Genomic DNA, 72089 nt, shown 5'->3' with positions numbered 1-72089 from the left:
CACACCCCATAGACCCCTCGAGGACTGTCAGGTACAGAATTAACGGTCTTCCCTCCACAGGAGGCATCAGAATCGGAGGCTCCTGCAAATATTCTTTTATTCTTTCAAATGCCGCTTGGCAATCATCATTCCACCTGACCGTTTGATCTTTTCTCAACAATTTGAATATCGGTTCGCACGTGGCTGCTAGATGAGATATGAACCGTTAAATGTAGTTCAATCTACCTAAGAAACCACGAACCTCCTTCTCTGTTCTCGGTTCAGGCATCTCTTTTATCGCTTTTACTTTTGCAGGATCCACCTCGATTCCTTTCTCGCTCACAATAAACCCCAGCAATTTACCAGATCGCACTCCGAATGTGCACTTGTTCGGATTCAACCTCAGTCTGAATTGTCTCAGCCGGTCGAACAACTTGGCCAAATCTACCAAATGCCCCTCTTCTGTTTGGGACTTTGCTATCATGTCATCAACATAGCATTCAATTTCATGATGAATCATATCATGAAACAAAGTCACCATGGCCCTCTGATAAGTAGCACCGGCGTTCTTGAGACCAAATGGCATCACCTTGTAACAAAAAGTGCCCCACGGTGTAATGAACGTTGTTTTCTCCATATCATCTGGCGACATTTTAATTTGATTATAGCCAGAAAAGCCATCCATGAAGGAAAACACCGAGAATTGAGCTGTATTATCTACCAACACATCGATGTGAGGTAATGGAAAATCATCTTTCGGACTAGCTCTGTTCAGATCCCGGTAGTCCACACACATTCTCACTTTCCCATCCTTCTTCGGGACTGGCACTATGTTCGCAACCCATGGCGGATAATTAGTGACAGCAAGGAAACCAGCATCCCACTGCTTCTGCACTTCCTCCTTGATTTTCATCGCCATATCAGGTCGAGTTCTATGCAACTTCTGCTTCACTGGAGGACAATCTGTTCTCAACGGTAGCTTGTGCACAACAATATCGGTATCCAACCCTGGCATATCTTGATAAGACCAGGCAAAGATGTCGACATACTCTTTCAATAACACTACCAATCTACTCTTGACACTTTCCTCTAAAGCAGCCCCGATTTTCACTTCCTTCTTCATCTCGTCGGTACCCAGATTCACGACCTCAATCGGCTCTTCATGCGGCTGAATCACCTTCTCCTCTTGTTTCAATAACCTGGCTAATTCCCCTGGTAGTTCACAATCTTCTCCGTCTTCTTCTTCAGCAAGATAGATTGGATTGTCGAAGTCATACGAGGGTGTAACAGGATTGTTATCAATGAGATCCGGGGAGGAATCGCATCTGCATGAATGTTGATTCATGCATTGCTTAGAACCGGTGTGAGAAATTGAAAAAGAAAAATGAAAACATTGCCATTTTTATTTTGTTTTTATTTTTTTAAACTGCAAAAATAAATGAAAAACAGGGAACACCGCTTTTAATTGAAAAACATCCTTTTATTAATGATGCAAAATCTTGCAAATTTAAACATGAGGTGGCCCTTACAATGAACCATTACGTATCGGGCAACACGTATGGCTTTCATGCATATAAACTGAAAACAAGAAAAATATTACTCTTCCAGCAGAGTGACCCGGATGATCTTTTCGGCCTTCCAGTTCTGGATTCCCATCCCTGGTGCGCACGGCTTTATCCACCAGTCCATGTCGCAGTCACTATCAATATCCTCACCCATCATGCAGATGTGATCCGGATCCAGCATCCCGGCGCTTGTGAAGGTGACTGACGTACGACGTCCTCTGCCTTGTCCAGACGAGCCTCTGCCAGGCTGATACCCAACCCTAAATCTATCTTTCTTCTCGGGAATCTCCATCATTCTGCCCCAACCAGGAGCTTCTCCACTCTTGACCACCTCAGCAGCCTGCTTGTACGAAGCAATGGACGGTTTCTCTTCTTCTTGCTTAGCAAACAGAGCATTCTCCACCTTAACGGTTTCGAAAGCCTGACTGGGTGTCTCCCAGATCTCACCATCCATCTCAACATATTTAAACGAGGACAGGTGGCTGACAAAAATGTCCTCTTCTCCACAAACAGTGACAACTTGACCTTCCCAGATGTATTTCAGTTTCTGGTGCAAAGTCGAGGTAACTGCTCCCGCAGCATGAATCCATGGGCGACCCAACAGGCAACTGTATGCCGGCTGAATATCCATGACATAGAAAGTCGACTTGAACACCTCAGGTCCAATCTTCACCGGCAGCTCCACCTCCCCAAATACAGCCCGCTTTGACCCATCAAAAGCCCGTACAATCAAATCCGTCGGGGTCAAAATCAGCCCATCACAGTTCAGCTTTGCCAAGGCCTTCTTTGGCAACACATTTAAGGAGGAGCCGGTATCAACCAGCACATGCGAGAGCACGGCTCCTTTACATTCCATTGCTATGTGTAATGCCCTATTATGATTCCTTCCATCCACTGTTAGGTCCATGTCCGTAAAGCCCAGCCCATGACTGGCATGCACATTGGACACGACCGTCTCCAATTGATTGATAGTGATCTCTTGAGGAACATAAGCCTTCTTCAGAATTTTCAACAAAGCTTCCCTATGCCCCTCAGAGCTCAACAACAATGATAGAATTGAGATTTTGGAAGGAGTCTGCTGCAGATGATCCACCAATTTGTACTCTGACTTTTTGATGATTCTTAGGAATTCTTCAGCATCATCATCAAGTCTATCTTCCGACCCTGCAGGCGCCGGTGTCACCACAGGAGTACCATTATCAACCACAGCCTTTCCTTTCGCCCTGGCTAAAGCCTCGGCCTTTTCTTTTTTATCTTTTTCTCCTTCTCCTCCCCTCAGGGCATCTGGAGCAAATAATCTGCCGCTGCGAGTGAAACCGCTGGTACCGGCATTATCCACCTTTAGCACGGTGGTTTCACTTGCAGTCTGATCTTCCACTACCTTCTCACCGTTACAATAGACCTCCCCACCATAGTGCCATGGCACGACATCATCTTTGTCATACGGAATTGGTCCAGGTACCGTGATGGTAACGGGAGCCGCTTCAGCAAGATTAGACAAATCCACCGGATCAAAGTAAATTGTTATGGTGGAGACCTCCTCTTTCCCAGAATCCGGCTTCTCAATCATAATATCCCCATTGTCCATCAAACCCTGGACAGTCTTCCTCAGAAGTTCGCACCCATTAACAGCATTAGTGCACTCAGCACACTCATGGCCACAACCCGGATGAACCCCATTTCTCAACAACTGCCTCTTGACCTCGGCCAGAGGAGCCCTCAACTGATCAACAGACATCAGCCCAACTCGACTCTCCTCGGAGATAGCATTCACCCCCCTCTGACCATGCGCGGGCATGGGATTAGCATTGACGTTGGGAGATGGTGCGAAATTAATCGCCTTCGAATCCACCAGGTCCTGAACTGTGTGCTTAAAAGCTTTACAGTTCTCAATGTTATGTCCAGGAGCACCCGAATGGAATTCACATTTGGTATTTTCATCATAATTAGCTGGCCTCTGATCAGGTCTCAATGGTGCCAGAGTCCTGGTTTGCACAAGCCCCAAGTCCATCAGCTTTTTAAACAGAAAAGCGTAGGTCACCGGAGGTCTGTCAAATTGCCTATCCATACCTCTTCCCCTTACCTGATAACCAGCCCTCTGAGGCTTCTGCTGGAAGGGTTGCCTTTGCTGTTGAGATTGTTGCTGTTGCGGTTGCTGTTGTTGTTCAGCAGGAATGGTTACCGCAGCAGTGTGCTGAAAGTAACGATCCCTACTGGGTCCCCGTTGAGCATACACGGCGCTGGTATCACCCTCTTTTTTCCTCTGGCCACCATTACCGAATGGCTTCTTCGACCCAGACGACGAAGAAGAAGCAACTCCCTGAATTTTACCGAGCTTCAGCCAACTCTCTATTCTTTCACCGGCCACCACAATATCAGAAAAGTTAGTCACCGGACAACCAACCATTCTTTCAGCAAAGGCCCCCTGCAGGGTCCCCATAAAGAGATCTGACATCTCCCGATCAACCAGAGGAGGTTGCACTCTTACAGCCAATTCTCTCCACCGCTGAGCATACTCCTTGAATCCCTCATTATTTTTCTGAGACATACCCTGCAGCTGGGTACGACTCGGAGCCATGTCAGCATTGAACTGATATTGCTTGAAGAAAGCATCCCCAAGATCCTGCCAGTTTTTAATATCCGAGGACTTAAGCTTGGTGTACCATTCTAAGGAGCCCCCAGACAGGCTGTCCTGGAAAAAGTACATCCACAGTTTCTGATCCATTGTATATGCAGAGATCTTCCGGATGAATGCCTGCAAATGAGTCTCAGGGCAAGAACTTCCATTGTAACGATCAAAAGTGGGCGCTTTGAACTTCTGCGGGATCACAATCCCCTCAACAAGCCCCATATTAGACATATTCACCACCCCAGGAGTGGCATAACTCTCCAATACCTTGATCTTCTCAGCCAGCAGCTGAATCTCCTTGTTTTGAGGCTGAACATTGTACTGACTCAAAGGCTCGTTGTGCATCGAGAACTGATCAGCCTCTCTGTCTTCCTCCCTATCCTCATCGAAGCCATAGAATGGAGGCACAAAAGTATCCTTCAGATTCTGCCCCGGTTGGCCACCAGCACCAGTATTATTCACCACACCAATAGTTGTCCTCTTTCCGCCGTCACGAGACCCCAGCCCCTGGTTGGAGATTCCATCCAGGTTAACGCCGCTGTTTGCTGCTGAAGCCCGCTCGAGCTTCTCAACTTTATCTGCCAACGCCTTTTGACCAACTGCAAAGCCTTGCATGATGTTGATCAGCTCATTCATTTTGTCCTTCAATTCGAGAAGATCTGTATTGGGAAGCTCCATGAGTCTGGGAGTATTGCGCCTGGTATAATATCTGTGAGGGCGTGTTGAGTGCAAAGGTACAGTTCTGCGAGCACGAGCAATGATTCCTGAAATAATCAAGCATGTTAGCAACAGATACCTGCAAAATAAAACACAAGTTATTATGATCAATGCATGAATGCAGTGTCTATCCATATGAAGGACACTTTGTCTCTCGATCCTGGCATCATCGAGACAAATAATAATCCGGCATCAATATTCTGATATTCAACATTTGTTTTTATCGTGCGGATCGGAGATATGCGCTTTAGCATGATACCCCCAACCATGTGTGTGCTTGTGTGAGTGCATACGGTAAAGCAAATAAAGCTTGAAGATCAATCACTGAATGAAAAATACCATCACATAGCAAAGTGCACAAACAGTGCCATAGTCATACATCAAACCAGATACAAGTCTCCAAAATCAGAAAAGAAATACAAGCAAATGAATTCCGTCAACAAGCCTGACGGTAATCCAACACAAATGAAAGATCTAGCCTGATGAGGGTCCCACAGATGGCCCTATCTCATCTTCCATCTTCGCGAATTCTACGGCGAACCTGAGCTCAGTGTTCTCCTGCTGCAATCTCCCCACTTCCTTCTGATGAATCTTCATCTGCCTGAAGTAGTGATCTCTCTCTGCCATATAATGATCTCTCTCGGCGACGATCTTCATGTTCTCTGACTCCTTAACCTTCAGCTTTGCCTCCCACTCAGCAATGAGTACTCGGACTCGGTCATCCCTCTGATCTCTCACCAAGATTTGCCTTCTCTTCTCATCTTCAATGACCTTCGAAGCTCTAGCCAATCTCTCTTTGGTGATGTCGTGCTCCCTGTTGGACGATGCTAAGGCTTGACTAATCTTCCCATAATAGGCAGTATCCATCTCAAAGCGCTTTGCTTCCAGGGCATGCCGCTTGTCTTGATCTTCCATCTTCACTTTGATCTCTTGATTAGCTGTCTGAAACCGAGCAACACTCCTCTCCAATTCAGCTTTGTCTGCAAGTAACTGATCTCTGGCCCTCTTCATCTCGAGGAACTCTTCCATACTTACAGAAGAACTTGGACCCTCAATCATAGGACGCCCAAAATCACCTCCAGGAAATGGTAGAAGTGTAACCTCAATTCTCTTCCGCAACCAATCATCAAATAGAGGAAAATACCGACTGTTGACTTTACCATAAGGAACCTTGCCCTTCCTCTGAATATCACGCCACTCATCCAATACCTGCCTCAGCTTAGCCTGGTTACCCTCAATCGGGAAGTAAAAGGACTCCTGGATCTCTCGCCCGAGAGGAGGACCCTCTACAGCAAACCCCATCTGTCTCCTGAGAAGCACCGGGTTGTAATTAATGCAACCCTGAACTCCCACTAAAGGCACATTAGGTAAACTCCCACAACTATATATGAAATCCCGGCCAGCCAAACCATTATGAGTCCATGCAATATCATCAGCCCGCAAACCCATCAACCTGAAGGACCACTTGACAGAAGGATCAAGATGAGCAAAAGCACCTCTGGAAGGCAAATACCCCATAAACCACCTGAACAGCAACTGAGCACAGCACCTGACCAAACCCCCACGCCGCTTCTCATTCCTATTATGAACCGAGTAGTAAACATCCCCGATCAGAGTAGGAATAGGGTTCCTCTGTATGAACAATCTGATAGCATTATGGTCCACAAAGTTCTTTTGATTAGGAAACAGAACTATCCCATAAATGCTCACAACAATTAATGCGTAAACCGTCTTTCAGTTACCCATAGCAGCATGTTCCTTGGCATTAGCCTCCAAGAAACTCAAATGAAATCCAGGTAACTTCCCCTTTTCCTTCAAACCCTCCTTGATCATTTCCGGACTCAAATAAAGAGCACGAGAAATCCCAAGGACGTCTGGCTCTGCCCTAGTGACATGGAAAGGAATCTGATCACGGATCTGTATACCCAAGATGCTAGCATAATCCTCCATCAGAGGTCCCAACAAATAATCTGGAAACACGAAGCATCTCAGCCCCGGGTCATAGAACTGAAGAAGAGTATGAATGGCACTTCTGTCACTGTCAGTGAGTCTGAAAACTATCTTCAGGATACTACCGTATGACTCTCTGAACATCCCCACATGGTCGGGAGTAATCAATGCTACCATATCCTTCAACACACCAATCTCAGGGTCGAAGAAACTGTAGACCACATCATGCTTCAAACCGGTTCTCATGTCTGAGCAGAAAGTCTCTCAACCAGGATCTCGATCAGAAATGTCCCTGCATATGGATAAACATGTGTTAGATGCAATTAATGCAAGATGTAATGATGCTGATGAATGAATGCAATGCGTTGCCATCCCCCAAGCCATCTGATCCTCTGCACTGAAACCGGTCTCTGAACTGATCATAACCATCTGAGGAATATGCAACCACAAATCCAACCCACAGGCTCCGAAATAAATGGAAGACAGATACATCATCATCATCATCACCCAACAACCTCTGAACAGGTACCCACAACATCTGAATCGGCCCGGGGAATCCCGAAATAAACGGATCCCCACTGATAAACAACTCGGCCCGGGGAATCCTGAAATAAACGGATCCCCACTGATAAATCACGGACAGCACTCCGGCGTCTCAGAAATAAACGGCCATAAATCCGACTTATAAATATGACTCTGATCCACGGAACCAAAAGTCACCATCTGAGTCACCATCTGAACATGCATCTGAAAGAATCACCCTCCCCTCACAGGTAAACTCTAAACAGGTCATCCTAAGGCGGATAATAGTCTCGACAATCGGGCAGAGATACTCAATGGGTTTGCCCTTTCGGGTGTGCCATTGTAGCTCTCCTGAGATCGTCTAAACCAAAAATCCGGGAAATGATTGGTCACCAGAGTCAACAGCTCAGATGAAGTAGCTAAGCCAAAGTGGATACTCCACAAAGGAAAGCACTATCAAATGAACCTCGTCCGGCTTGTGGTACATCACGCCGCCAAGCACATGTTAACCTAACACGAAAGAGGCGACATGAGACCACACTAGTCCTAGGTGTATACTCGGGCCTGGGTTTTAGCCCCACTCAGAACACCCCCCCAACACAGAGGAACCACCTGCACAGAGGACGGCAACAACATGATAGTATGATGCATGCAGGTATTTATGCAAATATATACACTGGTTAGAATAATAAGTGCAATAAATAAAACAAAACAAGCAACCTAAACTATCCTAGAACGCTAGGAAGGACTCGCTTAGGGAAGATGGACCAGCACAGGTCTACATCCGCACAACTCCCCAGCAGAGTCGCCAGCTGTCGCATCCGCGAAAAACAACCGGCGGGACTCAAATAAAAACACAACACAGAGCCGCCACTGCGTGTTATTTATCCCAAGATAGGGAAAGGAAACGCTCAGAGAAACCTGGAAAGGAAATGGTCTCGCGACCAAAGAGAAAGGGTAAGGGAGTCGGTTACGCAAGGGAAAGGTATTAGCACCCCTCACGTCCGTCGTACTCGACGGGATCCACGTTCTAAGAAAAGAAAAGGTTGCTAAAACATCACACACACACTCAGGGAACGCAGGTGGGGTTAAGAGAAGGGAGCTCGATAGGACATCGCGTCCTATGCCTACATATCTCATCTGGACATGAGAATCAGAGCCACTGTAGTTCGGCTTACGCACGCCAAACAACATAAAACGCACAAACAGATGGCAAACATGGAGCCCGACAACCACTCGATGGAATTACGTCAGCATCCGAACCAAAACACACTCAAAAGGGCAAACGTGGAGCCCGACAGCCAATCACTGGGCTTACGTCAGCATCCGAACCAAACACGCAATCAGATAACAAGTAAACACACACAAAAAAGAAAAAGGTTGCCCGGAGTGGTCTCGCACGACCACCTGTCTACATACCTCGTCTGGAACAAGGATCAGGGCGATGTAGTTCCCCCTCAAGGGAAAGAAAATCTAGCCAGAAACCGAGGGAAGACACACTACCAGGGAGCTGGACTCGAGCCTAGTGATGTCATGCATCATTACCCTATGTTCAGGTTTCTACCTACTTGCACAACTGCAAGCTAATCCTATCCAGGAAAGAAGCAAGCATACAAGCATACAAACAGAACAACCCAAGCATTTCAAACAAATATTCACATAGCACACACTATAACCAGTCAAGTGAGGCTCAAACAATGGGTTTGACTGCCGAAGCAAGTCATCTGTACATGGGTATTATTCGCTCTTAACCTTGCCATTACGAGGCTAAGGTGAAGCAGATGAAAGGTGAAGTGAGGATGAGACCTCACAGCTCTTATCCCTGACCAGGGAGAGCTTCAGACAAAGGAGCGTGGGTCCAGAATGGAGGGACCCTTCTATGCTCAAAGACTCTGACTCGATTGTGCAACAGCACAAGATCTTGGGTTTGTGTCCCAATGCATCAACACACAGCCGTGTGAACAGAGGGACGACTCACAGAATAGTGGGGGATAGATTGCTTATCCCTTTGATCCACCAATTGCCTCATAGAGGTCTTTCACCTGCTTGGCACAAATGTAAACAACCACAAACATCGCCTCTTAAGGAGGACTTCAGACAGTTGCCCGGCCAAGTAACAGGCCGGGTCTTCCAGACTACATGAAGAATAGAAGTCCTACCTCAAGTGGTTTAAAAACCAAGCAGCAGCAAGCAAGTTCTTAAAGAACTGTAAGCAACTAAATGTACCTGAAAACAATCAAGTATCATCAGTACTCATACAGACAACAATAAACAGCAAATGTTAACCAGTCAGACTATACAAACAACACAAGCACATAAATGCAAGCTACAAGCTCAAGCTCAAGCTTCACATCCTACAAAACAAAGTCAAATTAGTTCTCAACATCAAACAAATTCAATTTTATTGGCTTGAATCATTCTCCTTAAGCTTTGTGCATTTCATCCTGAAAAGTCAAACCAAATGTGAGAAACTGGACCACTAGGCCAAGCCTAGGGTCCAAAAGGGAGAAAAAGATCTAAACAGCAAGGGACATTCAACCAAAATCAAGCTAAAGCAAATAGAAAGCCAATGCAATTGATCCCACACTCATATCATTCACCATATTCATTTCATGACCAAAACAAGTCAAACTAGGTCAAATGGAACATCCAATGTCCAAACAGAATAACTTCAATCAAAAGCATATCAAAACAATTCCAAAAATCCTCAAATAATTCACACCTAAACAGGACCTATTCAAGGTATAGAATGTCAATTTTCAGCTCAATTGGACAAAAGGAACTAGGGCAATGAAAATCAAGAAATACAGACACAATTATTCAAGCCAATTCATAGCATCAACACAAGCATTCACTTCAAAAATTCATAAGTCAATGAAAACAGTTAAGAAATGAATGGGACCAAAACAGGGATGTCCTACAATGTGTCTACAACCAGCATACCAAATTTCACACTCATCCAAAACCATATGAGAATTTCACACAAGATATACAAACATGTGTCATACAAGCTTGCACAATTAACCAACAGAGATGAAAAATATCAATTAAATTGAAAATGCCATATAAATATCCAGAAAAATTCACATAGCATCTCAACATATCCATAATCTTTCATGTAAAATTTCACTCCATTTCAACAAGCATAGGCTAGGCAAATAATTTCATGAAGTTGACCTAGCTAGGTGTGACACAAATTGTCACACCTAGATTCAAAAATTCATATCTCACTCCACAGTTATCCAAAATTCACAAACTTTATATGTAAATCACCATCAACATGTCCACAATATGCTCAAAAAATTTCAAGAATTTCTTTTAAGGCATGAGTATTTTACAATGGAAATGGCAAAATGCACACAAAAATGACCTAAGTCAAACATCCCTAGGCAAAGTCAACAATTCACCATGCACAACCTTGAAAATCATATCCATAAAATTCTAGAGGGAATTTGGAAACTATAGAAAAAATCCTCATATTTTTCTGATTTTCCATTATTTTTTTATGATTTTTTAAAGTTTGATTAATTATTGAATAATTATCTAAATGTGTTAATTAATTAAGATGAATTTGAATTACAGCAATGGCAGTATCGTTATTAACGTGTCCAATGTCCAACTCAGCGCCTCATTTATTTGCTGGCAGTACCTGATTCGCTCACGGAGGCGGGAACAGAAAATTTGAAAAGAACCAAGCCAGCACGGATCTGGCACGGCGTTTTTCCAGAAAGTGAAACTATTCATCCCGTGTTCATAGCTCCTTCAACGGCGGATGCGGTTACGATCAAATCTCCACCAAAATTCGCAAACGGCATATGGTTGGAAAGGTCTAAGTGTGTACATCACAAATACGTAAACGAAATCTCCTAATTCCAACTATGCTAGACGGATCGAACGGTTAAAGGAATGAACACAAAACTATAATTCGACGTATCTCCTTCAATACTTAATCATTTGGCAAACCACAAGTTTCACGCTAACCTATGATGAACGATCTACGCAATGCATATAACAATTTACAAAACCATGAGATTCGAATTCGCACCTTTGTTTGATGACAGCCGTGATTCGTGATGTTTTGATGCGCAATTCCTTGAAACAGGTGGAGCTTAATGATAGAGAAGGTGATTAGAACAATTGCTTCAGCTTTTGGATGCTTCAATTGAGAGAAACTTCAAATCACCATGGTTGAGCATAATTGGAACAGTCACGAATTGGTTGTTCTTTGATGATGAATTGCCAAAACAGTAGAGGAAGAAGATGAATGGAGCTTGAATCAAAAGGAAATTCGTGATTTAATGGAGAATTGGAAGAGTTTTGTGGAATTTTGTTCTTGTGTGTTCTTGACGATTTTGGAGAATTTGAAGGGAAAAGAGATTGAGATTTTGGGAAATGTGAATTCTGTTAGGAGTTTGTTAGGATTAAGATTATATATCTCCAATTAATCAAGCCTTAATCACCTTAATTAGCAAAATGAAATATGATTAGCAAAAGTGTCATTTTCAAAGTAAGGGCAAAAATGCCATTTCACCACAGGCCAATGACAGCTGTATTGACAGCTCACACACTCTCAAAATGACATGTGTGAGCTGTTGCAACTTGTCCCATCTTCATTGGTTGAATATTTTGCAATTTCACTATGTCATGGCACTTTTATGCATTTTCAAGTTCATTTCAAAAGTGAATCCTTCAACCATGAGGCCTTGACATGTTATGATGATCCAAACCATTTCCAAATAGCATTTGTGAGGTGTTGCAAAAATCCCCATTCAAAAATTCCCATTATTTCACAAGTTGGACCATTTTGCCCCTGGATCTTTAACTATACACTTGAAATTTGACTTTTTGCATTGACCATTTTTGATGAATTCCAATTATGCACCATGAAAGTACATGTCAAATGGAGTTTGTGCATAAAAAGATCATTCAATTTGGACACTCCATGTGGAAGTTATGCCCCTCTGATTATGGGTCATTTTTGAAATTGAATGGACCATAAATTGCCAACCATACATGGGATTTTCAAGTTCTTGGACTTTTTGGAAAGGTGAGACCAAGATCTACAACTTTCATGTTGAACAAATTTTCATTTGAAGCTTCCTTGGACATGTAAATTTGAGGTCAAAAACTTTCCATTTTTGGAAACTTCCATTACAAGTCACTTTCTATTTTTGGCAATTTCTTGTCTGACTTGATTTTCTTCATTCTTGAGCTTTGAAATGTCAAATAACACTTGTTCCAACATGAATGAAGTGTATCCAACTCATTTTCACCTCCAAATCCATAAAATCATGCACAGTTGACCACAATTGACTTTTTCAACTGATAGATGAATTTGGTAATGCATAGATCAATCTGAGCCCCAATCTCCTGATGAAATGACTCAAGGATGAAACCCTAGCCTCAATAAGCTCCATACAACCATGAGAGGATCCTCATATCCATCATAGACCCCATCTCCTGATCATGCCCTGATTGGCCCAATGCAACTGATTAGGGTTGACCAGTGGTCAAAACCCTAATCTCAAGCAATATACTCCAACACTTGATGAAACCAAACCATGAGGATGATGATGAATCATTGTAATCAAGATGAATACCAATCTCCTTCGAGAATCATGAAACCTTAATTTGGACCTCCACATCCTCAGATGATTAATGACCAGTCCAATGAAACCCTAGCTTGCACATGACCTCCTCATCTTCTGATCAAGACTTGTGAGGATGACTTTGCACAATGTAACCACATGATATGCAATATGCAATGACTAATGACCTAAAAATGATATGCAACATGATATGCTAGTCCCAAGAGAGGAGGGCAAATTTTGAGGTGTTACAATGACTCAAGTGGAGATGAACTGACTTTTGATGAACTTGCTGCTTCATATAAAGAGCTATGTGTCAAAAGGGCAGAAGTGTGTGTACAAGGAGAAAAGCAGAAGAAACTCATCAAGGAGCTGGAGGATGAGAAAAAGAAGCATCTGACAGTCATAGATGGTCTAAATGGTGAGATAACCTTGCTGACATCCAAGCTAGATCAAATGACAAAATCCATCAGAATGCTAAATAAAGGAACTGACGCGTTGGAAGAGATCCTAAAGGTGGGACAGAAGTCAGGAACCATGTCTGGTTTAGGCTTTGTGAAGAAATCCTCTGCTGAACTCAAACGCTCAAAGGTTGAAGTTCAGAAATTCAAGCAGAAGTCACAACCAATGTCTCAACATCAGGGAACCAGGATGAGTAACCATCAGAAGAAGAAATTTTAGAGATGGAGATGTCACTACTGTGGTAGATTTGGTCATATAAAAGCCTTCTGCTACAGGTTGCATGGTTATCCTAACCAAACCCCTCATGTCAGACCTAAGCATAAGGCATATAAGCATAATGCCCCCATCAAGAAACGACAATGGGTTGCTAGGTTAGCTCATACAGCTCTAAGGGCATCTACCAGAGAAGATTGGTACTTTGACAGTGGCTGCTCAAGACATATGACTGGTATGGAGAATTTATTGGTGGATATACAACCTCACACAACCAGTTATGTGACCTTTGGTGACGGTGCTAAAGGAAGAATCGAAGGTGTGGGTAAGCTGGACAGTTCTAGAGTTCCAGAACTGAATAATGTGCTGTTAGTAAAAGGACTAACTGCTAATCTAATCAGCATAAGCCAGTTGTGTGATCAAGGGTTCTATGTTCAGTTCACTAAGGAGCCATGTGTTGTGACAAATGGAGATAATCAGGAAGCTATGAGAGGATCCAGATCCAAAGATAGCTGCTATCTATGGGAACCTAAAGTCTCAAACTACTCCACAATTTGCTCCTCAGCCAAGGAAGAACATGAGGTGAAGCTGTGGCATAGACGTCTTGGTCATCTTCATTTAAGGGGTATGAAAAAGATCATACCCAAGGAAGCAGTTAGAGGAATCCCAAAGCTGCTTATTGATGAAGGAAGAGTCTGTGGAGAATGCCAGGTTGGCAAGCAAACCAAGATGTCACATCCTAAGCTGGGACATCCTACAACATCCAGAACTCTGGAATTCTTGCACATGGACTTAATGGGACCTATGCAGGTTGAAAGTCTGGGTGGAAAGAGATATGCCTATGTAGTTGTTGATGACCATTCCAGATACACTTGGATAAGCTTCATCAGAGAAAAATCAGATGCATTTGATGTCTTCAAAGATCTGTGCATCAGACTTCAAAGGGAAAAGGATAGTTGTGTTGTCCGAATTAGGAGTGACCATGGGACGGGGTTTAAAAACTCCAAGTTTGATGAGTTCTGTGCATCTGAAGGGATAAGTCATGAGTTTTCCTCTCCTATAACTCCTCAGCAAAATGGGATAGTTGAAAGGAAAAACAGAACTATTCAAGAATCTTCCAGGGCTATGATTCATGCAAAGAAACTTCCTATGCATTTTTGGGCCGAAGCTATGAATACAGCTTGCTATGTTCACAATAGAGTTACCTTGAGAAAAGGAACCTCTTCCACTCTGTATGAAATATGGAAAGACAGAAAACCTACTGTGAAGTACTTTCATATCTTTGGAAGCAAATGTTACATTCTTACAGATCGTGAACAGAGAAGGAAAATGGACCCCAAAAGTGATGAGGGTATATTCCTAGGATACTCAACTAACAGCAGAGCCTACAGAGTGTTCAACTCCAGGACCAATGTCCTGATGGAATCCATAAATGTTATTGTGGATGATAAAGAGGAAGGAGTCAATGTCATAGAGGATGTTGGAACATTCCTTGATACTTCAACAAACATACCAGTCAAGTCTGAAGAGGTACAGGAAACTTCTCCTGAATGTGAGGTAGATGCATCCAACAAAGTGCCTTCTATCAGAATTCAGAAAGACCACCCTAAGGATCTTATCATAGGGGATCCCAATAGTGGTGTGACTACCAGATAAAGGGAGAATAGCTCAAATTCCTGTTTTGTATCCAAGGTTGAACCAAAAAATGTGAAAGAAGCCCTGACTGATGAATATTGGATCAATGCCATGCAAGATGAACTGGAGCAGTTCAAAAGGAATGAAGTATGGGAGTTAGTTCCACGACCTGAAGGGACTAACATCATTGGTACCAAGTGTATTTACAAGAACAAGTCTGATGAGAAAGGAGTAATCACTAGGAATAAAGCAAGACTAGTGGCACAAGGGTATACTCAAGTTGAAGGGGTTGATTTTGATGAGACGTTTGCACCTGTTGCAAGACTTGAGTCAATAAGATTGCTGTTAGGTGTGGCCTGCATTCTGAAGTTCAAATTGTTCCAAATGAATGTGAAGAGTGCCTTTTCAAATGGCTACTTGAATGAAGAAGTCTATGTGGAACAACCTAAAGGGTTCTGTGATCCTAACCTGCCTAAACATGTGTACAAGTTGAGGAAAGCCTTGTATGGGTTGAAGCAAGCTCCTAGAGCTTGGTATGAAAGGTTGACTGAATTTCTGACCTCTCATGGGTACAGAAAAGGAGGGATAGATAAGACCTTGTTTGTAAAGGATGAAGATGGCAAAATCACGATTGCCCAAATTTATGTGGATGATATTGTCTTTGGTGGAATGTCAGAGCAAATGGTGAAACATTTTGTTCACCAGATGCAATCTGAGTTTGAAATGAGTCTGGTTGGGGAATTGACTTATTTTCTTGGAATGCAAGTTAACCAAATGGAGGATTCTATGTTTCTCTCCCAAAGCAAATATGCCAAAAACATAGTTAAGAAGTTTGGTATGGATAATGCTAGGCACAAAAGAACTCCTGCACCTACTCATTTAAAATTAACCAAAGATGAAGGAGGTTCCAGTGTTGATCAATGCTTGTATAGAAGCATGATAGGTAGTCTACTATATCTAACTACCAGTAGACCTGATATTTCCTATGCAGTTGGAGTGTGTGCTAGATACCAAGCATAACCCAAAGTGAGCCACTTAAATGAAGTCAAGAGGATTCTCAAGTATGTCAATGGGACTTGTGACTATGGTATGCTATACTCTCATGGCTCTGAGCCTGTCTTATCTGGGTATTGTGATGCTGATTGGGCTGGGAGTGCTGATGACAGAAAAAGCACATCAGGAGGATGTTTCTTCTTGGGAAACAATCTCATATCATGGTTCAGCAAGAAACAAAACTGTGTATCACTGTCCACTGCAAAGGCTGAGTACATAGCAGCTAGAAGAAGTTGTTCCCAACTGGCGTGGATGAAACAGATGCTGACTGAGTACAATGTCTCTCAGAATGTCATGACATTGTTCTGTGACAATCTCAGTGCCATCAATATTTCAAAGAATCCCATCCAACACAGCAGGACCAAACATATTGACATTAGACATCACTTCACCAGAGATCTGGTGGAAGACAAAGTGATTACCTTGGAACATGTAGCCACTGAACTACAACTTGCTGACATATTCACAAAGGCTTTGGATGCTACTCAGTTTGAAAATTTAAGGGGCAAATTGGGAATATGCCTTTATGAGGATTTATAGCAACCAATGATGTTTGAAATGTATTGTTTAATATTTCTAATTATTAAACAATTGAAAGTGTGCTCTGATTGGTCAACAAATCATAGCTATTTCACTTGCTGCAAGTGTGTTAACAAGATGTTAAGGGGATATCCTAACATGAGACAACCTATGTACCTGCTGAAGTTCATGCAGGAGTGGTTCAAGATGTCATACACAAAGTCATGGCATCTGATATACCTGCTGTGAAGACAGAGTGTGTCTCTACTTGATCAAAGCTGTGAAGCAAGATCAAGTGGATGTTGTCTTGATCAAGGCTGAGAAGCAAGATCAAGATTGGGTTTCTGACAAGTCTGTGTAATTCTGTTTTATGTTGGTCTGTAATTTAAAGTGTTGCTTTGGCAACATTTTTGACAAAAAGGGGGAGTAACACCTGTGGTGCCCCAGGACAACAGATTATTTGCTATGTGCTTAAACAGATATTGAAGATCCTCTAATCCAGAGGTTGTGCTGCAGCTTGATGATCAATGAGTGTGAGTGTGTTGATGTGTGCATTCTCTATGTGTGCTGCTGTTAGAAGTTTTTATTTAACTTCTATGTGTGTTGAGTGTGTTGCTGCTCTGAGTGTATTAGCTAGGTTAATTTCCCTGCTAGATGTGTGTTTTTCTGCTGCTGTGAACTCTGTTGTGATGCCAAGTTGTTTTAGCCAAAAATGCGCCAAAGGGGGAGTTTGTAGATGTTTGATTGGCTGCATTTTATGGTAAAACACTAACTGGACTATAATGTATTGACTGATGTCATGACATGCTTTGGAAATGTTTGATTCGCTGAATTTTGTGTTAAAACATCTAACTGTACTCTGATGTCTTGACTGATGTCATGACATACTTGAGTAGTATGCTGCAGGTTTAGCTAATACAGGATTTACTGAATGTCAAACTAAATGTTGTGACATTCATCCCTGTCAGCAGATACTGAGATATAGAATAGTTGGTTGTATGATATAACTCAGTATTTATTTCAGTCTATTTATCAAGGGAATAACAGACCTGGCATAAGGCCTACTGTCTAAATGTCAAACTGGAGTATGACATTCATCAGTGACAGCACATACTGAATAATAGGCAGGTTGGTTTTTCTGCTTCAGTTCAGTATCTATTCCAGTCTGTTCTTCAGGAGGATAACAAACCTGACATAAGGCCCATTGTGAAAATGTCAAACTGGATGTCTTGACATTTATTACTGTAAGTTGTTACTGAAGTATAAACTGGTTGGTCTTTTACAGTACAACATTTAGCACAGTCTGTTTTCAGGAAAATAACAGACTTAGCATATGGTATATGTTCTGGGCGTCAAACTGAATGTTGTGACATTCATTCCTGACAGCATATGCTAAAGTGTAGGATGGTTAGTTGTTCTGTTTCAGTATTTTTCTCAGGCTATTTTTCAGGAATCCAACAGCTGAGCTAAAATCCAGGAAACTAACAACTGAGCTACATTTAATGAACCTAACAAATAGCCTATTTGTTAGCACCCTAATATGTGGAAATTAGGTTAACTTGCTTAACCTTAATTTTAGGAAATACAAGTACAAGGCCCAAGTGCTGCAATATAAATGGATGGCAATCCTTCTTTCAGGACTCAGGGGTTTTAGGCGTGAAGATTTTATTGTTCCATCATACTTCACTAATGTATTTTTGTGTGTGTTTTGTATTAGGTGTAACTTGTGAGCCAAGCAATTATCACCTAGATGATTTCATTGGACTTGGGTGTTCATTGAGTTGTAAGTGTTGTGTCACTCTAAGCTTTTAAGCGTGAGTGCTGTGTATCTTGATTAAAGCTGTTAAGCACAATCAAGAGTTGTTTGAAGTATAACTTCACCATTAAATTTAATCTAATTAAAGGTTGTAATCACTGAGGTGATTGAGGGGGAGTGAGTAGGAACTCTGGTCTTAGTTTAAGATTGAAATTGCATTGGGTAGGTATTAAGTGATAAGATTAAACAGGTGGTTTAAGGCCTGAATTAATACTGCTAATAGTGGATTTCCTCCCTGGCTTGGTAGCCCCCAGACGTAGGTGTGTGTGACACCGAACTGGGTAAATAATTCCGTGTGTTATTTCATGCACTTACATTTACCTGCTGTTTACATTCCTGTTTGCACAGAATCGGATGTTATAACATCCTGTGTGACATCGATAGCCTGTTAACTAGAATTTCAATAATCCTAAAAGAAACACATGTGATAATACAAAACATTATAGGTCACTTTGGACCAAAGCCATTGAAATGTGAAAAGTCCAACTTCAAGTGCCCATAACTTTATCATCAAAAATCCAAATGATTCAAAATTGAAGTCCAAATTGATTTTCTTGAAAAGATCTACAACGTTTATGTTGAAAGGTTTGTCATTTGAGGCTTGCATCATTGTAACAGAAGGGCTTGAAGTTGGTCCATTTTGGCAAAATTCACATACACATGTTTTGCACCTTGGACTTCATGATCAGTTTTCAATAATTTCCCAACTCCAAATGGATTTTTGTTCAACATAACATTTGTTCCTCATGTCAAGACCTTTCCAACCATTACCCACATGACCATGTTTCTATTTGGCAAAGTGCATTTTCGAAGAGATGAAGATTTATATTCATTTATGCATAACATGTTGAAACTTCATGCACAAGCTTACACATTCAAATTTGCATGTCCAAATTCACTTGGCTAATGTTTAGCTTGCATTTGCAATTGCACTTGGGCCTCACATGCGCCTGTACAACCTCATGCATGGAGGCCCTCGTTCCACATGCACACGAATTTTCCATGGCTTGCATCATCATTTGCTATAAATACAGATGCTTGGCTTCATTCATTTCCAACCTTAAGGCGCTTAAATTGCTGCAGAACTGAATCCCCACCCTTCACTCAAAGGAATTTTTCTTTTGACTCTCAATTTTTTCAGTTCAATTTTCAATTTCCTTGGTTGATTATTGAGCTTTAATTCCTTAGCCTAGCTCCTTTGCCATCTCAAGAACACACTACATCAAAGAATTGGAAGAGATCTTGCCTTGTAAAGCTGCACTTCAAAGGTTGTTGTTCAAACTTTTTTGATTCGAGACTTCTTGGATCTTGCTCATTTCTGGTGTTTGTTGGTTCCTCTGAAGTCCTCATGTGAGAGGTAATTGATCTGTGTATTTAATTTCATGAATTGATCAAGTTCAGTTTGAACACCATGAATTTCTAGCTCAGATTTCACCTTCCATGAGAGTCTAGAGTAGAAACCAATGGCACAGGGGTGATGTACATCACCCCAGCTTTCCAATGATATGAGGGTCGTCCATTTTGGTCAAGTTTTCAAAACCTGCAAATTCCACCGGAACTGTGAAGCTCACAAGAGAAGACGGTGGTTTCCACCACCATCCCCACATGGCTGAGTTCCCAGCCCTTGGATGCTTTGACTCCGATCTGATCTGGACCATGCAATGTTATGACTTTTATTAATGCCCTGTGTTTCTCATTTGACTTTGGATCATCATACGCGCGCGCCTCACATCCCTCAGATTGGACACGTCAATTAATGAATGTGATCCAACGCGCCAGGATTTTTCTAATTTCTGATTTTCTATTCTATTTTCTTTTATTTCATTTTATTTCAAAAATTTATGACTCTTTCATTTTAAATCCAAAAAATATGGGACCAATTACATTATTTCCCTTTTTAATTCTACTTTCTGAAAATGATTTTTAATATTTTTTATGAGTTTATTTAGTATTTTTTGTGAATTTTCTCTTTTCTGGTTATTTTTAATTCATTTAAAATAGTTTCCAATATTCAAAAAATGCAAAAATATTTTCCTAACATCTTTGAATGATGATGGATCTATGAAAAATATTCTCATCAATTTCTTAATTGATTTGAGATTTATTTGAGATTTTAGTTCAATTATGTTATATTTTCTTCATTTTTGTTTAAAATTATTTTCTGATTTCTAAAAATGATGAAATTTTTTGTCAAACCTTGTTTGACCATGTTGAACTTAGGATGATCCAATTGGACTTTTCCAAGTTGATTTGAATTGGATTTGAAGTTTGACCTTTATTTGTTTATTTTAATTCAAGTATTATTTTAATTCTCAAAAATACCAAAAATATTTTATTTGTTTCTTGACTTCTAAGCTTCATCTTGCTTATGTTTACCATTGATTGAAGTTGATTCCATTTACGTTTGGTCAATGTATTTTGCTTATGTCATTTGACTTTCAATTATGTACATTTCCATTTCTTCTTCTTCTTCTTTTTTCTTTTTGATCAATGAGTTAATGATTGGCGGTTAGCCTTGTCATATGAGGGGCTTAACCTTCTTTGATTCAAATCTAATTCATCTTGATCAAAGATCAAGTGAAGGGCTTTGCATTAGAGATAGGTTGCTTCTTGGTCAAGCAAAAAACCTAAATCCATACAAGATCATTCTTCTTTTTCTTTTGGCATGGCAAGTTGTAGGAGCTTGGCTTGCTAGTCATGGTCTCTAACTTGTGTTTGTTGCCTATAGTTTTATTGACCGGCATCAGATAGGTGTGACTACTACATTACTCCACTTACGATTGCTTAACATAACGCTAAATTGCTTTATGGCACACTAACACTAACTGCTAATGACTAACTTTTAATTCAAGCATTTAATTCTTGCAATTTACTTTTATGCAATTTAATTTATTGCATATTAATTCATTTGCTTTTGCCTTTTGCTCACTTGAGCTCATGTTTATGTTAATGCAATTTGCCTTTTGCTCACTTGAGCACATTATTGTGTATATACTATTGTGCTTGTTTTGTTTTGTTTGTGTGAACCCAATGCAAATGGAGAAAGGACTTAGATTTTAGGACCTTACCTATGCTAATGGAGTTTGAAGAGCAACTAGGCCTCATGCCTTTAGAATGCTATAAATTGTCAAAGAGCAACTAGGCCTCATGCCTTTAGAATGCTTAATCTTGAAGATGAATCAAAAGGACCTAATTCTAAACTCCCACTTGTCCATTCTTTCTATTGCTTTGTGGAACTTTTTGATTTGTGTGTTCTTGTGTGCTAGGAATCCCAAACTTGAGCCAAGTAGAAGAACCATTGTCACGAGCATCCAAAGTGAGAGATACAAAAGCCAATTGGAAGATTCCTAGGAGCTTGATTGATATTTCCTTGATTGCTTGAGTTATTTGCTTATTGCTTTCTAATTCCAAAAGAAAGGGAACAACTTGGATCATCACTATGATCTCAAGAAGGGAACTCCAATGTGGTTTTATTTCTCTTCCTGCATCTTTGCATGTTTAGGACCTAGCCATTCTCTTATTCTCTCCACTCTAACCCAAGCCAAACTTTTGTGCAAACATTACATTGTTTTCAAAATTAGAAACCTAAGCACTATGCTTTTGATTTTCCAAATCATTTTCATAATACTTATTTTGAATTGAATCCTAAGTCAACTTTGACCTTACTTTGTGAATACTTTTCATTTGTAATACAACTCACTCAATTGTTTTTGTGGTTCCAATGACCACTTTTGCCAAAGCTTTTCATAAACATTAGCTATTAGGTTTGAGTTATCCTAGTGGTTGATATAATACTCACCTATATCCTTAGTGATGGACTATAAGTCTTCCATGCTTATTATAGGGTTAACCCCTCACTAGCATGTTGAAGCTCTTCTCACATGGTGGATTTGTGGTTTTAGGTTGAGTTTTCTCCCTTTGATAACAAAAGACCTTAAGGATTTTGACCAATCAATTCACCAACTTTTTTTTGAGATTTTTCCCCGAACTACGAGGTTTTGATCCTACCTTTTTAAGAAGGTACGTACGCAATGGGTTTATCCATTCAAACACAAAATTGTAAATAACTTGTATATTCTCTTCTCATCTCCCCAATCATGTTTGCACAAATACTTTTTTCACAAATACCAACCTACCATACAACACTTGTAAAAAGGGCTCCCTTAGAGTACTAAGGATGTTTTGGGTGCTTAAAACCTTCCCATTGCATAACCAACCCCCTTACCCAGATCTCTGACATTTTTATTAGTTTTTGATTTGATAAAACTTCTCGGTTTTTGTTCGCTTTCTAACCTTTCCTTTGGATAAATAGAAGTGCGGTGGCGACTCGAATTGTATGATTTACTTTTGATTTAGTCAATAAATCTAAAGGTAACGAATACCCCGCTACAGAAAAGTGGCGACTCTGCTGGGGAGGATTTGCCTAGTGGGTTTTGCCTACTTTTTACCTTTGTTGTATTGTGTGCTTATATTATTTGTGACATATTTTTTATGCAAATTTGGGATGACTGTATTGTTTGTAATGTATGAATTGCTTGATATATCAATTGTTTGTGTGCTTGGTGGTCTCTCGTGAGATGAGTTTTATACCCGAACTTGAGTGCACTTATGATAGGATAATGGCATAGTCTTGTTGACTTGTGTGGAGTTATTCCTTAGCAAGTTGACTTGCAAGCCCATTCACTTGGTGGAGGTTATGTTGGGATCAATAATGTCACACGAGTAATCGTGGTTAGGCATTACTCTTTCCAATATATGCCTTAGAAGCCAAGGACCTTAGATTACCTAGCCCATCTTGGCCTACCTTTAGGACGTAGTGCGAAGGTCGTTCAAATGTAAGATTTGATACGATTGTTACGCGATACTACACTCATAAGAGTCTCTCTTGAGAATATCTTTGGAATACGAGTAGTTGTTTATCCGATAATATCCGAAAGATGGGATGATGACTATGGGAACCTCTTGTAGAACATGATTGTCAAGTTTAACCATAGTACATTCCCTTTGGGGTGGTTCTTAACCGAGACTCCATGCTCGTGACTTGCAACAAACCCTTGATTCATGGTTGATCCGTTCTTGTATATCCTTAATATCAATGGAACTTGGGTGTTGATAAGGTGTAAACCATAATCCACCAAAATGGATGATTGATATTAAGGATGACTTGATCCATCCCATGACCTTTGTGTGGTGTGATTTGCTTGATCCTTGAGTGTGATTGTTGCATCCTTGCATTCATGCATTCATACACATCCATATCATCAACAATGAGAAAATTTTCAAGGAACTTAAGAGGTCTATTTGCAAATTTTCAGACATGGATAAGCAAAGAAGGAATACAAAGAAGTACAGTTTCAGACAACCCGACTTGAAAGAGTTAAGGAGTTTGACATCCTATGTATTAGATCCCTTGGAGTTCAAGGCTCGTCATGGGAAGCTTCTATCTATTCTTGCTACTCAGGTGGATGAAGGTCTGATGAGTGTGTTGGTGCAATTCTATGATCCCTTGTACCGTTGCTTCACATTTCCAGATTTCCAGCTTTTGCCTACGCTTGAGGAGTATGCCCATCTTGTGGGTATACCTATTCTAGATCAGTTGTCGTTCAGTGGCTTGGAGAGAGTTCCTATTTCTCAAGAGATTGCTGATTTGTTGCATATAGATGAATCTATTATTGCTGATCGTTAGCTTTCCCAAATTTGGGATGAGAGTTACTCTTTCATTTGATAAATCAATAGGAGATTGCATGTCTCCTTTACATGCTGCCCATTCTCTTTTTAGATCACCCCAATGTTTAGGTCCATCTGCACTTTCTTCATTGTAACTGTACTCTACAATGCACCAATATATGAAGGTTTTAATGCAAATATTGAACTAATGAAAATATTTATACAAAATTTGAAGAAAAAAACAATAAGAGAGATTATTTTATTATACCAAGTTCATCCAAAGCACTTGTTGATGTCGAATATAATAGAATGGTTATTGATATCAGTAGAATTGAAATCGGAAAATGGTTTTGGCTATGCATGTTACAGAATATTCAAAGATTAATAATTATGGTTCTATGTGTTATGAAACTTTTTTTTTTAGATATAAAGAGTAATAGGGGTATTCTAACCCTTCTTAGAAGAGAGAATCCCTGTTAAAATAAAATGAGGGAAGAGAGAATCAAAACCATATGATTCTGGAAATATTTGATACACACCTTGCTTTTTATAAATTGTAACTTCCAAACATAGGAGACTATATATCATAATGTTGGTGCATAATGCTGGCGGATTTGGTCAAGAAGAATTAATTAGTTATTTGAATTTCTCTTTCTAAGAGTAGACATAACCACATTTTTTATACATGACCAATATTTTTAGTTGATACGAAAATAACCATAATTTCAAAATATTTATCAATATAATTATTTTAAAAAAAAATAACCAATGTGTCATTTGCTATGTCGCATCTATTGTTTAAGTTGTACTCAAGCGGCATTAGGAGTGGCGTATGTAACACCCCGATAAAAATAAGATAATTATTTAATTTAAGTTAATATTATATTTATTAATTTAATTAAGTAATTAGAATTATTGGATTATTATTATTATTATTATTGGAATAATAATTATTGGAAAGTATATAAGTGGGAAATAAGAAAAGAGTTTCATTTTTGGTAAAGAGGGTTTTTACGTGAAAAGCAGAGAAGCGGCTGAAAAGGGAGAAAGGGCAAAGAGGAAGAGCAAGAGAGCAAGGGTTGAAGAACGGAAAAGATTGGAGCTTAAGGATTGCCGGATTAACTCAGGTAAGGGGGGTTCATCATCGTTTAATGGGTATTATGGGATAACATGTAATGGGTAGTGATAAATCATTGATTTGACTCTAATTGGAATGATGCATGATGAAATTGTGAACTTTTGGATGAACGAAATTTGGATTATAATTGAAGGAAATTCGTAGGAATTAGATGTAATAATGTTAGAATTTGTGAAATTGAATAGGGTATGAGTTGTGTTAGATGATATGAACGAATGTTGTGTAAGAATTGGACTGTGGAAGGTTGGATCTGAGGAATCTCGTAGCAGAGAAAACCCATAGCAGATCTGGAAAATTGGTTTCTGGTCATACGCGTATGGCACTAGGCAATACGTGTATGAAATGGTCTGGTACGCGTATGGCACTAGGCAATACGCGTATGGATGAGGAAGATGATGATTTTAACGTAGTTTTGTCTCTGTTGGTACGCGTATGAGGATGTGGTACGCGTAGCATACGCGTATGAGGCAGACAATACGCGTATGGGATTGGCTGAGAAATGGGCCATACGCGTATGGGACTAGGCAATACGCGTATGGGCAGAATTGGGATTTTTCTGTGCTGTTGTTGTGCAGTTTTGGTTGTTCAAGTTGAGTAATGTAATTTAGCTGATGTATGATATAGTAGGGATCGTTTCCCGCTGTTTTGAGCAGTATAGGTATTAGTAGAGTGTGCTAATACTGTGATTAATTATTTGACATGATATGATGTTTTGATACATGTGTTGATGATGTATGATGGTATGCATAATGCTGTGAATGTATATGTTATGTATGCAATTGTGAATGGACTGTTTATGGCTTAGAGTGTGAGCATATGTCCATTGTGGATTATTGTTGATGATTTTGCATTGCTAGGTGATTTAGCATGCATATTATGGCCTTTATGGTGGTAGCTAATTCCCATGGTGAGGAATTAGTGAGTTAGTCATTATGGACTGTTGTTGATGTTTGCATGCTAGGTGAATTAGCGTGCATAGCATGGCCCTTGGGGTGGTAGCTAATTCCCATGGTGAGGAATTAGTGAGTGAGTCACTAGGTCTCAAATGAGTGGGACTAGTGGGCTTGGTAGCCGTATCTGGATTTGATCGGTGAGGTTGAACTATATGTTCACGAATAGTCGGTACCGCATGCATGGAGTCTCATTGCATAATGTATGTATTGTGTATAATATGAATGGATGTGTTCCAATATTATACGTGTGTTTTGATGTTTGTGTTGAGTATGATTATGAGTATGAGTTGATGTGGCCGTTACTGAATGTGTGATATGATTAGGGTGAATGAACGTGTTAAATTACTAGCATTACATGATATTTTATAATGCTTATTACATCGATTGAGGAACTCACCCTTACAACTATTTTTCAGGTAACGAACAGTGATTGAGTAGAAGCTAGTGCTTGGAGTCTAGTGTAGTCTCCTTAGTGGGTCATGCTCTGATAGATGTAACATCGGGACGGGATGTTTTACCTTGTTGAATAATTTTACATGTATTGTGTTACATGTTTTGCATGATTGAGTTGTTCTCTATCCGCTGCGTATTGTGCAATGCTTTATGTTTTGATATAATAAAAGAGCATGACAGTTAATTTTGGTGAATGGTGTGAAGAGATTGTGTGACACCCTTAATTGCATATTTACTCTGATTTACATTGTTGTTTTAATTAAATATTTGGGGTATTTTAGAAGGGTGTTACAGCGTATGCATGCATTGATCAAATTGTACTCTTTTATTTTTTACATGCATGCGTCAATTGCAGTGACGTATGTTCCTACATTTTACATGCATGCTTCAATTATAATGATGTATACTCCTACATTTTACATACTTAGGTTTGATATCTCTTTCATAGAGTAACATGTTGTTAGAGTTTATCTGTTTATAACGATTTTATGATTAATGTTTAGTTATGTGATAGATCTAGTCATTTGAAAATTCTCTCTCACTATTATTGTTGTATGAACTCTTATTGTTAGATTGATTATTCAATTCATCAAATTCAATTTGTGTTATATTTAAAAATTGAATTATGATAATTATTGAATTTCTTGTTTAAAAACCTTCATCTTTCTCGGATGTTATGATTACTGATAATATGAGTTAATTGTGATATCAATTTAATCGTATGTGTTATAAAATCTCCGCTATATTTCACTTCCATTTGTAATCTATTTCCATGATATCAACAACTGGCCTAAGAGTGTGTAATGTAACACCCTAATTTCCCGACTCAACATTTAGTAAAATAATTCAATTTTAACTCAACACTTAGAGTGTCACGCATGTTTCACCAAACATAAAAACCAAAAAATATAATCATATGAATTAAGTAGTGAAAACAATAAAATTTGACATATAACATCTCAACAACAAATGAATAACAAAGTGGTTCAACAACTCCAATATGAATAAGACATGTAACAGCAAAATATAGAATATCACTTTCCAGTGATACATATATAGCGACTCCAGTAAAGACCCAAATGATAAATAACTAAATAGGACTCAATACCATCCTCTAGCTTAAGTATCTACTTCTCTACGTGATTGTTTGTACTCCAAAGGAGCACATACACCACAAATAAAAAAACAAGAGTGATAATGCACTCAAATATATTAATGGTGCGAAATATAGCAAGGGTAACATATTCATCACAATCATCAATCACACGCTTACTCATAACAATAAACAATCATAGTTATTAGTCGATCACACATGCGTGTATGTAAATGTACCCACTACTCAACTCTATGTTACTGATTTTCATCCATACTCGCTTCGGTCCCCTTTCTGAACCATTGGTAACCATAATCATCATTGATTCCCACTATTGAATCAACAATGCTTCACTGATCCTATTACTAAAAATCAGTTACTCGTTTCCAGTCTCCACTTCTGAAGCAGAGCTCACCACTGAACCGAAGTCCGTACACCATGATGCGTGAGCTCAATAACAACATGCAAATATGTTCATTCACAACCGGCCCCACATCTGACCATGTACAACACCAATAAGTTCATCACCTCAACACAACAAATATGATATGTAAATATATTCAACAATACATAATCATACAATTATATCAATATTCCAAATGTTATTCAATTCATCATAACATTTTTATCATAATAACTAAACTCGTCAAACACATCAAAACAACAACAAAACATCAGCCTCACACGAAAGCAACATAAAAAACTGACATGACCGCTCAGAACCGGCCACTGATGCTCGTGGCGGGCTGCCTGTCACTAGGATAAAGATCGTCACTCAACCTGTCATCTCTCTCCTCATAAATCCATCATCAAAGTGGCAACCGACAAGATTAATTATAGGTGCTTATGTATCTAGCAAGATTGATTTGCGATCGGGTAATCATCAGATTCACATGAAACCAGAAGATATTTCAAAGACTACATTCAAAATGAGGTATGGTCCTTATGAGTATTCAAATGATGCCGTTTGGAGTGTCTAATGCACATGGAGTATTCATGAAGTACATGAATATAACATTCCATCCATTTTTATATCAGTTTGTGGTTGTGTTCATCAATGACATTTTGATATATTCTAGTCAGGTGAAGAACATATAGAGCATATGAGATTTGTGTTGCAGACCTTGAAAGAGAAGAAGATGTATGCAAACTTATCCAAATGCGAGTTCTGGTTGCGAGAAGTGATTTCCTTGGTCGCGTGACTTCTAGTGATGGTATTGTTGTTGAGCCATCGAAGATAGATGCGATGTTGCAGTGGGAGACTCTAAAGTCGGTTACGGAGATTAGAAGCTTTCTTGGTTCGGTTGGTTACTGCATGAATTTTATTGAAGGTTTTTCGAAGTTAGCATTGCTTTTGACTCAATGGATCCGAAAGGGTCAAGCATACGTTTGGGATGTGCATTAGGAAGAGAGTTTTCAAGAACTCAAGATGAAGTTGGCGTCTGCTCCAGTTTTGATCTTGTCCAATCCAAGTGAGTCTTTTGTTGTGTATTGTGATGCTTCTAAGATGGACCTTGGTGGTGTGTTAATGCAGAATGGTCAGGTTGTGGAGTATGCTTCTAGACAGTTGAGGGTTCATGAAAGAAATTATCCTACGCATGATCTAGAGTTGGCAGTCGTAGTGTTTGTGTTGAAGATTTGGAGACATTATTTGTTTGGCTCTAGATATGAGATGTTTAGTGATCACAAGAGTTTGAAGTACTTGTTCGATCAGAAGGAGTTGAATATGATGCAGAGGAGATAACTCGAGTTTCTGAAGGATTGTGATTTTGGCTTGAGTTACCATCCTGGTAAAACCAATGTCATAGCTGGTGCATTGAGTGGGAAGACGTTACATATGTCGATGTTTATGGTTCGAAAGTTAGAATTGATCGAGTAATTCATAAATATGAGTTTGGTGTGCGAAGAAACTTCTAACAATGTGAAGTTGGGAATGTTGAATATGACCAGTGGTATCCTTAAAAAGATCGGAGAATGTTAGAAGGTCGATTTGGGATTGATTAACCGGCTAGTGCTAATCAACTAGAGTAAAGGAGACGATTTCAAAATTGACGACAATGGTGTGATTCAACCCATCCACCAAAAATCCCACAAAAGGATACATATCACATAAAAGTCCCACCATTTTACCCTTAATTATGTTTTTACCCTCAAAACTCTATTCTCTCTTATTTCTTTTATTCTTTTATTTTAATTTAGTTTCTCCTCATTTAAATTAAATAAAAATATTACTAAAGTGCTAATTCAACCCATCCATAAAAAATCTCACAAAAACATAGATATCACATGATTACTCACATAATCACATATTGACTCGAATAATTAAAATAAATTAATTTAAATGAACCGGGGTATTAGATGTAATTTGCGCATCTATGGGTAAAACACTAATTTTATAAAAGGAAATATTTTTGAAAATGATTATAAGAAAATCGTCTTTTCAACCCCTCCCTTCAAGACCATTCGATCTCCATATCCTCCACGGAAAAATATTGTCTTTTTTTACTGAGGTGATACGTGAAAAATACATTAATTATTGTATATGTGAAGTACTTCTTAGACATACAAAAAATCATGAATACAATTGGGAGTTTCCACCAACGAAAACATATCATTAATACAATTAATAAATTCAAAATATATGAATACTCAAATTAATTATAAAAAATAAAAGAATAAATACAATATGAATGAATACATCAATAGTAGTGAGGTACATTTTGTGCCATTATTGAATCATAAAGTCCAATCTCTCGCTGATTCAGAATCTGCACTGGCCTTGCATTCTTTTTTGCATACTGTGGCAATTAAATCGAACACAATAATGATTAATTGAAGTTTAACATTTTATAAAATTATTAATCATACTTAAATATATAATTAAAACTAATAAATATCATTATTAGTTCATTACTTACATATTTAAGTACGGAATTCTTGAGTAACATGACTTGTCCTTTTGAAACAGTTCTTATCTAATGAAAAAAAACATATTCAAATTAAAAATAATCATATGATATGATTAATAATTTAATGATCAATAAGAATGAAATATTTATGAAAAGAAAAAAATAGCGTTACTATACCTTGGTATTAATGGTCCAAATGATACCTTCAGTGCATGGAGGTGTAGTGAGTGATCCCATGTATCTGTAATACATATTTGAATCCTTGAATATTTTTGATGGATCAATAACACCTATGCTTGTTTCTTCATCTTCATCAGGAACTTCAACTATATATTTTTCTAGCTGAAATATATTTAAAAATATAATATTATACATATAAAATGATAGAAGACAAACAGATAATAAACTAAACTGCGATATATTTTACCTTAGACAAAAATGGATCAGGTAAACCATATTTATATAAAATACCAACAACAGCTGTCTTGTTCGTTCCATCTTGTTGAGGGCTAACGTGAACCATATGTAACTCTAATTCATACCTAAAAATCAATTAAGACCAAAGATAGGGTTTGTCATGAAATAATGCATAAAAGGACGAAAAAAGGATTTAGAGGAAGGAAAATCAACCTCCTGCCATTAATGGTATGTTCAGATGGCCAGTGCCAATGGCTTTGTTGAAGAAAATATTCATTTCCATTGATGTTTATCGAGCCGGCATCTCCTTTCCAAGTGACCTGTAACCATTGCATAATCAAATATAAATTATTTTTACAATTACATTCAAGTTATTTTTACGATCGTAAAATCAATAATACACTTACCACAACATCGTGACCCCGGTTCAATACAGTAGCATTTTGAGGTTTGTAGAAACTCGTTAGCTTTCCCAAATTTGGGATGAGAGTTACTCTTTCATTTGATAAATCAATAGGAGATTGCATGTCTCCTTTACATGCTGCCCATTCTCTTTTTAGATCACCCCAATGTTTAGGTCCATCTGCACTTTCTTCATTGTAACTGTACTCTACAATGCACAAATATATGAAGGTTTTAATGCAAATATTGAACTAATGAAAATATTTATACAAAATTTGAAGAAAAAAACAATAAGAGAGATTATTTTATTATACCAAGTTCATCCAAAGCACTTGTTGATGTCGAATATAATAGAATGGTTATTGATATCAGTAGAATTGAAATAGGAAAATGGTTTTGGCTATGCATGTTACAGAATATTCAAAGATTAATAATTATGGTTCTATGTGTTATGAAACTTTTTTTTAGATATAAAGAGTAATAGGGGTATTCTAACCCTTCTTAGAAGAGAGAATCCCTGTTAAAATAAAATGAGGGAAGAGAGAATCAAAACCATATGATTCTGGAAATATTTGATACACACCTTGCTTTTTATAAATTGTAACTTCCAAACATAGAATTAATTAGTTATTTGATATTCTATTTCTAAGAGTATACATAACCACATTTTTTATACATGACCAATATTTTTAGTTAATTCTAAAATAACCATAATTTCAAAATAGTTATCAATATAATTTTTTTTTTTATTTTAAAATAACCAATGTGTCATTTGCTATGTCGCATCTATTGTTCAAGTTGTATTCAAGCGTCATTAGGAGCGGCGTATGCATGCATTGATAAAATTGTACTCTTTTATTTTTTACATGCATGCGTCAATTGCAGTGACGTATGTTCCTACATTTTACATGCATGCTTCAATTATAATGACGTATACTCCTACATTTTACATGCATGCGTCAATTATAATGACGTATACTCCTACATTTTACATGCATGCGCCAATTGTATTGACGCATGTTCTTACATTTTATATGCGTGCATCAATTACATTCACACATGCTTTTACATCTTACATTTGGGGCCTGTGCTGCAGCACATGTTGCACATGCACGGGGTCGGCCCTGCATCTTACATGAAACATGTTAGTTTGATAAATAAATCAAAAACATGATTACTTTAATATATAATTTGAAAAAGTTGGTTATTCCAAAAAAAAATCTTAATGGAATGATTTTATTTGGGTTAGTAGATAATTATGTCAATAGAATTTTTATTTTCAATAAAAATATATTAATCATCAAAGATATATACAAAAATAAGAAAGAAAGGAGAAAACATTTCAAATCAAAGATTAAAAGTAAAAAATCCATATATATTTTATTGTTTTTTTATAAAAATTAAAATAATGTAAAAATTATAATATAAATATCCAAAACATTAAAACTTTCTATCCATTAATATGAGAGCATAATTAGGGATGTTATGATTTTTCTATAATGATTCAAAAGTATTTTGAATTTATTAATATTGTACTGTAAGCAATTATATCTTTTTATATGTTCTAAATTAAGTCAATATTTCGAAATAGAGAAACCATTTGTACGAAAGGAAAGTATATGTATTTTGATTCTTATCAATCTTAGTTAGGGAGAAATGAGATTACATGCATTGCCTTGTTTTGATAACGTATCATGAAAACACCTATACAAAAACAATTCTCTTATAAACATTGTATTGGACATTTGTTGTGTTTTTTAATAGAAGGGTAATGGATTTTGCATGAACGGCTGATCCTGTACGGTAGAAAAATATTTAATTATTTGTTATTATTATTTAAACAAATTTTATAGGCATATTATGATGAAGGAAAAATAAATGTATAGTATAAAATACTTGACTACTAAGTCTCGCCTAAGAGACTCGAAGATTAAGTCTCGTCGGAGGGACTCGTCCCAAGTTATGCTCGAGGGGCTCGCTGTAGAACCCCATCAAGAAAATCCCACCTAGGATAAAGCCTTATAATGGGAGTCTTAGAAGATGTGAGCACTACTATTAATCACTATGTCCTTTACCAAGTCCTCGTGCTTTAAAGACTATGTAGTTTTTATTTTTTGAGACCCTAATAAGGAGTACCAAAAAAGGCCTAGCGCCCAAAAGAAGGCTAGAACCCAAAGAAGGACGTGAGCCCCATTTTGTCGCCCATAGGCTAGCATCTGGTGTACCACGGGCTATCACTGGTTACCCACACGCTAGCATATGCTAGCCTTAAAGTGGTCGCCCACTAGCTAGAATCTAGTCTAATAGGCTAACACTTGGTCGCCCACTAGGCAGAAGGCCCCATATTGTACTTAGGTTAAGATACCTAGTCAAAAGAGCAAGTCAAAGGAGGACCACTACCTCCATGATTATAGGAAGAACACGTCTTCCCTTGACCATGTTCCTATTCATGGAACTAGGACATAAATTCCTACTAAGTTTATAACCCTAAGCCTAAGAGAGCCTAATATTTCTCCCCCAAAAAGAGGAGGTGATAGAACTTAAGTTATACAAACTCATTCTTTACACTCCAAAAGAGTATAACGCTTACTAAAGTCACAACACCACGACTAACCATAACCATATGCTTTCTCTCAAGCCTCACCACTCACTTGTAAAGCCTTTCACCTCAAGTGAGCAGGACAATTATACTACCTCAAAACATAATTGTACAAGGCTTCTCTCCATCGTGGGAAAGTCCTAACCACCATATCGTGTTATAAATCTACTAAGGTCTCTGAGTCTCTCTACCATTACATGGACAACACACACACTTGTACTTTTTTACAAGTACATGTATGAAAGTTCACAATGTTGGTGAATCTACTAGAAGCAATCTCTCAAATGTGGATCTATGCGCTTGCAGGTATAAACCTGGAAATCCTGCATATCCATCAAAAGCAATTGGATATTCACTTTTTTATTAAAAGACGCCAATTATATTTATATATTTATATATATATATATATATATATATATATATTATATATATATATATATATATATATATATATATATATATATATATATATATATATATATCATACTTTATTAATATACACAGTTTCTTATTTTATATTGTTGAAAAAAGTATTAGAAACATGTATTGTTAATATATGAAATAAACATATATTTTATATTTTATTAATATACAAAATTACTTATTTTTTTATTTCATTTCAACCTACAAGTACAAATGTTTGACAAATTCTGAATTCGAATTATCTTCATCATTGTTCGAATCATCTTCATCACTATATCTCTGGGGTGGCAAATACTAGTATCCCGCTCCATTTGAACCTTGTGGAAGAATAAATATTGGGTATTGTATACATTTTTTCCTGATATAAATAAAAGGATTAGATAAATAAAATAAATTTGCAGTTACATGATCAGAGATTATGTTAGAAAACCAACCTTGAATCAAATTTTTTTCCTACTCTTACAACCCATCACAAAAATCTTGGGCAAAGTAAATACGCTCTTACCAACCACATATTAAATAAGCCTATTTTTTCCTACTATTGCAATCTATCACAGTGATACTTTTACATATGTACAATCTCATTATGCTCTGATTGGATGTAGAGGGTTTCACAATAATGTTTGAGTTAACAATGTTTGAGTTTCACAACATAGTGCCCTAAATATAAATGAGTGGTGTTCGTGTTCCGATTGGATGTAGATGGTTTCTTGTGGATTGATGTGTTGACAATATCTTGAGCAATGCTACTTTATAAATGGACGAAAACGATATCACTATAATAAATAACGCTTTTCATGATGAAACTTTCACCTCGAACAATAGAAAACCGAGGTATAAAGACAAGGCGCACTATTTTTTATTATTTAAAAAAAACCTAAAAAACCATACATCCCCTCTATTTTTCACAACATGGAGGTGAAAAAACAACTCAGTACAAGTTTAGATTCTCAGCTATCGCAGTTTATAATTTTATTTGTTTATAAGTGTAAACAAAATATTCTAACCCTTCGGTTTTCTATTTAACCGAGACATAAAATAATAATATTTTACTATAAAAACACTCGTTAAATAGATTTTACCCTAATCCTTATTAATATGAAGCTGCACTAAACTCGTAAGCCTCATTTTTTGGGTTGGATTGCTAGACAGAAAAAATCTTCATTGTTCTTCTATCTTGAACAAAATATTTTTTCTGCCCTTACAATTTATCTCACATAATGATGTTGATGTTGTCGTTGGTGTATTTTTTTTAATAATCCTCAGTTAAAGAAGGGAGTTCAACATTTGAAGAGCACTTGGTTGATAGATTGCAAGTCTAGAAAATAATTCTTGCTTCAAGTTACCCAAAGAAAGGAGCTTAACTAACAAAGGATGGACTTATCCAACAAGAAAAAGAGTTTAACCATTGAATAATGAAAGGAATGCAACTAAATATGGATATCAATGGAAATATTCAGTAATAAGAACAAAGATTTCCTGTAAACAATTTATTTTAATATTCTGTGTAAATAATATAATTTCAAAAAAGAAAAAGAAAAGAATTATATACCTCGATTTTCGTCATCACTGAGGTGATAGTTAAAAGGAGAAGATAAAAAACCTCGATTTTATAGTAAAACTGAAGTGTTTAATAATCATATTTTACTATAAAAACACCCGTTAAACAGATTTTACCCTAAGACTAACTTATATGTAGCATCCCCAAAGAGAGAAAATATTCACCACCGTCCATTTGATTATGAGTTGCTACTATAGATCTATGGGATGGATTACAAGTGCAAAAAAAAAATTCTCATTAAGAAACAGATCTCTAGCATCTTGCATGGGATCTGGACGTGGAAAATAAAAAAATTCATTGGAAAACAGATTTTACAATGTATTTTTAATATTCTATGTAAACAACGTAATTTAAAAGAACAGCTTATTCACCTCGGTTTTCTTCGTGACCGAGGGGATAGTTAAGCATTTTTTTTACTATATTCAATGCTCTTAAAAAATATTTTTCATCCATTTAATATTTATCAACACTTAAGAATATGTCATTAGTGATCTGCGTGAAACCTAAGGGACATCCATTATAAAAGTACGTTGAATATTGAAAATCTAACCTATATGGAACATGACGCACTTTAAACATAAAGACATTTGGAAAAGTTCTCTAAGATGATTTGCAAGAGCAGAAAATTCCTTGGGTTTAAGGTTTGTTTTCTTAAATATTTATTTAAGCATAAAATCATATATATGAATATTGATTTTATTTATTTAACCCTTATTTTGTTTTGCTTCAGAATCAAATGCATGCAAAACCTTGGAGATTATATTTGCACCAACGTTTGATCTTCACCCACCTAGGAAATTTGAATTTTATCTATATCTATAGGGAATTTGATTTTTATTTTAATATTTTGTGTAAACAATGTAATATTTTGGGTAAACAATGCAATATTATGAGTAAACAATGTAATATTCTGGGTAAACCATATAATGATTTTTCTTAAATGATCTTACCCCTCGATTTTATTTATAAACCGAAAGGTGGGGTAAGTTAATTTTGAAAATAATAAAAATGAAGTTGTTAGGGCTTGAACCCATGTCCATATAACTTTACCTCTCGATTTTATTTCCACTAAGGTGATAAGTGGCGAGCTTTCATGTCGTCCTTCGTTACCTCTCTTCTTTAGGCGAAATATTGGACCCATTTGTTTTGGCTTTTTTAAATGATTTTTATAGTGTTAAATATTTTAGTGTAAAAAAAATTTACAAAGAAACTTTTCATAAAAACTTTAAATGAAAATTTGGTTTGAATAGTTATTCTTAAAATATTATTTGAAGTATTTAATCATTTTATCGAAACTTTTTTTGGATATCAAATTTTCAAAAAATCACTTAATTTTGAAGTTATTTCAAATAGCTTTTCATAAAAATCATTTTTAAGATACAACTTTTTGAAAAAATTATGACTTTAATTATGTTTTGATCTTCAATAATGTATATTTATGTTATAGCATGAATAATTCAATCTTTTAATTTATAAAAAATAAATTTAAAAAAGCTTGTAATATTTTAAAAAACATTTTTGTAGAATCTATTTTCAAAAATACAAAGAAAAAATCTATTTTTTTAAAGCTAAAACAAACTGGCCCATTATGCATTTCGCGTCCGAGGTAAAAAACGGTTTTTGTAGTATTGTGTATTGAGACAAAACTGGATTTTTTTTCCTCGGTTTTGTAATAAAAGGTCTAATATTATTTATTTTTAAATAAAAATAATCTAAAGTAGAGACATATCCCCTCGGTTACTAAATAAACTGAGGCAACATAAGTAACTTTGTATATTAATAAAACATGAAATATACCCACAATATAGTAATGTTTCCTTTTACAAATTAAACATTGACAAGAGGTAGAACAACCACAAAATAACAATCAAAACGACAATAACAATAACAACAACAACAAAAACAACAACTTAGGTGAGATGGATAGCAAGAGTAGAAAAATGATTTATTAAAGGTGAGTGTTAGAAGAACATCAACATATAAACATGGAATTTTTCTATCTTGATGTCCATCCCAAAGAATGATATTTACAAGTATGGAGCAATTGTATATATGAGTTAGGTTTAGGGAAAAACTTAGTGAACGAATCCTTTTATAGTTAAATCTGGGTAGCATACCCCTAAGTTATTAAGGAAATCGTTGGAATATATTATTTAATAATTAAATAAAAACTAAAATAAAAAGAAAAGCGCCATTTTAAAAGAAATAAAAACAAAACCTGTTGTTGCTGGGATTCAAAACATGTACCCTGAACTAGTTTACCCTTTGGTTTATTATATAGACCATGTATAATTGTTAATGTTTGATGGAAGATGACATTCAGAGACATCATCTTTTCATCATCCATTTGGTGTCTCACCCTAGACAATGTATCTTGTCTTCTCCATCAGTATATCAAAGTTGGCTATTATAACACTTCACAGTTCATAAATTTGAAGCTTTAGACTTGGTGATTCAACACTTAAAAGCCAATCTTGATTAGACTCAACTTGAGATAAATCATATGTGAAGATGTTATGCTCGATTTAGGTGATTGGAGAAGCTATACATAAGCGATTTGACTGGAGCTATTACTCATTAAGATGATGATGCATTCAGAAAGTATTATAGACTATGTGCCATCAAGATATTGTAATTGATCTGCCCTCTAGAACTTTGGTCTTATTGTTTGTCTCATTTATTATCATTTATCATTTATCATTTTCTTAATTGAGTCTCCTCTAAGTTAGATCTTTGCAAATAATCTTATATATGAGTGCAATGATTTTTAAATAGTATTTTTCTTTAAATCATGTTTTTGCATGCATAAATTGAAATGTTTGCTTTTTAGTATAAGAAATATGCTTTAAGTTAATTAGTCGAGCTTTCGAATCAAGAACCATATTAGAGATTCGTTTAAGTCATGTCATTAATAGAATCTCAAAACATATTTAAAATTGCACAAAAAATTGAGATTTTAGGTGTGTGATTTGAATCATACATCCTATGACTCGAATCAAATGAAAAATAGGCTTTCATGAAATTTTGGATGTTGTCATAATTTGACTCGCACTGTTGATGACTCGAATCATAAAACTTTGTTACTCGAATCACACTGTTCATGACTCGAATCATGAAGTGATGAAAACTCCAGGATTTTCCTCTGACTTGCTTGGTTCAAATCATGTTGTTCATAACTTGAATCATGACTTCAGTCTTGAATCAAATCACATTGTTCATGAGTCAAATCCCAGAAATGGGTTTCTCATATGTTTTAGATCTTGATCCAAATTACTTTTCCATTTGACTCAAAGCATAAATGTGCTTATGGCTCGAATCAAACATCATTTTCACTCATTTTTATGAATAATCTCAAGCACATATATAAATCACTTTCCTCTATCCCTCGTCATAATAATAAAGAATGATTATTCGGATGATAATCATAACTGTAAAACCTTTTCTAAAAAACTTGAAAATCCACTTTCAAAAAACATCTTTTCCCATCTATCTTTTGCATCTGAACCATCGTCAAACTCTAGCAATATTAACATCAATTGCTTCCCAATTCTTAGAGAATGTGAGATCTATTGTATAAAAGGTTTATTATTTATTAATGTTTATGAAGTTTTAGAGTTGCAGGTCAAAATTCATATTGTGTGGTGGTGTTGTAGTTAGGCAATCCAACAAGAAAAATAAGTAATTTCTCCAAGTTACTTCGGTAGAGCTGTGTGGAAGCCTACAGATGACATCATAGTTTTTGCGTTCTTTAGACAAATCAATTTTCAAGGGACCGGTATGACAGGGTAAAGGTTGCTGCAAAATAGAGGCTTGACAGAATTATTGATTCTGGAAGAGTTAAGTCGAGATCTGGTAGATCTTGCAAGATCGGCGAAGTAGACACCAAATGCAATAAGAGAGGATCAAGATAATAAGACTAGTTATTTTCAAAATTATCTTATATCAAATGGTTGTGTAATTTATGTAAACAATTTTCATATTATTTTTATTAGAAGATAACAAATTTTTATGGGAAACCATTTAAGAGTGAATTAAGCTCCTACAAGGACGATATAGCTGAACCACTATAAATTCGGTGTACTCTTCTACTTCTTTCTCTCTCTCTCTCTCTCTCTCTCTCTCTCTAGTTTTCTGTATGGTTTGCATACTTAGGTTTGATATCTCTTTCATAGAGTAACATGTTGTTAGAGTTTATCTGTTTATAACGATTTTGTGATTAATTTTTAGTTATGTGATAGATCTAGTCATTTGAAAATTCTCTCTCACTATTATTGATGTATGAACTCTTGTTGTTAGATTGATTATTCAATTAATCAAATTCAATTTGCGTTATATTTAAAATTGAATTATGATAATTATTGAATTTCTTGTTTAAACAACTTCATCTTTCTCGGATGTTATGATTACTGATAATATGAGTTAATTGTAATATCCATTTAATCGTATGTGTTATAAAATCTCCGCTATATTTCACATCCATTTGTAATCTATTTCCATGATATCAACAACTGGCCTCAGAGCGTGTAATGTAACACCCTAATTTCCCGACTCAACATTTAGTAAAATAATTCAATTTTAACTCAACACTTAGAGTGTCACGCATGTTTCACCAAACATAAAAACCAAAAAATATAATCATATGAATTAAGTAGTGAAAACAATAAAATTTGACATATAACATCTCAACAACAAATGAATAACAAAGTGGATCAACAACTCCAATATGAATAAAACATGTAACAACAAAATATAGAATAGCACTTCCCAGTGATACATATCAGAGTGACTCCACTAAAGACCCAAATGATAAATAATTAAATAGGACTAAATATCGTCCTCTATCTTAAGTATCTACTTCTCTACGTGATTGTTTGTACTCCAAAGGAGCACATACACCCCAAATAAAAAACAAGAGTGAGAATGCGCTCAAATATATTAGTAGTGCAAAACATAGCAAGGGTAACATATTCATCACAATCATCAATCACACGCTTATTCACAATAATAAACAATCATAGTGATTAGTCGATCACACATGCATGTATGTAAATGTACCCACTACTCAACTCTATGTTACTGATTTTCATCCATACTCGCTATCGGTCCCCTTTTCTGAACCATTGGCAACCATAATCATCATTGATTCCCACTATTGAATCAACAATGCTTCACTGATCCTATTACTAAAAATCAGTTACTCGTTTCTAGTCTCCACTTCAAAAGCAGAGCTCACCACTGAACCGAAGTCCATACACCATGATGCATGAACTCAACAACAACATGCAAATATGTTCATTCACAACCGGCCCCACTTCTGACCATGTACATCGCCAATAAGTTCACCACCTCAACACAACAAGTATGATATGCAAATATATTCAACAATACATAATCATACAATTATATCTATATTCCAAATGTTATTCAATTCATCATAACATTTTTATCATAATAACTAAACTCGTCAAACACATCAAAACAACAACAAAACATCAACCTCACACGAAAACAACATAAAAACTAACATGACCGCTTAGAACCGGACACTGATGCTCGTGGCGGGCAGTCTGTCACTAGGATAAAGATCGTCACCCAACCCGTCATCTCTCTCCTTATAAATCCATCATCAAAGTGGCAACCGACAAGATTAATTGTAGGTGCTTATGTGTTTAGCAAGATTGATTTGTGATCGGGTAATCATCAGATTCACATGAAACCAAAAGATATTTCGAAGACTACATTTAGAATGAGGTTTGGTCCTTATGAGTATTCAAATGATGTCGTTTGGAGTGTCTAATGCAACTAGAGTATTCATGTAGTACATGAATATAACATTCCATCCATTTTTATATCAGTTTGTGGTTGTGTTCATCAATGACATCTTAATATATTCTAGTCAGGTGAAGAACATATAGAGCATATGAGATTTGTGTTGCAGACCTTGAAAGAGAATAAGATGTATGCAAACTTATCCAAGTGCGAGTTCTGGTTGCGAGAAGTGATTTCCTTGGTCATGTGACTTCTAGTGATGGTATTGTTGTTGAGCCATCCAAGATAGATGTGATGTTGCAATGGGAGACTCTGAAGTCTGTTACGGAGATTAGAAGCTTTCTTGGTTCGGTTGGTTACTACATGAATTTTATTGAAGGTTTTTCTAAGTTAGCATTGCTTTTGACTCAATTGATTCGAAAGGGTCAAGCATACGTTTGGGATGTGCATTGGGAAGAGAGTTTTCAAAAACTCAAGATGAAGTTGGCGTCTGCTCCAATTTTGATCTTGTTGAATCCAAGTGAGTCTTTTGTTGTGTATTATGATGCTTCTAAGATGGACCTTGGTGGTATGTTAATGCAGAATGGTCAGGTTGTGCAGTACGCTTCTAGACAGTTGAGGGTTCATGAAATAAATTATCCTACGCATGATCTAAAGTTGGCAGTCATAGTGTTTATGTTGAAGATTTGGAGACATTATTTGTTTGGCTCCATATATGAGGTGTTTAGTGATCATAAGAGTTTGAAGTACTTGTTCGATCAGAAGGAGTTGAATATGATGTGTAGATGTTTTTGATTGGCTGCATTTTGTGTTAAAACACTAACTGTACTCTGATGTCTTGACTGATGTCATGACATGCTTGATTAGTATGCTGCAGGATTAGCTAATACAGGATTTACTGAATGTCAAACTGGATGTTATGACATTCATCCCTGACAGCAGATACTGAACTATAGAATAGTTGGTTTTTCTGTTATAGCTCAGTATTTAGTTCAGTCTGTTTTTCAGAAGAGTAACAGACCTGGCACATAGCCTATTGTCTGAATGTCAAACTGAATGTTATGACATTCATCCTTGACAGCGGATACTGAATTATAGGCAGGTTGGTTTTTCTGCTACAATTCAATATTTAGTTCAGTCTGTTTTTCAGGAGAATAACAGACCTGGCACATAGCCTATTGTCTGAATGTCAAACTGAATGTTATGACATTCATCCTTGACAGCAGATACTGAATTATAGGCAGGTTGGTTTTTCTGCTACAGTTCAGTATTTATTTCAGTCTGTTTTTCAGGAGAATAACAGACCTAACATATGGCCTATGTTCTGGACGTCAAACTGAATGTTATGACATTCATTCCTGACACTATATGCTAAAGTGTAGGCTAGTTAGTTTTTCTATTTCAGTATTTTTCTCAAGCTATTTTTTAGGAATCTAACAGCTGAGCTAAAATCCAGGAAACTAACAACTGAGCTACAATTAAGAGGCCTAACATATAGCCTATTTGGTAGCACCCTAATATGTGGAAATTAGGTTAACTTGCTTAACCTTAATTTTAGGAAATACAAGTACAAGGCCCAAGTGCTGCATTATAAAAGGATGGCAATCCTACTTTCAGCAACTCAAGGGGTTTGAAGCGTGAAACATTTATTATATCATCATATTTCACGGCTGTTTTTAATTGTGTCTTGTATTAGGTTTGACTTGTGTGCCAAGCAATTATCACCTAGATGATTGCATTGGACTAGGGTGTTCATTGAGTTGTAAGTGTTGTGTCACTCTAAACCTTTAAGTGTGAGTGTTGTGTTTCTTGATTAAAGTTGTGAAGCACTATCAAGAGTTGTTTGAAGTATAACTTCGCAATTAACTTTAAACTAATTAAAGGTTGTAAGCACTGTGGTGATTGAGGGGGAGTGAGTAGGAACTTTGATCTTAGTTTTAGATTGAAATTGCATTTGGTAGGTATTAAGTGATAGGATTAAACAGTTGGTTTAAGGCCTGAATTAATACTGCTAATAGTGGATTTCCTCCCTGGCTTGGTAGCCCCCATACGTAGGTGTGTTTGTCACCGAACTGGGTAAACAATTCTTTGTGTTATTTACCGCACTTTACATTTACGTTCTGCATCATTCTTGTCTGCGCAGAATTGGATGTCATAATATCCAGTGTGACATCGAAAGCCTGTTAACTAGAATTTCAATTGGCATCAGAGTTGGCACCCTGCCTGTTAAATTCTGGGTGAAATCTAGGGACGTTACTTTATAGTACCATGGACAAGGATGTAGGATTCTCAAATAGACCACCCATGCTGGATGGTTCTAACTATGATGACTGGAAACCTCGTATGATAGCCTTCTTGAGGTCTCTGGATAGCAAGGTCTGGAGAGCTGTCAACAAAGGATGGGAACATCCAACGAAGACAGGTGAAGATGGAATCATTATGCAAATTCTTGAAGAAGAGTGGGACAAGGAGCAAGAGGCATTAGCCCTTGGAAACTCTAAGGCCTTGAATGCACTGTTCAATGGGATAAATAAGAACATCTTCAGACTGGTGCATCACTGTGAGCTGGCTAAAGAAGTTTGGGATACTCTCAAAACAACTCATGAAGGTACCTCCAAGGTGAGGATGTCTAAACTTTAGATGCTGACCACCAAGTTTGAAAATCTGAGGATGAAAGAGGATGAGACTATTCATGACTTCCACATGAATATTCTTGAAATTGCCAACACTTCTGGTGGCTTAGGAGAGAAAATGTTTGAAGAAAAACTTGTAAGAAAGATTCTCAGATCATTGCCAAAGAGATTTGCCATGAAGGTCACTGCTATAGAAGAGGCTCAAGATATCTGCAATATGAAGGTTGATGAGCTTATTGGTTCTCTCCAAACCTTTGAAATGGGCTTGTGTGAGGATGTTGAAAAGAAAAACAAAAGCATAGCTTTTGTCTTAAATACTGAAGAGGATTCAGAAGAAGGAAATATTGGAGGTGATGAAAGAATTTCAGAAGCTATAGCCATGCTTGGAAGACAGTTCAACAAGTTCATAAAGAAGGTTGAGCAAAAGGGCAGACCTAATGTCAAGAACTCTTCATCTGACATCAGTAGAAGATTAAAATCTGAAGAAAATGTAAACCAAAGCAAGGGAATCCAGTGCCATGGATGTGAAGGTTTTGGTCACATTAGAGCTGAATGCCCTACCTTCCTCAAGATTCAAAAGAAGGGGTTATTTGTCACCTGGTCTGAAGGAGACTCTGAGAGTGAATCTGAAGGAGAATCTGCTAAACATGTCACTGCACTAACTAGTGTCTGTGCCTCTGATGATGACTCAAGTGGAGATGAACTTACCTTTGATGAACTTGCTGCTTCATATAAAGAGCTATGTGTTAAAAGTGCAGAAGTGTGTATACAAGGAGAAAAGCAGAAGAAACTCATCAAGGAGCTGGAAGTTGAGAAAAAGAAGCATCTGATAGTCATAGATGGTCTAAATGGTGAGATAACCTTGCTGACCTCTAAGCTAGAACAAATGAAAAAACCTATCAGAATGCTTAATAAAGGAACTGACACCTTGGAAGAGATTCTAAAGGTGGGACAGAAGTTAGGAACCATGTCTGGTTTAGGCTTTGTTAAGAAATCCTCAACTGAACTCAAAAGCTCAAAGGCTGAAGTTCAGAAACTCAAGCAGAAGTCACAACCAATGTCATAACATCAGGGAACCAGGAGGAGTAACCATCAGAAGAAGAAATTTCAGAGAAGAAGAAATCCTCTAACTGTTTTTGATTGGCTGCATTTTGTGTTAAAACACTAACTGTACTTTGATGTCTTGACTGATGTCATGACATGCTTGAGTAGAATGCTGCAGGATTAACTAATACAGGATTTACTGAATGTCAAACTGGATGTTATGACATTCATCCCTGACGGCAGATACTGAACTATAGAATAGTTGGTTTTTCTGTTATAGCTCAGTATTTAGTTCAGTCTGTTTTTCAGGAGAGTAACAGACCTGGCACATAGCCTATTGTCTGAATGTCAAACTGAATGTTATGACATTCATCCTTGACAGCAGATACTGAATTATAGGCAGGTTGGTTTTTCTGCTACAATTCAATATTTAGTTCAGTCTGTTTTTCAGGAGAATAACAGACCTGGCACATAGCCTATTGTCTGAATGTCAAACTGAATGTTATGACATTCATCCTTGACAGCAGATACTGAATTATAGGTAGGTTGGTTTTTCTGCTACAGTTCAATATTTATTTCAGTCTGTTTTTCAGGAGAATAACAGACCTAACATATGGCCTATGTTCTCGACGTCAAACTGAATGTTATGACATTCATTCCTGACAGTATATGCTAAAGTGTAGGCTAGTTAGTTTTTCTGTTTCAGTATTTTTCTCAGGCTATTTTTGAGGAATCTAACAGCTGAGCTAAAATCCAGGAAACTAACAACTGAGCTACAATTAAGAGGCCTAACATATAGCCTATTTGGTAGCACCCTAATATGTGGAAATTAGGTTAACTTGCTTAACCTTAATTTTAGGAAATACAAGTACAAGGCCCAAGTGCTGCATTATAAAAGGATGGCAATCCTACTTTCAGCAACTCAAGGGGTTTGAAGCGTGAAACATTTATTATATCATCATATTTCACGGCTGTTTTTAATTGTGTCTTGTATTAGGTTTGACTTGTGTGCCAAGCAATTATCACGTAGATGATTGTATTGGACTAGGGTGTTCATTGAGTTGTAAGTGTTGTGTCACTCTAAACTTTTAAGTGTGAGTGTTGTGTGTCTTGATTAAAGCTATGAAGCACTATCAAGAGTTGTTTGAAGTATAACTTCGCAATTAACTTTAAACTAATTAAAGGTTGTAAGCACTGTGGTGATTGAGGGGGAGTGAGTAGGAACTCTGGTCTTAGTTTTAGATTGAAATTGCATTGGGTAGGTATTAAGTGATAGGATTAAACAGTTGGTTTAAGGCCTAAATTAATACTGCTAATAGTGGATTTCCTCTATGGCTTGGTAGCCCCCAGACGTAGGTGTGTTTGTCACCCAACTGGGTAAACAATTCTTTGTGTTATTTACTGCACTTTACATTTACGTTCTGCATCATTCTTGTCTGTGCAGAATTGGATGTCATAACATCCAGTGTGACATCGAAAGTCTGTTAACTAGAATTTCATGATGCAGAGGAGATAACTCGAGTTTCTAAAGGATTGTGATTTTGGCTTGAGTTACCATCCTGGTAAAACCAATGTCATAGCCGATGCATTGAGTGGGAAGACGTTACATATGTCGATGTTTATGGTTCGAAAGTTAGAATTGATCGAGTAATTCATAAATATGAGTTTAGTGTGCGAAGAAACTTCTAACAATGTGAAGTTGGGTATGTTGAATATGACCAGTGGTATCCTTAAAAAGATCGTAGAATGTTAGAAGGTCGAGTTGGGATTGATTAACCGGCTAGTGCTAATTGTCGCAACGCGAAAAACAACCGGCAGAAAAAATACAGAGCCGCCACCGACGCTATTCATCCTATGACGAAAAGGGAGCGCAGGACTAACCTAAGAAAGGGAAAGGAATGGTCTTACGACTAGAGATTACAAGGTACGAGAGTCGGTTATGCAAGGGGAAGGTATTAGCACCCCTCACGTCCGCCGTACTCGACGGGATCCACGCTTAAAAGATAGCTCAAAGGAAAGGAAAAGGGTTGCTGCTAATAAACTGCTCAAAGAAACTACACAAACTGGAATGATAAACAGGTGAGGGAGAGAAAGAAAACGGAGGAAGAGGACTCGGCAGGATGTTGCATCCTGGGCCTACGTAGTTTGTCAGAAACAAACATCAGAGTCGACGTAGTTCGGGAAAAGGGAGACATGCTCGCTAAGACATCGCGTCCTATTCCTACGTATCTTCTCTATCCAGAGGAGAATCAGAGCACTCGTAGCTCGGCTAACACACGCCGAAACAAGACACCAAAAAGAGACGCTGAGACGTCAAAAGAAACACTCAAAAGGAAACAGAATGCCAATACATGGACTTACGCCTGACTCCCAACAATCAACAAACAAAAGGAAACAGAATGCCAATACATGGACTTATATCCGACTCCTAACAACAACAAACAAAAGGAAACAGAATGCCAATACATGGACTTACACCCAACTCCTGATAATAACCCACAAAAGGAAACAGAATGCCAATACATGGACTTATATCCGACTCCTAACAATAACAAACGCTAACCAGCGAATACCAAAGAAAAGGTTATCAGAACAAACCCCAACAAAGCAACTAACTATCCAGCCAGTCACCATAAATAAACCCCAAAGATGAACCCCAATATGAATAACCATCGTCATAAATGAACCCCGAATGATACAGGTAAACCCCAATATGAACCCCAAGTGATACAAGTAAACCCCAATATGAACCCCAAGTAATAACATAAGAAATCCCCCAAGGTATAAACATACCACACATGTCCACGCTGAACAAACAAATACTCACACCAAAACAAAGAAGAGGGTGAACACACACAAAACAACACAGCAAAAAAGAAAAAGGGTGCCCGGAGAGATTGCTCGCAACCTCCTGCCTACGTATCTCATCTGGTATGAGAATCAGGGCGACATAGTTCCCCTTAACAGGGGTAAAACAATCTCCTAACCAGAGACCAGGGAGACAACAAACTAATAGGGAGACTAAGACTCGAGCCTAATAGTTGTCATGCAATCAATATCCCTAAGTTGAGGTCTCTAACATGCATTCAACTTCCTCAAAAATCAATCATACAACTCCTACAGAAATGGAGATGAGAAGAGGAAAGCAGATAAACACACCAGCACAAGTGAACAAGCATCACACACTATATCCATACAAGAGTCCCAAACAATGGGTGGGCTATAGTCAAGAGGGGTCATATCAACCTCGACAAACAAGCCAAACTGTAAGGGTAATCAACTGGGCTCTTAACCACTGACATTGAACGTCAGGGTGAGCAGATCAAAATGGTAATGAGGATGAGACCTCATAGCTCTTAACCCTGGCCAGGGTGAGCTCATGACAAAGAAAGCGTGGGGATCCAGAAAGTGGGATCCTATTCCACTTGGCAGACTCTAGACAAAAGATCTGGGGCACATGTTCAGAAGCATCAGCACGTAGTGCGAGCATAAAGAACGACACACTGAATAACGGGGGATTGGCTACTAATCCCTTTTATCCGTCAATTGCCTCATCTCTTGGAGGTCTTATCAAATATCCATGCCTCTCCTTGGAGGTCTTTGGCACAATTGTAAACAAACACAAACAGAGCCTCTGAAGGAGGACTTGCCAGCAAAATGCCTGCCAAAAAGGTGACAGGACTTCCAGACTACATGAAGTAAGAAGCTAACTACCTGAGTGGTGTGTCAACCACAATCCAATGCTAAAGCAAGAGCAAAAGCAAGCAAGCAACTAAGGTACCTGTACAAAGACTAAACAGTCAGTACTTCAGTCATAAAACCAGAAAACAAACAGTGAAACTCTCCAACAGTTACACAATTCAAAACATAATGCCCAAGCACTCAAATAAGCTCATGAGCTCATCACATCAACCCAAACCCTACAAAACAAACATAGGTTAGCACTCAATTCATTTTGTATCTCACAATCATCAATGATGAGTATCCAAACCTGAAACACAAAACAAAGTTAGTTTATGTACAAAACCCTAGTGCAAAGACAAGATTCAAAACCTAACCAAATAACAAAACCAGAACCCAATCTTCTACACATTACACCTTCAAACACTCCATTAAATGTCCTCAAAAGGACCATCATCAAATCAATAATCAAATGCCTCAAAAGGCCTATGCCATGTCATGACCAAAAGTATGCACAAAATGAACTTCCAACTTAGAAAATTCATATCAAATCAGAAATGCATGCAATGACTTTGATATTTTTTGTACAAGTTCCTCCTATCATGAATGTTCAACATGCAAAATATTAAGTCCAAAATAATTCAAATGATATGTGAATAAAAATGCACCAATTCAATGTCAAAAATATGACACAAATTGTCACATTATTCTCTATGTGTCAAAAACAATGATAACATGTTAGAAAAATTTCAAACCAGTGACCAATAATTCATATCATGTGTGAATATCACTTATGCAAAAAATTGGATCAAATGGCTCAAAAATGAGAATTTCACAATGCATTGAATGCAATAGGTCAATTTAACACAACATTAATTCAAAAATTCACAAATAAAAATCCAGCCAGCAAAAATTCATGAAATTAACATAATAAAAAATTAGACATCTATAAAAATCTATGAAAAAAATTGGGACTCATTTGGACCATTTTTGGATTTTTTATGGATTTTACAAAATGACTAAAATAATTGAATTAACAAACAAAATGGAGGGAAACAATTAATTTGAATTAAATCCAGAAAATACATCAGGCGGTGGATATGGCGCGCTTGTGATCAATGGCTCTCATTCAAATAAGTGAAACGCAGCGCTTCATTTAATGCGTCAGCATGCCCAATCATCAGTCAAAGCGTGTGTGGCTATGGTCAAAGGAAGCTTATCCAATCAAACATCCACGCAAGAGCACACATGGAACACACGTCACCAAAACCCTAACAACTTACAGACGCCGGAGCTACAGCTCCGGTCGTCTTCTCCGACGAGACGCACGGTGGCGCCGCCGTGAGATTTTCCAGAACTTCACCAAACTGGTACCGTTCGAACCGTATCTCCACGAGGATTCCAAATATCACCTTGGATCATCCTAATTCTCACTAGGTTTTACAAATCGAAGCGAAGAAGATCTGAGATCCAAACTTAGATTCACCATATCATCCTCAATTCTCACTCATTTTCAATTCTACTTATATATTCGTGATCTACACATCCAGCTCTACAATTCTATATCATGAAAATAGCAAAAGATCAAAATGAAATTCGACCTACCTGAAATTGAAGCTTCTTGAAATCGCGTACTTACATGCTATGAAGCTCCAGATCCACTCCTATGATCTTCCTATGAAGCTTTAAGCAAAAAGAATTGGATGAAACTCCTTGAATCTACTTCAATTTCCAAATTCCATCAACATGACATTGCTCTTGCACTGCTCGATTTCTGACTGAATTGCACCAAATGAATGATGATTCTTGATCAGTGAAGCATGAGGATCAAGAATATGTGATAATCTTTGAGAGTTATGTGGAGAAAAATGCAAATCGAAGAGAGAGAAAGTTTGGAGAGTTTCTTGAATTTTGATCTCAAAAGTTAGTTATGGCAGTTATGGCTAGGGTTTTGGTATTTATACTTCATGCTAATCACACTGAAAACCAATTTAGCCATTCACTAAACATGATTAGTGGGTTGTGAAGCCATTTGCAAAAAATGAAAATTGACACTTCATGGCCATAATACACGTGAGACATCCCATGCTAAGGCTTCAATCCACTCATGAACAACCAAGGGCTAGGATTGAAATGTTATTTGGCTTGTATCTTAAGCCAAAAATGAATGATGGAGATTGGCTTCAAAATGAACATGTGTGAAAAAATGAGTATACATGCCTCCCTCATGCATGGCAATGGCTTATTTCCACTCAAATATGGTCCATGAAGCATGCTGAATTGAAGCCTTGCCTTGGTTCTTTGTGAATATTGACTTGTAGCATGATACCATCCTTTGAACAAATGTGAAATAATGAATATTTTGACCATGATTCCTTTGCACAAGTGAGTCAAACGATGTCATTTTGAGATGCCTTGAACATGAGAAGCATTTTGCAAAAAGAATGAACCAAATTGGAGCATTGTATCAAAAGTTATGCCATTTTGAATTTCCATGCACACCTTGTGATCAAATGACCATAACTCCTCAACCACTCATAATATGGACATTAATTAGGACTTTTTGGAAAGGGGAGACAAAGATATACACCTTTAATGTTCACCAAAAATCCATTTGAAACATCTTTGATATTTAAAAGTCAAGTTGAAAGTGGACCAAAAACTTGCCAAATTTGGAAACTTTGAATTATAGGTCATTTCCATTTTTAGTAACTTTTGCCATGACCTTTGAATCTTCAAGATGAATGTTTAAAATGATGAATGGACCCCATTTGAACATGATTGAGGTGTCTCAATTCATTTCCCCACCTCATAGCCCTCAGTTGACTGCACAGTTGACTTTTTGGTCCTCAGACGACCTTGAAATGCCTTGATCCACTTGAGCCTCTACCACTTGGGGAAATTGCTCAAAAATGAAACCCTAGCTCATGTAAGCCCCTTATGATAATCATGTGATCTTCATCCCAAGAAAATACCCCATCTCTTTGAGAAACCCTAGTTGGAAGAATAGCATTGATTAAGGTTGACCAGAGGTCACAACCCTAATCCAAATGAACTTGAGAATGAACTATGAAACCCTTGATGATGATAGAACCATGATGCGGGTAATATATCCTTGCAAACAAGATGATGCTCAAGACCTTTGAAGAATCAAGAAACCCTAATTGAAGCCCATACCCTCAGATGGTTGATGATCAATTCATAGAGACCCCCAGGCTTGAATCTCCTAACTTCTCCATCTTTTGAAAAGACCTTTGAGGACGACCTTCTCATTTTCATATGATATGAAAAATGCAATGCCTAATGCTCTAAAATATGAAATGCAATGTGTCAAACTAGTCTCAAGAAGAGGAGGGCAAATTTTGAGGTGTTACACTAATCAACTAGAGTAAAGGAGACGATTTCAAAATTGACGACAATGGTGTGATTCAACCCATCCACCAAAAATCCCACAAAAGGATACATATCACATAAAAGTCCCACCATTTTACCCTTAATTATGTTTTTACCCTCAAAACTCTATTCTCTCTTATTTCTTTTATTCTTTTATTTTAATTTAGTTTCTCCTCATTTAAATTAAATAAAAATATTACTAAAGTGCTAATTCAACCCATCCATCAAAAATCTCACAAAAACATAGATATCACATGATTACTCACATAATCACATATTGAATCGAATAATTAAAATAAATTAATTTAAATGAACCGGGGTGTTAGATGTAATTTGCGCATCTATTGGTAAAACACTAATTTTATAAAAGGAAATATTTTTGAAAATGATTTTAAGAAAATCGTCTTTTCAACCCCTCCCTTAAAGACCATCCCTTCAAGACCATTCGATCTCCATATCCTCCACGGAAAAATATTGTCTTTTTTTACTGAGGTGATACGTGAAAAATACATTAATTATTGTATATGTGAAGTACTTCTTAGACATACAAAAAATCATGAATACAATTGGGAGTTTCCACCAACGAAAACATATCATTGATACAATTAATAAATTCAAAATATATGAATAATCAAATTAATTATAAAAAATAAAAGAATAAATACAATATGAATGAATACATCAATAGTAGTGAGGTACATTTTGTGCCATTATTGAATCATAAAATCCAATCTCTCGCTGATTCAGAATCTGCACTGGCCTTGCATTCTTTTTTGCATACTGTGGCAATTAAATCGAACACAATAATGATTAATTGAAGTTTAACATTTTATAAAATTATTAATCATACTTAAATATATAATTAAGACTAATAAATATCATTATTAGTTCATTACTTACATATTTAAGTACGGAATTCTTGAGTAACATGACTTGTCCTTTTGAAACAGTTCTTATCTAATGAAAAAAAACATATTCAAATTAAAAATAATCATATGATATGATTAATAATGTAATGATCAATAATAATGAAATATTTATGAAAAGAAAAAAATAGCGTTACTATACCTTGGTATTAATGGTCCAAATGATACCTTCAGTGCATGGAGGTGTAGTGAGTGATCCCATGTATCTGTAATACATATTTGAATCCTTGAATATTTTTGATGGATCAATAACACCTATGCTTGTTTCTTCATCTTCATCAGGAACTTCAACTATATATTTTTCTAGCTGAAATATATTTAAATATATAATATTATACATATAAAATGATAGAAGACAAACAGATAATAAACTAAACTGCGATATATTTTACCTCAGACAAAAATGGATCAGGTAAACCATATTTATATAAAATACCAACAACAGCTGTCTTGTTCGTTCCATCTTTTTGAGGGCTAACGTGAACCATATGTAACTCTAATTCATACCTAAAAATCAATTAAGACCAAAGATAGGGTTTGTCATGAAATAATGCATAAAAGGACGAAAAAAGGATTTAGAGGAAGGAAAATCAACCTCTTGCCATTAATGGTATGTTCAGATGGCCAGTGCCAATGACTTTGTTGAAGAAAATATTCATTTCCATTGATGTTTATCGAGCCGGCATCTCCTTTCCAAGTGACCTGTAACCATTGCATAATCAAATATAAATTATTTTTACAATTACATTCAAGTTATTTTTACGATTGTAAAATCAATAATACACTTACCACAACATCGTGACCCCGGTTCAATACAGTAGCATTTTGAGGTTTGTAGAAACTCGTTAGCTTTCCCAAATTTGGGATGAGAGTTACTCTTTCATTTGATAAATCAATAGGAGATTGCATGTCTCCTTTACATGCTGCCCATTCTCTTTTTAGATCACCCCAATGTTTAGGTCCATCTGCACTTTCTTCATTGTAACTGTACTCTACAGTGCACCAATATATGAAGGTTTTAATGCAAATATTGAACTAATGAAAATATTTATACAAAATTTGAAGGAAAAAACAATAAGAGAGATTATTTTATTATACCAAGTTCATCCAGAGCACTTGTTGATGTCGAATATAATAGAATGGTTATTGATATCAGTAGAATTGAAATCGGAAAATGGTTTTGGCCATGCATGTTACAGAATATTCAAAGATTAATAATTACGGTTCTATGTGTTATGAAACTTTTTTTTAGATATAAAGAGTAATAGGGGTATTCTAACCCTTCTTAGAAGAGAGAATCCCTGTTAAAATAAAATGAGGGAAGAGAGAATCAAAACCATATGATTCTGGAAATATTTAATACACACCTTGCTTTTTATAAATTGTAACTTCCAAACATAGAATTAATTAGTTATTTGAAATTCTATTTCTAAGAGTATACATAACCACATTTTTTATACATGACCAATATTTTTAGTTAATTCTAAAATAACCATAATTTCAAAATAGTTATCAATATAATTTTTTTTTTCAAATAACCAATGTGTCATTTGCTATGTCGCATCTATTGTTCAAGTTGTATTCAAGCGTCATTAGGAGTGGCGTATGCATGCATTGATAAAATTGTAATCTTTTATTTTTTACATGCATGCGTCAATTGCAGTGACGTATGTTCCTACATTTTACATGCATGCTTCAATTATAATGACGTATACTCCTACATTTTACATGCATGCGTCAATTATAATGACGTATACTCCTACATTTTACATGCATGCGCCAATTGTATTGACGCATGTTCTTACATTTTATATGCGTGCATCAATTGCATTCACACATGCTTTTACATCTTACATTTGGGGCCTGTGCTGCAGCACATGTTGCACATGCACGGGGCCGGCCCTGCATCTTACATGAAACATGTTAGTTTGATAAATAAATCAAAAACATGATTACTTTAATATATAATTTGAAAAAGTTGGTTATTTCAAAAAAAAATCTTAATGGAATGATTTTATTTGGGTTAGTAGATAATTATGTCAATAGAATTTTTATTTTCAATAAAAATATATTAATCATCAAAGATATATACAAAAATAAGAAAGAAAGGAGAAAACATTTCAAATCAAAGATTAAAAATAAAAAATCCATATATATTTTATTGTTTTTTTTATAAAAATTAAAATAATGTAAAAATTATAATATAAATATCCAAAACATTAAAATTTTCTATCCATTAATATGAGAGCATAGTTAGGGATGTTATGATTTTTCTATAATGATTCAAAAGTATTTTGAATTAATTAATATTGTACTGTAAGCAATTATATCTTTTTATATGTTCTAAATTAAGTCAATATTTCGAAATAGAGAAACCATTTGTACGAAAGGAAAGTATATGTATTTTGATTCTTATCAATCTTAGTTAGGGAGAAGTGAGATTACATGCATTGCCTTGTTTTGATAACGTATCATGAAAACACCTATACAAAAACAATTCTCTTATAAACATTGTATTGGACATTTGTTGTGTTTTTTAATAGAAGGGTAATGGATTTTGCATGAACGGCTGATCCTGTACGGTAGAAAAATATTTAATTATTTGTTATTATTATTTAAACAAATTTTATAGGCATATTATGATGAAGGAAAAATAAATGTATAGTATAAAAGACTTGACTACTAAGTCTCGCCTAAGAGACTCGAAGATTAAGTCTCGTCGGAGGGACTCGTCCCAAGTTATGCTCGAGGGGCTCACTGTAGAACCCCATCAAGAAAATTCCACCTAGGATAAAGCCTTATAATGGGAGTCTTAGAAGATGTGAGCACTACTATTAACCACTATGCCCTTTACCAAGTCCTCGTGCTTTAAAGACTATGTAGTTTTTATTTTTTGAGACCCTAATAAGGAGTACCAAAAAAGGCCTAGCGCCCAAAAGAAGGCTAGAACCCAAAGAAGGACGTGAGCCCCATTTTGTCGCCCATAGGCTAGCATCTGGTGTACCACGGGCTATCATTGGTTACACATACGCTAGCATATGCTAGCCTTAAAGTGGTCGCCCACTGGCTAGAATCTAGTCTCATAGGCTAACACTTGGTCGCCCACTAGGCAGAAGGCCCCATATTGTACTTAGGTTAAGATACCTAGTCAAAAGAGCAAGTCAAAGGAGGACCACTACCTCCATGATTATAGGAAGAACACGTCTTCCCTTGACCATGTTCCTATTCATGGAACTAGGACATAAATTCCTACTAAGTTTACAACCCTAAGCCTAAGAGAGCCTAATATTTCTCCCCCAAAGAGAGGAGGTGATAGAACTTAAGTTATACAAACTCATTCTTTACACTCCAAAAGAGTATAACGCTTACTAAAGTCACAACACCACGACTAACCATAACCATATGCTTTCTCTCAAGCCTCACCACTCACCTGTAAAGCCTTTCACCTCAAGTGAGCAGGACAATTATACTACCTCAAAACATAATTGTACAAGGCTTCTCTCCATCGTCGAAAAGTCCTAACCACCATATCGTGTTATAAATCTACTAAGGTCTCTGAGTCTCTCTACCATTACATGGACAACACACACACACTTGTACTTTTTTACAAGTACATGTATGAAAGTTCACAATGTTGGTGAATCCACTAGAAGCAATCTCTCAAATGTGGATCTATGCGCTTGCAGGTATAAACGTGGAAATCCTGCATATCCATCAAAAGCAACTGGATATTCACTTTTTTTATTAAAAGACGCCAATTATATATATATATATATATATATATATATATATATATATATATATATATATATATATATATATATATATATATATATATATATATATATATATATATATCATGCTTTATTAATATAAATAGTTTCTTATTTTATATTGTTGAAAAAAGTATTAGAAACATGTATTGTTAATATATGAAATAAACATATATTTTATATTTTATTAATATACAAAATTACTTATTTTTTTATTTCATTTCAATCTACAAGTACAAATGTTTGACAAATTCTGAATTCGAATTATCTTCATCATTGTTCGAATCATCTTCATCACTATATCTCTGGGGTGGCAAATACTAGTATCCCGCTCCATTTGAACCTTGTGGAAGAATAAATATTGGGTATTGTATACATTTTTTCCTGATATAAATAAAAGGATTAGATAAATAAAATAAATTTGCAGTTACATGATCAGAGATTATGTTAGAAAACGAACCTTGAATCAGATTTTTTTCCTACTCTTACAACCCATCACAAAAATCTTGGGCAAAGTAAATACGCTCTTACCAACCACATATTAAATAAGCCTATTTTTTCCTACTATTGCAATCTATCACAGTGATACTTTTACATATGTACAATCTCATTACGCTCTGATTGGATGTAGAGGGTTTCACAATAATGTTTGAGTTAACAATGTTTGAGTTTCACAACGTAGTGCCCTAAATATAAATGAGTGGTGTTCGTGTTCCGATTGGATATAGATGGTTTCTTGTGGATTGATGTGTTGACAATATCTTGAGCAATGCTACTTTATAAATGGACGAAAACGATATCGCTACAATAAATAACGCTTTTCATGATGAAACTTTCACCTCGAACAATAGAAAACCGAGGTATAAAGACAAGGCGCACTATTTTTTATTATTTAAAAAAAACCTAAAAAACCATACATCCCCTCTGTTTTTCACAACACGGAGGTGAAAAAACAACTCAGTACAAGTTTAGATTCTCAGCTATCGCAGTTTATAATTTTATTTGTTAATAAGTGTAAACAAAATATTCTAACCCTTCGGTTTTCTATTTAACCGAGACATAAAATAATAATATTTTACTATAAAAACACTCGTTAAATAGATTTTACCCTAATCCTTATTAATATGAAGCTGCACTAAACTCGTAAGCCTCATTCTTTGGGATGGATTGCTAGACAGAAAAAATCTTCATTGTTCTTCTATCTTGAACAAAATATTTTTTCTGCCCTTACAATTTATCTCAAATAATGATGTTGATGTTGTCGTTGGTGTATTTTTTTTAATAATCCTCAGTTAAAGAAGGGATTTCAACATTTGAAGAGCACTCGGTTGATAGATTGCAAGTCTAGAAAATAATTCTTGCTTCAAGTTACCCAAAGAAAGGAGCTTAACTAACAAAGGATGGACTTATCCAACAAGAAAAAGAGTTTAACCTTTGAATAAAGAAAGGAATGCAACTAAATATGGATATCAATGGAAATATTCAGTAATAAGAACAAAGATTTGCTGTAAACAATTTATTTTAATATTCTGTGTAAATAATATAATTTCAAAAAAGAAAAAGAAAAGAATTATACATCTCGATTTTCGTCATCACTGAGGTGATAGTTAAAAGGAGAAGATAAAAAACCTCGATTTTATAGTAAAACTGAAGTGTTTAATAATCATATTTTACTATAAAAACACCCGTTAAACAGATTTTACCCTAAGACTAACTTATATATAGCATCCCCAAAGAGAGAAAATATTCACCACCGTCCATTTGATTATGAGTTGCTACTATAGATCTATGGGATGGATTACAAGTGCAAAAAAAAAAATTCTCATTAAGAAACAGATCTCTAGCATCTTGCATGGGATTTGGACGTGGAAAATAAAAAAATTCATTGGAAAACAGATTTTACAATGTATTTTTAATATTCTATGTAAACAACGTAATTTTAAAAAATAGCTTATTCACCTCGGTTTTCTTCGTGACCGAGGGGATAGTTAAGCATTTTTTTTTACTATATTCAATGCTCTTAAAAAATCTTTTTCATCCATTTAATATTTATCAACACTTAAGAATACGTCATTAGTGATCTGCGTGAAACCTAAGGGACATCCATTATAAAAGTACGTTGAATATTGAAAATCTAACCTATATGGAACATGACGCGCTTTAAACATAAAGACATTTGGAAAAGTTCTCTAAGATGAATTGCAAGAGCAAAAAATTCCTTGGGTTTAAGGTTTGTTTTCTTAAATATTTATCTAAGCATAAAATCATATATATGAATATTGATTTTATTTATTTAACCCTTATTTTGTTTTGCTTCAGAATCAAATGCATGCAAAACCTTGGAGAATATATTTGCACCAACGTTTGATCTTCACCCACCTAGGAAATTTGATTTTTATTTTAATATTTTGTGTAAACAATGTAATATTTTGGGTAAACAATGCAATATTATGAGTAAACAATGTAATATTCTGGGTAAACCATATAATGATTTTTCTTAAATGATCTTACCCCTCGATTTTATTTATAAACCGAAAGGTGGGGTAAGTTAATTTTGAAAATAATAAAAATGAAGTTGTTTGGGCTCGAACCCATGTCCATATAACTTTACCTCTCGATTTTATTTCCACTAAGGTGATAAATGGCGAGTTTTCATGTCGTCCTTCGTTACCTCTCTTCTTTAGGCGAAATATTGGACCCATTTGTTTTGGCTTTTTTTAAATGATTTTTATAGTGTTAAATATTTTAGTGTAAAAAAATTTACAAAGAAACTTTTCATAAAAACTTTAAATGAAAATTTGGTTTGAATAGTTATTCTTAAAATATTATTTGAAGTATTTCATCATTTTATCGAAACTTTTTTTGGATATCAAATTTTCAAAAAATCACTTAATTTTGAAGTTATTTCAAATAGCTTTTCATAAAAATCATTTTTAAGATACAACTTTTTGAAAAAATTGTGACTTTAATTATGTTTTGATCTTCAATAATGTATATTTATGTTATAGAATGAATAATTCAATCTTTTAATTTATAAAAAATAAATTTAAAAAAGCTTGTAATATTTTAAAAAACATTTTTGTAGAATCTATTTTCAAAAATACAAAGAAAAAATCTATTTTTTTAAAGCTAAAACAAACTGGCCCATTATGCATTTTGCGTCCGAGGTAAAAAACGGTTTTTGTAGTATTGCGTATTGAGACAAAGCTGGATTATTTTTTTCCTCGGTTTTGTAATAAAAGGTCTAATATTATTTATTTTTAAATAAAAATAATCTAAAGTAGAGACATATCCCCTCAGTTACTAAATAAACTGAGGCAACATAAGTAACTTTGTATATTAATAAAACATGAAATATACCCACAATATAGTAATGTTTCCTTTTACAAATTAAACATTGACAAGAGGTAGAACAACCACAAAATAACAATCAAAACGATAATAACAATAACAATAACAGCAAAAACAACAACTTAGGTGAGATGGATAGCAAGAGTAGAAAAATGATTTATTAAAGGTGAGTGTTAGAAGAACATCAACATATAAACATGGAATTTTTCTATCTTGATGTCCATCCCAAAGAATGATATTTACAAGTATGGAGCAATTGTATATATGAGTTAGGTTTAGGGAAAAACTTAGTGAACGAATCCTTTTATAGTTAAATCTGGGTAGCATACCCCTAAGTTATTAAGGAAATCGTTGGAATATATTATTTAATAATTAAATAAAAACTAAAATAAAAAGAAAAGCGCCATTTTAAAAGAAATAAAAACAAAACCTGTTGTTGCTGGGATTCAAAACATGTACCCTGAACTAGTTTACCCTTTGGTTTATTATATAGACCATGTATAATTGTTAATGTTTGATGGAAGATGACATTCAGAGACATCATCTTTTCATCATCCATTTGGTGTCTCACCCTAGACAATGTATCTTGTCTTCTCCATCAGTATATCAAAGTTGGCTATTATAACACTTCACAGTTCATAAATTTGAAGCTTTAGACTTGGTGATTCAACACTTAAAAGCCAATCTTGATTAGACTCAACTTGAGATAAATCATATGTGAAGATGTTATGCTCGATTTAGGTGATTGGAGAAGCTATACATAAGCGATTTGACTGGAGCTATTACTTATTAAGATGATGATGCATTCAGAAAGTATTATAGACTATGTGCCATCAAGATATTGTAATTGATCTGCCCTATAGAACTTTGGTCTTATTGTTTGTCTCATTTATTATCGTTTATCATTTATCATTTTCTTAATTGAGTCTCCTCTAAGTTAGATCTTTGCAAATAATCTTATATATGAGTGCAATGATTTTTAAATAGTATTTTTCTTTAAATCATGTTTTTGCATGCATAAATTGAAATGTTTGCTTTTTAGTATAAGAAATATGCTTTAAGTTAATTAGTCGAGCTTTCGAATCAAGAACCATATTAGAGATTTGTTTAAGTCATGTCATTAATAGAATCTCAAAACATATTTAAAATTGCACAAAAAATTGAGATTTTAGGTGTGTGATTTGAATCATACATCCTATGACTCGAATCAAATGAAAAATAGGCTTTCATGAAATTTTGGATGTTGTCATAATTTGACTCGCACTGTTGATGACTCAAATCATAAAACTTTGTTACTCGAATCACACTGTTCATGACTCGAATCATGAAGTGATGAAAACTCCAGGATTTTCCTCTGACTTGCTTGGTTCAAATCATGTTGTTCATAACTCGAATCATGACTTCAGTCTTGAATCAAATCACATTGTTCATGAGTCAAATCCCAGAAATGGGTTTCTCATATGTTTTAGATCTTGATCCAAATTACTTTTCCATTTGACTCAAAGCATAAATGTGCTTATGGCTCGAATCAAACATCATTTTCACTCATTTTTATGAATAATCTCAAGCACATATATAAATCACTTTCCTCTATCCCTCGTCATAATAATAAAGAATGATTATTCGGATGATAATCATAACTGTAAAACCTTTTCTAAAAAACTTGAAAATCCACTTTCAAAACACATCTTTTCCCATCTATCTTTTGCATCTGAACCATCGTCAAACTCTAGCAATATTAACATCAATTGCTTCCCAATTCTTAGAGAATGTGAGATCTATTGTATAAAAGGTTTATTATTTATTAATGTTTATGAAGTTTTAGAGTTGCAGGTCAAAATTCATATTGTGTGGTGGTGTTGTAGTTAGGCAATCCAACAAGAAAAATAAGTAATTTCTCCAAGTTACTTTGGTAGAGCTGTGTGGAAGCCTACAGATGAAATCATAGTTTTTGCGTTCTTCAGACAAATCAATTTTCAAGGGACCGGTATGACAGGGTAAAGGTTGCTGCAAAATAGAGGCTTGACAGAATTATTGATTCTGGAAGAGTTAAGTCGAGATCTGGTAGATCTTGCAAGATCGGCGAAGTAGACACCAAATGCAATAAGAGAGGATCAAGATAATAAGACTAGTTATTTTCAAAATTATCTTATATCAAATGGTTGTGTAATTTATGTAAACAATTTTCATATTATTTTTATTAGAAGATAACAAATTTTTATGGGAAACCATTTAAGAGTGAATTAAGCTCCTACAAGGACGATATAGCTGAACCACTATAAATTCGGTGTACTCTTCTACTTCTCTCTCTCTCTCTCTCTCTCTCTCTCTCTCTCTCTCTCTCTCTCTCTCTCTCTCTCTCTCTCTCTCTCTCTCTCTCTCTCTCTCTCTCTCTCTCTCTCTCTAGTTTTCTGTATGGTTTGCATACTTAGGTTTGATATCTCTTTCATAGAGTAACATGTTGTTAGAGTTTATCTGTTTATAACGATTTTGTGATTAATTTTTAGTTATGTGATAGATCTAGTCATTTGAAAATTCTCTCTCACTATTATTGATGTATGAACTCTTGTTGTTAGATTGATTATTCAATTAATCAAATTCAATTTGCGTTATATTTAAAAATTGAATTATGATAATTATTGAATTTCTTGTTTAAACAACTTCATCTTTCTCGGATGTTATGATTACTGATAATATGAGTTAATTGTAATATCCATTTAATCGTATGTGTTATAAAATCTCCGCTATATTTCACATCCATTTGTAATCTATTTCCAAGATATCAACAACTGGCCTCAGAGCGTGTAATGTAACACCCTAATTTCCCGACTCAACATTTAGTAAAATAATTCAATTTTAACTCAACACTTAAAGTGTCACGCATGTTTCACCAAACATAAAAACCAAAAAATATAATCATATGAATTAAGTAGTGAAAACAATAAAATTTGACATATAACATCTCAACAACAAATGAATAACAAAGTGGTTCAACAACTCCAATATGAATAAGACATGTAACAACAAAATATAGAATAGCACTTCCCAGTGATACATATCAGAGCGACTCCACTAAAGACCCAAATGATAAATAACTAAATAGGACTAAATATCGTCCTCTATCTTAAGTATCTAATTCTCTACGTGATTGTTTGTACTCCAAAGGAGCACATACACCCCAAATAAAAAACAAGAGTGAGAATGCGCTCAAATATATTAGTAGTGTAAAACATAGCAAGGGTAACATATTCATCACAATCATCAATCACACGCTTATTCACAATAATAAACAATCATAGTGATTAGTCGATCACACATGCATGTATGTAAATGTACCCACTACTCAACTCTATGTTACTGATTTTCATCCATACTCGCTATCGGTCCCCTTTTCTGAACCATTGGCAACCATAATCATCATTGATTCCCACTATTGAATCAACAATGCTTCACTGATCCTATTACTAAAAATCAGTTACTCGTTTCTAGTCTCCACTTCAAAAGCAGAGCTCACCACTGAACCGAAGTCCATACACCATGATGCATGAACTCAACAACAACATGCAAATATGTTCATTCACAACCGGCCCCACTTCTGACCATGTACATCGCCAATAAGTTCACCACCTCAACACAACAAGTATGATATGCAAATATATTCAACAATACATAATCATACAATTATATCTATATTCCAAATGTTATTCAATTCATCATAACATTTTTATCATAATAACTAAACTCGTCAAACACATCAAAACAACAACAAAACATCAACCTCACACGAAAACAACATAAAAAACTAACATGACCGCTTAGAACCGAACACTGATGCTCGTGGCGGGCAGTCTGTCACTAGGATAAAGACCGTCACCCAACCCGTCATCTCTCTCCTCATAAATCCATCATCAAAGTGGCAACCGACAAGATTAATTGTAGGTGCTTATGTGTTTAGCAAGATTGATTTGTGATCGGGTAATCATCAGATTCACATGAAACCAAAAGATATTTCGAAGACTACATTTAGAATGAGGTATGGTCCTTATGAGTATTCAAATGATGCCGTTTGGAGTGTCTAATGCAACTAGAGTATTCATGTAGTACATGAATATAACATTCCATCCATTTTTATATCAGTTTGTGGTTGTGTTCATCAATGACATCTTGATATATTCTAGTCAGGTGAAGAACATATAGAGCATATGAGATTTGTGTTGCAGACCTTGAAAGAGAATAAGATGTATGCGAACTTGTCCAAGTGCGAGTTCTGGTTGCGAAAAGTAATTTCCTTGGTCATGTGACTTCTAGTGATGGTATTGTTGTTGAGCCATCCAAGATAGATGTGATGTTGCAATGGGAGACTCTGAAGTCTGTTACGGAGATTAGAAGCTTTCTTGGTTCGGTTGGTTACTACATGAATTTTATTGAAGGTTTTTCTAAGTTAGCATTGCTTTTGACTCAATTGATTCGAAAGGGTCAAGCATACGTTTGGGATGTGCATTGGGAAGAGAGTTTTCAAAAACTCAAGATGAAGTTGGCGTCTGCTCCAATTTTGATCTTGTTGAATACAAGTGAGTCTTTTGTTGTGTATTATGATGCTTCTAAGATGGACCTTGGTTGTATGTTAATGCAGAATGGTCAGGTTGTGCAGTACGCTTCTAGACAGTTGAGGGTTCATGAAATAAATTATCCTACGCATGATCTAAAGTTGGCAGTCATAGTGTTTGTGTTGAAGATTTGGAGACATTATTTGTTTGGCTCCATATATGAGGTGTTTAGTGATCATAAGAGTTTGAAGTACTTGTTCGATCAGAAGGAGTTGAATATGATGTGTAGATGTTTTTGATTGGCTGCATTTTGTGTTAAAACACTAACTGTACTCTGATGTCTTGACTGATGTCATGACATGCTTGAGTAGTATGCTGGAGGATTAGCTAATACAGGATTTACTGAATGTCAAACTGGATGTTATGACATTCATCCCTGACAGCAGATACTGAACTATAGAATAGTTGGTTTTTCTGTTATAGCTCAGTATTTAGTTCAGTCTGTTTTTCAGAAGAGTAACAGACCTGGCACATAGCCTATTGTCTGAATGCCAAACTGAATGTTATGACATTCATCCTTGACAGCGGATACTGAATTATAGGCAGGTTGGTTTTTCTGCTACAATTCAATATTTAGTTCAGTCTGTTTTTCAGGAGAATAACAGACCTGGCACATAGCCTATTGTCTGAATGTCAAACTGAATGTTATGACATTCATCCTTGACAGCAGATACTGAATTATAGGCAGGTTGGTTTTTCTGCTACAGTTCAGTATTTATTTCAGTCTGTTTTTCAGGAGAATAACAGACCTAACATATGGCCTATGTTCTGGACGTCAAACTGAATGTTATGACATTCATTCCTGACAGTATATGCTAAAGTGTAGGCTAGTTAGTTTTTCTATTTCAGTATTTTTCTCAAGCTATTTTTTAGGAATCTAACAGCTGAGCTAAAATCCAGGAAACTAACAACTGAGCTACAATTAAGAGGCCTAACATATAGCCTATTTGGTAGCACCCTAATATGTGGAAATTAGGTTAACTTGCTTAACCTTAATTTTAGGAAATACAAGTACAAGGCCCAAGTGCTGCATTATAAAAGGATGGCAATCCTACTTTCAGCAACTCAAGGGGTTTGAAGCGTGAAACATTTATTATATCATCATATTTCACGGCTGTTTTTAATTGTGTCTTGTATTAGGTTTGACTTGTGTGCCAAGCAATTATCACCTAGATGATTGAATTGGACTAGGGTGTTCATTGAGTTGTAAGTGTTGTGTCACTCTAAACCTTTAAGTGTGAGTGTTGTGTTTCTTGATTAAAGCTGTGAAGCACTATCAAGAGTTGTTTGAAGTATAACTTCGCAATTAACTTTAAACTAATTAAAGGTTGTAAGCACTGTGGTGATTGAGGGGGAGTGAGTAGGAACTTTGATCTTAGTTTTAGATTGAAATTGCATTTGGTAGGTATTAAGTGATAGGATTAAACAGTTGGTTTAAGGCTTGAATTAATACTGCTAATAGCGGATTTCCTCCCTGGCTTGGTAACCCCCAGACGTAGGTGTGTTTGTCACCGAACTGGGTAAACAATTCTTTGTGTTATTTACCGCACTTTACATTTACGTTCTGCATCATTCTTGTCTGCTCAGAATTGGATGTCATAACATCCAGTGTGACATCGAAAGTCTGTTAACTAGAATTTCAATTGGCATCAGAGTTGGCACCCTGCCTGTTAAATTCTGGGTGAGATCTAGGGACGTTACTTTATAGTACCATGGACAAGGATGTAGGATTCTCAAATAGACCACCCATGCTGGATGGTTCTAACTATGATGACTAGAAACCTCGTGTGATAGCCTTCTTGAGGTCTCTGGATAGCAAGGTCTGGAGAGCTGTCAACAAAGGATGGGAACATCCAACGAAGACAGGTGAAGATGGAATCATTATGCAAATTCCTGAAGAAGAGTGGGACAAGGAGCAAGAGGCATTAGCCCTTGGAAACTCTAAGGCCTTGAATGCACTGTTCAATGGGATAAATAAGAACATCTTCAGACTGGTGCATCACTGTGAGCTGGCTAAAGAAGTTTGGGATACTCTCAAAATAACTCATGAAGGTACCTCCAAGGTGAGGATGTCTAAACTTTAGATGCTGACCACCAAGTTTGAAAATCTGAGGATGAAAGAGGATGAGACTATTCATGACTTCCACATGAATATTCTTGAAATTGCCAACACTTCTGGTGGCTTAGGAGAGAAAATGTTTGAAGAAAAACTTGTAAGAAAGATTCTCAGATCATTGCCAAAGAGATTTGCCATGAAGGTCACTGCTATAGAAGAGGCTCAAGATATCTGCAATATGAAGGTTGATGAGCTTATTGGTTCTCTCCAAACCTTTGAAATGGGCTTGTGTGAGGATGTTGAAAAGAAAAACAAAAGCATAGCTTTTGTCTTAAATACTGAAGAGGATTCAGAAGAAGGAAATATTGGAGGTGATGAAAGAATTTCAGAAGCTATAGCCATGCTTGGAAGACAGTTCAACAAGTTCATAAAGAAGGTTGAGCAAAAGGGCAGACCTAATGTCAAAAACTCTTCATCTGACATCAGTAGAAGATTAAAATCTGAAGAAAATGTAAACCAAAGCAAGGGAATCCAGTGCCATGGATGTGAAGGTTTTGGTCACATTAGAGCTGAATGCCCTACCTTCCTCAAGATGCAAAAGAAGGGGCTATTTGTCACCTGGTCTGAAGGAGACTCTGAGAGTGAATCTGAAGGAGAATCTGCTAAACATGTCACTGCACTAACTAGTGTCTGTGCCTCTGATGATGACTCAAGTGGAGATGAACTTACCTTTGATGAACTTGCTGCTTCATATAAAGAGCTATGTGTTAAAAGTGCAGAAGTGTGTATACAAGGAGAAAAGCAGAAGAAACTCATCAAGGAGCTGGAAGTTGAGAAAAAGAAGCATCTGACAGTCATAGATGGTCTAAATGGTGAGATAACCTTGCTGACCTCTAAGCTAGAACAAATGAAAAAATCTATCAGAATGCTTAATAAAGGAACTGACACCTTGGAAGAGATTCTAAAGGTGGGACAGAAGTTAGGAACCATGTCTGGTTTAGGCTTTGTTAAGAAATCCTCAACTGAACTCAAAAGCTCAAAGGCTGAAGTTCAGAAACTCAAGCAGAAGTCACAACCAATGTCATAACATCAGGGAACCAGGAGGAGTAACCATCAGAAGAAGAAATTTCAGAGATGGAGATGTCACTACTGTGGTAGATTTGGTCATATAAAACCCTTCTGCTACAGGTTGCATGGTTATCCTAACCAGACCCCTCAAGTCAGACCTAAGCAGAAGGCATCTAAGCATAATGCCCCCATCAAGAAACAACAATGGGTTGCTAGACTAGCTCACACATCTCTAAGGGCATCTACCAGAGAAGACTGGTATTTTGATAGTGGTTGCTCAAGACATATGACTGGGATGAGTAACTTATTGGTGGATATACAACCTCATACTACCAGGTATGTGACATTTGGTGATGGAGCTAAAGGAGAAATCAAAGGTGTTGGTAAGCTGGACTGTCTTGGAGTTCCAAAACTGAGTAATGTGCTGTTAGTAAAAGGACTAACTGCTAATCTCATCAGTATAAGCCAGCTATGTGATTAAGGCTTCAATGTACAGTTCACTAAGGAAGTATGTGTGGTGATGAATGGAGGCAATCAGGAAGTTATGAGAGGATCCAGATCCAAAGATGATTGTTATCTGTGGGAATCTAAAGTCTCAAACTACTCCTCAAAGTGCCCCTTAGCCAAGGAAGAACAGAAAGTGAAGTTGTGGCATGGAAGACTTGGACAACTTCATTTAAGAGGAATGAAGAAGATCATATCCAAGGAAGCAGTTAGAGGAATCCCAAATCTGCTTATGGATGAAAGAAAAGGTTGTGGAAAATGTCAGGTCGGCAAGCTAACCAAGATGTCACATCCCAAGATTGGACATCCAAAAACATCCAAAACTCTGGAACTTTTGCCCATGGACTTAATGGTACCTATGCAGATTGAAAGTCATGAGTTGTCCTCACCTATTAGTCCTCATCAAAATGGTGTAGTTGCAAGGGAGAAACAGAATTGTGTATCATTATCCACTGCAGAAGCTAAGTACCTAGCATCTGGTAGCAGGTGTTCCCCACTGGTATGGATGAACCAGATGCAGACTGAGCACAATGTCACTCAGAATGTCATGACATTGGATGCTACTCAGTTTGACAAATTAAGGGGCAAAGTGGGAATGTGTCCTTCTAAGGAATTATAGCAACTAATGATGTTAGTTATTTCGTATTTAATAATTCAAATTATTAAACATTTGAGAGTTCGCTCTGATTGGTCAACAAATAATAGATACTGCTCGTGCAACAAGCGTTACCTCTTCCATCGTTTCAACTTTCAGTCTCGCAAGCTTTCTCTCAAAGAAACTTTTCATTTCGCCTCTAAGATATTCATCATGTTGCACCAATCCAACTCATCTTCCTCCACGACCATGTCTGATTCCTCTAGCTCTGAATCATGCAACCCTAACAGGGAAGATCCTGTGGCTGACTCTGTGAATACCTCACATGCAAGAAGACCTAAAGAACTTGTCTCAGGCTTCTCCTCAGCAATCGCGTTTGATGAACAAACCAGAGAAGGTTCCAGGTATGTTCACAATGCCATTGCAACTATGGTGACTGGAATATTGTCTGGTAATCATAAGGTTCTTGGGGTTTCCATTCCCTTAAACACTATAGTACCTGATACTATTGCTTGTCAAGAAAATACAGTCTCCCTAGGAAAGAATGTCTCTGATGATGCTGAGCAAACTGATGCTCATAAGGGGTCAAATATTGACAAACCCTTAGATAATGTGGGTGGTGAGGAAGTCCGTGTCACTCATGATGTCAATGACAACCCTAACTGTGAAGCTGAAATAGTAGACCTGGAGGAATTTTCTGATAATGAGTTGTTGACCTCAGTTGTCCCTAGCATAGCCAAAAGGGTTAGGACTAGGAGAGAAAAGAAAACAGTGGTGCAAAGGTCCCCCAGAAAGAAGATTGATGTGCCAACCTCTCCCAATCCAAAGGTGGAAGAGAGTTCCCTCAAGAGGAAAGGTCATGGTCCAACAAAATCTTGGAGCAAAGGGGTGCCCAAGAAAATGAAGACCAAGTCTGTTGTTGTGGAGTCTGACTCAGATATTCCATGTGATGTCACTGCCTCTTTGTCAAAGAAGAAGCCAACCACTAGCAACCTTGAAGCTAGTGTCCCTGAGGTACCAATTAACAACATATCGTTCCATTTTGCTTCAAGTGTAAACAGGTGGAAATATGTTTATCAGAAGAGGCTGGCTTTGGAAAGGGAATTGGCTCAGAATGTCCTGGAATGTAAGAAGGTTATGGCCCTTATTCAAGAGGCAGGTTTAATAAAGACTGTGACTCAGTTCTCAAAGTGCTATGAGATGTTAGTAAAGGAATTTATTGTCAATGTGTCTGAATAATGTGCTTATGGAAAGTCTAAGGAATTCAGAAAATTATATGTGCGAGGCAAGTGTGTAAACTTCTCTCCCTCAGTAATCAACATGTATTTGGGAAGACCTGATGTAGCTCAACCTGAGCTTGAGGTGACTGACAACAAAATCTATCAAGTCATCACTGCTAATCAAGTCAGGAAGTGGCCTCTCAAAGGTAAGTTGGTGGCCAGCAAACTAAGTGTCAAGTATGCAATGCTGCACAAAATTGGAGCTGCTAACTGGGTGCCCACCAATCACTAATCTACAGTGGATGTAATGCTTGGAAAGTTCATATATGTTATTGGAACCAAAGCCAATTTTGACTATGGATCCTATATTTTTGATCAAACCATGAAGCATGCAGGAAGCTTAAGTGTAAAGGGGCCTATAGCCTTTCCTTCCCTCATATGTGGTATTGTGTTGAATCAATTTCCAAACATATTAACAGAGAATGATTATGTGAAGAGAAGAGACATCCCTTTGGCCTTCAATCATAAATTGTTCCTAGGTACGCATGTTCCTGACATTGCCATGGCAACAGGAGAGACATCAAGTGTTTGCAATCAACCAGGTAAAGTTGCTGTCATTGCAATACTCAAAGAAACGTGCAAGGAGTTAGAGGCAAGGAAGCTCACTTTGGAAAATTTGATTATCAAGTTGGAGATGACTGAAGGTGATGTGCTTGGTGAAGCTGCTGATGCTGCAGAAGGAGCTGCAAGACAAAGTTCAGAGGGAGAAGAGGATGCCAGTCCTGATGATGGCATTGATGATGATGCTGACTCTGAGTCATGAATAGAGCATTTCCCGTGTTTCTGAAATTTGTGTGTAATTTATTTTGTTTTGGTCTATATTATTAAGTGTTGCTTTGGCAACATTTTTGGCAAAAAGGGGGAGTAACACCTGTACCCCAGGACAACAGATTTGTTATTTGCTTGAACAAATCTTTTTGAAGTTGAAGGTCCTCTAATCCAGAGGTTGTGCTGCAACTTGATGTTCAACTTCTATGTGTGATTAGTCTGTTGCTGTTTGCTTTCTACTTGTGTTGCTGTTGTTTGAAGTTTTTTTTCAACTTCTATGTGTGATAAGTGTGTTACTGCTCAACTTCTATGTGTGGTGAGTGTATTAGCTAATTAAATTCTCTGCTTGGATGTGTGTTTTCCGCTGCTGTGAACTCT

The 72089-nt window shown here is 36.4% G+C and overlaps 2 protein-coding genes across 2 annotated transcripts; both read right to left on the bottom strand.

The window, feature by feature from the left end:
- Window positions 1-30651: 30651 nt before the first annotated feature.
- LOC127130032 (alpha carbonic anhydrase 7) lies at window positions 30652-32242 on the bottom strand. Its single transcript, XM_051059114.1, has 7 exons — window positions 31995-32242; window positions 31686-31888; window positions 31492-31598; window positions 31289-31403; window positions 31039-31203; window positions 30871-30927; window positions 30652-30750 (listed from the first exon to the last, which is right to left on the bottom strand). Exons 1-7 carry the CDS (start codon window positions 32086-32088, stop codon window positions 30652-30654), a joined length of 840 nt encoding a protein of 279 aa, XP_050915071.1. The 5' UTR covers window positions 32089-32242.
- A 21169-nt stretch (window positions 32243-53411) lies between these two features.
- On the bottom strand, window positions 53412-55008 carry LOC127128985 (alpha carbonic anhydrase 7). The gene is made up of 7 exons (XM_051058325.1): window positions 54808-55008; window positions 54499-54701; window positions 54305-54411; window positions 54102-54216; window positions 53852-54016; window positions 53684-53740; window positions 53412-53563 (listed from the first exon to the last, which is right to left on the bottom strand). Exons 1-7 carry the CDS (start codon window positions 54899-54901, stop codon window positions 53465-53467), a joined length of 840 nt encoding a protein of 279 aa, XP_050914282.1. The 5' UTR covers window positions 54902-55008; the 3' UTR covers window positions 53412-53464.
- Window positions 55009-72089: the final 17081 nt, after the last annotated feature.

This window comes from Lathyrus oleraceus, chromosome 3 (assembly GCF_024323335.1).
Source record: "Lathyrus oleraceus cultivar Zhongwan6 chromosome 3, CAAS_Psat_ZW6_1.0, whole genome shotgun sequence".
Taxonomy (NCBI): domain Eukaryota; kingdom Viridiplantae; phylum Streptophyta; class Magnoliopsida; order Fabales; family Fabaceae; genus Lathyrus; species Lathyrus oleraceus.
Note: the sequence above shows the minus strand (reverse complement) of the source record. Positions and strands in the feature narration are given on the sequence as shown.

Excerpts from the sequence above, each read along its gene's own strand:
- LOC127130032 (XM_051059114.1), bottom strand. The coding sequence starts at position 32,088 with ATGCATAGCCAAAACCATTTTCCTATTTCAATTCTACTGATATCAATA. Across the intron at positions 31,404-31,491 it reads CATACCATTAATGGCAGGAG|GTATGAATTAGAGTTACATA; the intron begins GTTGATTTTCCT and ends ATTGATTTTTAG. Across the intron at positions 31,204-31,288 it reads CTGATCCATTTTTGTCTAAG|CTAGAAAAATATATAGTTGA; the intron begins GTAAAATATATC and ends AATATATTTCAG.
- LOC127128985 (XM_051058325.1), bottom strand. The coding sequence starts at position 54,901 with ATGCATGGCCAAAACCATTTTCCGATTTCAATTCTACTGATATCAATA. Across the intron at positions 54,412-54,498 it reads ACCGGGGTCACGATGTTGTG|GTCACTTGGAAAGGAGATGC; the intron begins GTAAGTGTATTA and ends CAATGGTTACAG. Across the intron at positions 54,017-54,101 it reads CTGATCCATTTTTGTCTGAG|CTAGAAAAATATATAGTTGA; the intron begins GTAAAATATATC and ends AATATATTTCAG.